We start from the raw sequence: 72,089 nt of genomic DNA, 5'->3' as shown, positions 1-72,089 counted from the left end.
CTAGTGCGACAGGGGTTGAATGCTATTTGGGTGATTATTGATCATCTGACGAAGACCGCTCACTTCATCCTTATTAAAATCAGCCATTCCATGGATAGACTGGCAGAAATATATGTTCAGGAAATAATTCGTGTCCATGGTGTACCAGTATCTATAGTCTCAGACCGAGATCCTCAATTTACTTCACGATTTTGGAAAAGCCTATGGGAACACAGTTAGCATTCACCACTGCTTTTCACCCTCAGACGGATGGTCAGACTAAGAGGACGATCCAAATATTTAAGGATATGCTTCATGCATGCGTGCTAGATTTTGGGGGTAGTTGGACCCAGTTTATGCTGTTGGTTGAGTTTTCTTACAATAATAACTATCAGGCCAACATTGACATGACACCTTACGAGGTACTGTATGGTAGGAGGTGTCGTTCTCCTCTTTTCTGGGATGAAGTAGGCAAGAGGCGAGTTTTGGGTCCAGAGATGGAGTAGTAGGCGTATGAAAAAGTCTGACTAATTAAAGAAAGAATCAATACAACTCAAAGTCGGCAAAAGAGCTATGCAGACACTTGCTGCCATGAATTAGAATTTGATGTGGGGGATCGGGTATTCTTGAAGGTAACTCCTCTGAGAGGGGTTATAAGATTTGGGAAGAATGGCAAGCTGAGACCTAGGTATATTGGCCCTTTGAAATACTTGAAAGAGTGGGGTCAATTGCTTACAGGCTAGTTTTGCCACTAGCTTTGTCTAGAATACACAACGTATTTCATGTTGCCATGCTAAGGAAATACATTCTAGACCCGTCTCACATAATCAGTTATGTAGAAATAGAACTTAGAGATTCACTAGCCTATGAGGAAACACTAGTACAGATCTTAGACTGAAAGACACAGGAATTGCACCCTAAGGAAATTTAGCTGGTGAAAGTTTTGTGGAGAAACCATGCTATAGAAGAAGTTTCATGGGAACTTGAGAAAGAAATTAGGCACAAGTACCCACACTTATTTAATGAATTATAGTGTTAGTCAGTGTTGTTTAGATAAAGACAAAGTTGTTTAGTGTAGAGTGATACATATATGGTTGTATTTTAGATTATAGGATAGTTAATGTTTTGGTTTTGGGAGAATTATCTTTTATGAGTTTATTTGTAATCTCCCAGAACCTTGAATGTAACCATGGTATTCTTCTACCATAAGTGAGGGTAAGTAATGAAATATTTAGTCTATTTTCCTTAATGGATAGAGTTCAATAGAGGTATTTGGTATATAGAGAGTAAATTTCGAGGACGTAATTTTATAAGGAAGGGAGAGTGTAACAACTCGGATAATTATTGGAATTAAATAATAAAGAAAAGAGGGGGAAAATAATTTTAAATAGGAGTTGTAGCAGGGCCTCATCAAAAAACGCGTTCGTCGATGAAAAGTCTTCTTGGGCTCGTTGACGTGGACGTATATCTCGTCGATGAGAAGTAACTGAGAGGGCATTTTCAAGGCCTGAATCTCATCGACAAGGAGTAGCCGTTCATCGACAGGACTACAACTTAGACTCATCGACGAGGTGATGTGGCTCATTGACGAGGCCGCGTGGACAACATTTTATATATAGCCCTAAATTAGATTTCTTACGAAAAACTTCATTTCACCAAATTCTTTCTCTCTAAAACGTATTCTCTCACTTCTCTCTAAGATTCTAGCTCTGATTTTCCCCGGTTTGATGATCAGAAGCTACCACGATGATCCTGGGGAGATTCTCTACAACCTGACTAGAGCGAAAATTCGATTTAAGCGGTTTGGAAACCATCCTAAAATTTGGGTAAGTGAATTTTTTAGGTATTTTCAGTATTACAAGTATTATTTGGAGCCAGATTTTGTATACTATGAGAATATACTGGTGTTTTGTGGAGTAAATTTGGGGTGTCATATTTTCAAGAATAGGGTGTTTTGGGCCCCTATATTCATGGGTTGAAGACCCCAGCAAGTATCTATTTTGGAGCCCAAGTAAATTATGGTTTAAGAAATTTATGAATAGGCAATTTCAGGAATTATGGGTGTACTGATCTATTAGAGAATATGTAAATGTAAATGCAAGTTTTTGAGGTTGGTACAACGAAGGTGCGAGAGTGGAGTGAAGTGGAGGCCAGCCTCCCAATCAGATAGGTAAAGGAAATATGCTATGCTAGAAATTTTAGAAAGTTTACCAAAAAATTATGTATATATTAGTATTATTATTTAGTTTTCCAGAATATTATTATTATTATATCAGGAGATGTAAATTTTAGAGCATGAGATTTAATTACTCAATTGTGTGGCATGAGCTTATTACAGTTTAGTATAATATTTATACAATTTTATAAATATCATGTTTTACAGTTCATCAGTAGAAAATATTGATATGCAGTTTTAAGAAAATATGATTTATAGTATTATTCAAAATGTCATGACTTCAGAACCATAACACTCAGTTATTCAGTGATTCAGTTATTCAGTAAGAAATTCATATTATGTAGATCAATTTAAAGATGTTATGGTTATTTCAAAATCGTGGTAAAAGTAGTAAGATAATTATATATATCAGTATTAAATAGTATCAGACCTTGAGAAAATATTCAGTCAAATTCAGACAGCAGAGCACGGTATCGTTGCTATTTCAGATCAGAGTGCAACCACATATCTCAGATAGTGTGTGGATTCCGTCTACCGTGCTAGGAGAGATTGCAGTCTCCCCAGAGAGCTGGGTTGAGGTGGTCGGTTTGATGAGGTAGAGATTAATAGCGTGCCTGGATTGCAGTGGGCCAGATTGTTGATTGTTAGAGTTTTAGATTGACTTACTTGGTAGGCCAACCAGAGTTAAGTCCTACCTACAGGCCGCACAACCCTGTCATGAGGGGTTAAATCATGAAATTCAGTTCCCAGGGTATTATCACAACTATTTCTATAAATACAGATTTACACTATATCAGCAAATTTACTATAATACTTGAATTATGCGTAACTAGAAAAATCAGATATACAATTGTATTTTAAACTATAATAAATGTAATCTGTATGGAATACTAGACTATCAGTTTTATAGTTTCAGTATTGTATCAATATATTAAATGTGTAATTCAGTTGCCACACTCTAGTAATAGCATATTTCCTCTTATTGAGCGTTGTCTCATTCGAGCGACTTAACATTTTTCAGGTGATCCAGCTGGGTGAGCAGATCAGGCTCGCAGATAGAGAGATTCTTGCGTTGCCCTTTTTGAAGGGTGAGTGTTTCCTAGGTGTTGGTTGTTTGGGTAGATTCCAGGGTTTTGATGAATGTCACTAGGTATTTTGTGATGTATATTTTGGGACTTTTAGATTTCTGGTATTATAAATATTGTTTATAGTTTATGTTTACTGCCGCTTAGGAATGTAATGTAAACAGAGTTTTTTCAGTGCTCATTTGGGGCCTGAGATGTTTTTAGCAGGTAAGATAGAGAGATTTGTTATATATGTAAAAAAATGGCATGAAAAATCAAGTCATTACATCACTTGATGAGAAAGTTGCGGGAGATGCTTGGATAGGTTATGCTATAGACTTCTCTGGTTTGAGGGAGTTGGTAGGTCCAAGGATGCATGTTTCTAGTGAGGTGAGATCTAAACTTAGTGAAATGTCTAGATGGTACATCTTTTTGGGGTATAAGAAATGTGGGTTCAAACAATGGGATCCAATGGCAAACAAAGTAGCAATCAGTGGAGACATCGCTTTTAATGTTAAAGTGATGGTGCAGTGTACTCGAGCAAATGAAGATAAATAGGTGCCAGAAAGATGCAACAGCAATGAGCATGTGATGCAGGTGGAGTTGGAGACTTAGGGGGTAGATGACATTGTTCATAATGCAGGGAGTTCTAGCTCAAGAGACGAGCAGTGTCACAGTATAAACTGTAGTAGAAAGGATATTGTGATGTAGGTGGAGTTAATTACTCATGGAAAAGATGACATCGTTCATATTATAGGGAGTTTTAGCTCGGGAGACCAGAAAGATCACAATGGTCCTAGATGCACTATTAGGTCACCACCCATCTATGAATTTGATGATCTGATGTCTTATGCATTCATTACTACTAGCAAGGTTTCTACTATTTTTCAAGATGCAGTGCACAACAAAGGAAAAAATAGATGGATGAGTGTTATGGTGAAGGATATGAAATTACTGCATAAGAATCAGATATGGGAGTTAGTGGAGCTTTTATAGGGGAAGAGGACGATATGATGCAAGTGGGTAATTATGCTTTTGTTTTATGTGAATGACATGTCAATTGCTAGGAAGAATTTGACTGAGGTTAATTAGTTAGAAACTCTGTTGAGAAAGGAATTTGACATGAAGGTTTTGGGTACAGCCAAGAAGATTCTTGGGTTGGAGATTCGCATGGATAAAGTTGTAGGGAGATTGTGGTTATCTCATGGTGGCTTTGTGGACAAAACTGCAGGGAGACTATGGTTATCTCAAGGTGGTTTTGTGAAGAAGGTGTTGGAGAGGTTTAGCATAGTTAATGCAAAAACGGTCACAAGTACACCGTTAGTGAATCAATGTAAACTATCTACCGTTTAGTACCCAAGGACGGATGGTGATGTTAGGGACATGTCAAAGGTTTCCTATGCCAATGCAGTGGGGTGTTTTGGTAGGCAACAGAGTATCCGTCAGTTGTGAGAATCGTGGATGCAGACTATATAGGGGACTTGGATGACAGGAGGTCTACAGTAGAGTATGTTATGTGAATACTTATTTATTGGAAGTCCAAGGCACAATCCTAGGTTGCATTTTCAACAGCTGAGTTGAAGTATATAGTAGTGGCTGAGGTTGCCAAGAAAGCATTGTGGTTTACATGATTATTCAAGGAGCTAGGTGTTCAGTTAGGTGGAGTTCCTATTACCACAGACAAGTTCAAGCATCGCTTGGACTTGGTTTACGTCTCCAGGTGCTAGATGGGAGGTTTTCCCAATCTATTGTCAGGGGTAGAGTAGTGGGTTATGCTTTCATATTTCTCCTAAGTGGTGAATATTCACCAAGGTAGAGATTGTTGGATTTGTGACTCATATTGAGTGTGACACATATGCCGAGAAAGCATGGTGAAGCAAAGAATAAGAAAGTTGGTTGTAGTATTAAACTGTCGACTGTTTGGTCAACAATGATCGACGATTTTGGCCTCATGAGATGATCGTCGACGATTTCAGTCCATACCATGGATGGTTTTGTTCAGCACATATCACATATTTTGAATCGAGAGATCAGTAGATTGAGAGATTTTAGAGGATTTTCGTCCAGGGATTGCTACAGGAGTGTTTTAGATATAGTTTAATTCTTCTGCACGCATAGGGTTAGATGAATAAACTATATTTGTAACCCTTGATGTAAGCTTGACAAGCTTACATCAAGGGTTACAATGGCAATTTGATAGTAAAAATTAGCCGCTTGCTCTTGTGGACGTAGGCACATTTCCGAACCATGTAATTTCTTGTGTTATGTGTTTTTATTGCTTTGCTTTATTCTCATTGTGATTGCTTGTTTCATATATTCATCATTGGTTGCTTACATTACTTGTTCCGGATTCGAGTTGTATATGTTTCCTCTGCGCATTCGAATTAACATAATTGTACTCTCTCTCTCTCTCTCTCTCTGATCTTACCTTTGTTTTTTCTCTCTCCACCCCATATGATCTTGTCTGCGTTCACACTTTTGTTCTCTTCTTACATTGTTTTTCTCTTCTTCTTCATACAATTCAATTTTTGCTCTCTATTCTTTGTTTTGCCTAGTCTCCTTAAGTCCCTAATTCAGTTCCAAAGCATTCTCTAAGTAAATATTACAATGTGTAATATATTTATCTATAGGTAAATTTTTGGCATGCTTGGCAGGACTCTTCTTATTACACAGTTTCATAAAGAGGGGATATAATGTAACTCTCAACAATTATGCACTCATTGAATCTCCTATATAGAACTTAGAGAAAAATGTGTCTCCTATCACTAATGATAACATAGAGTGATAAAATTATAAGAAACAACAATTGATGCTCTTTACTATCCACTTTTGTTGTCTCTCATTGTCCTTAGATTGTAGATAGTTGCACAATTCACCAAGACCTAGTCATCATCTAATAAAACCTCATAAAAAAAAATTCAATTAACCAAGGATGGTATAAGAGAACATTTGTAACGACACGAATTTAAAATGGTTTTTAAATAATAAAAGAAAGGGAAATCGAAGCCGGAAACAGAAGGAAGCAGTCGACTTCGCCTTCGTCGACGACATTGAACTTTGGAAGGACTAACGGAAAGGGGATCAGCAGGGCTTCGTCGACGAATACAGGGGATTCGTCGACGAAGGCTTAAGAAAATTCGTCGACAAATACAGGGGACTCGTCGATGAAGAAATACCGAGAGGGGGTTTGAGCTAACTAAATTTCGTCGACGAAGGACTGAATTTCGTCGACGAAATTAGTAAAGAATTCGTCGACAGAATCCCCTATTCTATAAATATGAAAATCCAGATTTTGACTTCCTAAAGAAGCTAAGTTTTCCTTCTCTCTCTCTGTCCTCTTCGATTCTCTCTCTCTCTCTCTCTCTTCGATTCCAGGCCAAATCTTCGCCGGATCGACAGTTTGAAGTCACCACGACGCTCCTGGGGAAGTTCTCTTTGGAGCGAATCGTTGGTGAAAGCAAGTTGGGAATCATCCCTAAGTTGAGGTAAGGTTTTTCAAGCAAAATTTGACTTTGTGGCAGTTATAGAAAATATTGTACGTACGAAAATACTGAACTTTAATTCTGGGAGATTTCATATTCAGGGTGTTGAGTCGGGAACCCTGCGGGTGCGGGGAAGATTTTCTTAGGGGCTTTTCAGGAATCAAGTAAGGGGATAAACTAAGCTAGTTTTGTTTTGAGAAAATGCATGTATTTATATATATAGCATCTGGATTCACGATATATATGATTTATATTTGGAAAATACTGTGAAAATAATCGTATGTTGAATATATGAAAATCTGTTAATGTGACATGAGTATAAAATGTTATGAGATACTGTTTTTGGAAATGTGTTTATGATATGGATTTTTATGATGAAAAACTGGTGTACGGGCCAAGATTTTTATATGTTTTGTCAGCGTACGGGCCGTGCTATGTGACTGTGATTTGCCAGCATACGGGCTGTGCTATGGTTTGCCGGTGTACGGACCGTGCTATGTGGATATAATTTGCCGGTGTATGGGCTGTGCTATGTGGATATGATTTGCTGGCATACGGTCAGTGTTATGTGGATGTGATTTGCCAGCATACGGGCTATGCTATGATTTGTCGGCGTACGGGCCGAGCTTTGATAAAATGTGTAATACCGGCGTACGGGCTGATGATTTTCATGATACACGTATATATGCAAAATGATATGATTGATGTGAAAATAAATGATATGAGATATCTATGTACCACAGTTTTAGTATATGTTATATGATATCAGAACCTAGTTGGCTTCATCTAGGCTAGCATTTGCATGGTACCGTTGCTCTGTGTCCAGGGTCTTCGTGATCATGATATTTGTGTTAACGCCGCTGTACGGAGTGGTGTGATATTGGATGGTCGATGTGGCTTTTAAGAAGTGTGTGTGATTGACCCTGGTGTACGGACTAGGTCAGGCAGGCCCATCGGACTTACAGACTATATGTTTGACTTGGCAGTGGTTGACCAACCATTGTCAAGTCCCGCTTTCGGGCCACACAACCCAGTCATGTGGGGATAATACATGACAACAACCAGCTAACATACCAGGAATGTTTTTATGTTATTATTATTTTTGTATGAGATGAGATATGTTTATGAAAATGTAGTATGTTCTGCCATGTGTTGATATATATATGTTTTCAAGATTTGACGAAACAGTACTGAATATGTTATGTATGGTATATGTATAACACGAAATACTCATGTTGCCACACACTGGTATTAGTTTATTTCTCTTATTGAGAGGTGTCTCACCCCTAAATTTTATAAACTTTTTAGGAGCCCCGGATAGGAGAGCGGGAAAAGCCCCGCAGAATTAGTGTTGTTTATCTGCCCTCTATGAAGGGTAAGTTTTTGTAGGAACAGTTAGATTTTGGGGGAAAATGTCTCTAGATATGATTTTTGGGATGTATATTCTGAGATACAATGATTGTAGTAACTCTAGTATATTGCGATGTATGACATGATGGTATGTATATGATTGTATATTTTCTGCTGCTTAGGCTTCCGTTTTGTATTCTGATGTATCCCTGGTACCCACGGGTCAAGGTGGATTGTGATCTGCTGAGCTAGGATGTATGATGTTGATAATATATATATATATATATATATATATATATACACACACACATGTGGAAAATGAGCAGGTCGTGACAGCTTCGTATCAGAGCCTAGGTTGCTAGGTTCTGTAGACTTTGGAGTGCAGCAGAAACAATACCAGAGTTTAGGAAATGATTTAAGGTTTTGTTCTACAGACTAAAGGCAAGACTTCCGTGGTAGTTTCTGTGTTTTTCTTAGGGTGACGATTTCAGGAAAACCATAGTAAGCTATTGTCAGGTTGTGTTCCTAGAATGTAGGACTGAAGATTAGAAATAAGTTAGAAATGTTGAGATAAGTGATGAGGATAGGTGGGTAGATTGTGAGAATAGGATTACTGAGTTACAACTACTATTTTTCAAGATGGATCTAGAAGGAAATAGTGCCCATGCGAGTGGCAGTGATGGAGCAGGGCCTTCGGGTGCAGCTGGGACCGACTCTAATGCGGTATTACGTAGCGTGGCTTAGCAAGTCATGGCCGAAATCCCTAGGAGCTCGAGGGAGCAGAGTGATCCATCTGCAGGCCATGGGTGCACCATAGAGAAATTTATGAAGATGAATCCTCCGGCGTTCTCAGGTGGAGTTGATTCTGTAGCCGCTGAGAACTGGATGCAATAGATCGAGAAAATCTTGGCTGTATTGTAGTGTACTGAGGAACATAAAGTCCTCTTTGCCACCTATAGACTGACAGGAGAGGCCGAGAGGTGGTGGATTGTAGTGAGACTATTGGAGCAGTAGAGGGTGACTCCGATAGCCATAACATAGGACCGGTTTAAAGAGCTATTCTTCGATAGATATTTTCTAGCTACTGTTAGGGAGGCTAAAGTAGAAGAGTTCTTGAGTTTGAAGTAGGGAAAGCTATCGGTCCAGCAGTATGCAACACGTTTCATCGAGCTTTCTCGCTTTGGCCCATACATTGTTCCTGATGAGGTGAGGAAAGCCAGGCAGTTTGAGAGAGGTTTGAGACGAAGTATATTCAAGCAGGTGGTGGTGCTGCGGATCTAGGACTTTGCTGAGTTAGTCGACAGGGAAGCCTTGGCAGAGATTGGTGAGCGTCTTGATGCAGAGGAGCAGGGATAGAAGAAGAGATCTGCATCTACTGGCTACCAGCAAGGTTATAGACCGGGCCAGTGGAGGAGAGGTAATCATGGCAGAGGGCGGAGACAGGAGATAGGAGGATGTGAGGTGCAAACAGGGCAGAGTCCTCTTGTTTGTCAGACTTGTGGTATGAGGCACTAGGGAGAGTGCCGAGCTGGTGGTGTAGTATGCTATTGCTGCAGTAGATTGGGGCAATAGTGCGAGACTGCCCTACCCCACCAGATGCAGTTCCGGTGCTATCGCTGCGGTAGATCGGGACATATGGTGCGAGACTGTCCTACCCCACCAGATGCAGTTCCAGCTCCTAGAGCATATCAGGGAGGTTATCAAGCGCCATGTGGGGGCCAGAAGAGGAATACGGCTCCAGCTAGGGTGTTTACTCTGATGCCGGGTGAGGCTGAGACGGCAGGTGACGTGGTGATAGGTATGCTTACTATGTTTTCCTTTAAAGTTATTGCATTTTTTGATTCAGGAGCTACACATTCGTTTGTGTCTTTGGGGTGTGTTAAATTATGTGGGGCTGAAACACAACTATTAGAAGTTGAACTGTTGGTATCTACACCGACTGGGTTAGCAGTGAGGTGTATTAGGGTGCTCCAAGGTTGTCCAGTTGATATTCAAGGAAAGGCTTTGTTTGCTGATTTGATAGTGCTAGATATGCACGGGTTTGATGTTATATTTGGCATGGATTTGCTAGCGGCCAACTTTGCCAGCATAGATTGCCGAGCACGAGAGGTATTATTCAGATCTCCGGGGGAAGCAGAATTCAAGTTTGTAGGGTTGCGAGTGCAATCCTCGCCTCAGCTAGTTTCAGCTATTCAGGCGAGGAGACTACTACTAAGTGGTTGTCAGGGGTTTGTGGCTGTTGTGAAAGAGATGTTAGAGAATGAGTCGAAACTTGCTAGCACGCCTGTAGTAAAGGAGTTTATAGATGTTTTCCCAGATGAGTTACCAGGCTTGCCACCCGATCGTGAGGTAGATTTCCCTATTGATCTACTTCCAGGTACAACACCAATTTCTAAAGTACCTTACCGGATAGCGCCAGTAGAGTTGGCAGAATTGAAGAATCAGTTACAAGATCTGCTTGATAAGAGTTTCATATGACCCAGTGTATCTCCGTGGGGAGCTCTAGTTTTTTTATGAAGAAGAAAGACGGGACCATGAGGATGTGTATAGACTATAGGGAGACTATATAGAGATTAATAAAGTGACAATCAAGAACAAATATCCTCTACCCTGTATTGACGATTTGTTTGACCAGTTGTAGGGTACACGGGTGTATTCGAAGATTGACCTCAGATCCGCTTAACATCAGGTAAAGGTGAAAGAAGAAGACATCTCAAAGATGGCCTTTAGGACCAGGTACGGGCATTATGAGTTTCTTGTTATGCCGTTTGGTTTGACGAATGCTCCTGCGGTGTTTATGAACTTGATGAACAAAGTCTTTCACCAATACCTAGACCAATTTTTTGTTATTTTTATTGATGACGTACTGGTCTATTCGAGGAGTTATGGGGAGCATGAAACGCATTTGAGGCAGGTTTTACAGACACTTAGGGAAAAGAAGTTGTACGCCAAGTTTAGTAAATGTGAATTTTGGCTGGAGAAGGTCGTGTTCTTGCGGCATGTTATCTCAGGAGACGGAATTTCTGTAGATCCCAGTAAAATTGAGGCGGTAGTGAATTGGGCTAGACCGAGAAATGTCCAGGAGATCAGGAGTTTCTTGGGGCTAGCTGGCTATTATTGCCGTTTCGTTGAGGGATTCTCAGCTTTGTCAAGACCTTTGACATGACTGATGAGGAAGAATGTCAGGTTTGAGTGGGACAGCAGCTGTGAGCAGAGTTTTCAGGAGCTGAAGCAGAGGTTAGTTATAGTGCCAGTGTTGATCATCCCGTCTGAGGGTAAGGGGTATACAATTTACAGTGATGTGTCCTTAAAGGTACTTGGCTATGTATTGATGCAGCATGGTAGGGTAGTGGCATATGCGTCTAGGCAGTTGAAGGAATATGAAAAGAACTACCCTACCCACGATCTTGAATTAGCTGCAGTGGTACACGCATTGAAATTTGGAGGCATTACCTGTACAACAAGCAGTGTGAGATTTTCTCTGACCACAAGAGTTTAAAGTATTTCTTCATGCAGAAGGAACTGAATATGAGGCAGAGAAGGTGGTTGGAGCTGATTAAGGATTTTGATTGTACCATTAGTTATCACCTAGGGAAAGCAAACGTGGTAGCCGATGCGTTGAGTAGGAAGTCCAGGGAACCAATGTTGGCCACTATGGAGATCCAGTATCTGATTATGATAGATCTGGAGAGACTCAGCATAGAGTTGGTAGAGAGTGATCTTCCAGTGTGTATTGCCAGCCTAGTAGTACAGCCTACTCTGCAAAAAAAATTAAAGCCGCTAAAAAGGAAGATCCGGAATTGGCAGAGGTGATAGATAGGGTACATAGTAGTCAGGGGGAGGAATTCAGTATTGCAGATGACGGAGCCTTGCAGTTCCGTACCAGATTATGCGTTCCTGCCGATATTGAATCAGGAAGATCATTCTAGAGGAGGCTCATACATCCTTGTATACCGTTCATCCCGGTAGTACGAAGATGTACAGAGATCTGCGAGAATTGTACTAGTGGAGTGGTATGAAGAGAGAGATCGCCGAGTATGTAGCCCAGTTTTTGACGTGCCAGTAGGTAAAGGTTGAGCACCAGAGGCCGGAAAGGCAGTTGCAGCCATTATTTATCCCAGAGTGGAAGTGGGATCATATATCTATGGACTTCATGTCAGGACTGCCGATGGTGTTACATGGCCAGAATGCCATCTGGGTGATTGTTGATCGTTTGACTAAGACCGCCCACCTTATACCTATCAAGATCAGTTATCCCCTCAGTCGTTTAGTGGAGATCTACATTTAGGAGATAGTTCGTTCTCATGGGGTGCCAGTATCGATTGTGTCAGATAAGGACCCGCGTTTTACATCACGTTTTTGGAAGAGTTTACAGGAGGCTCTGGGGTCTCAGTTATCGTTTAGTATGACATTCCATCCTCAGTCAGACAGGCAGATTGAGAGGACGATATAGATACTAGAGGATATGCTTCGTGCATGTGTATTAGACTTTGGGGGTAGTTGGACTCAATTCATGCCACTGGTAGAGTTTGCGTATAATAACAGTTATCAGTCCAGTATTGGTATGACACCTTTTGAAGCTTTGTATGGTAAGATATGTCGATCTCCTTTGTTTTGGGATGAAGTGGGTGAGCGGCGAGTAGTGGGATCAGGGCTTATGCAACAAGCACGTGATAAGGTTCGGCTTATCAGAGACAAGATCAGTGCAACTCAGAGCCGACAGAAGAGTTACGCTAATAATCGCCGCAGGAATCTGGAATTTGATGTGGGCAATCATATGTTTTTGAAGATAGCTCCGATGAAAGGGGTTATGCAATTTGGGAAGAAGGGTAAACTTAGTCCTAGGTTTATCGGTCCATTTGAAATTCTAGATAAAGTGGGACCGGTAGCCTACAGGCTAGCTTTGCCACTTGTGTTGTCAAGGATCCACGACGTATTCCATGTTGCTATGTTGAGGAAATACGTCCCAGACCCTTCTCATGTCATCAGTTATGATGAATTGAAGCTTAGTGATTCACTGGTGTATGAGGAGGTACCAGTACAAATTCTGGATAGAAAAGTACATGAACTAAGTAATAAGAAAATTCCTCATGTAAAGGTTTTGTAGAGAAATCATGCAGTTGAAGAAGCTTCTTGGGAGTCTGAGGAATAGATGAAACAGAAGTATCCACATCTATTTCAAGAAGTTTGATTGGATAAAATGTAAGTAGTTAGGTAGTTTTTTTTTGCAGGTACATGTAATGGTGTAATTAGTGTAGTATTTTAGTTTTGAGAGAAGTTTTCTTTTGTATATGTAATCTCTCAAGACTCGAAATGTAACCACGGGTTATAGGAACAGTAAATTTCGAGGACGAAATTTTATATGGAGGGGAGAATGTAACGACCCGAATTTAAAATGGTATTTAAATAATAAAAGAAAGGGAAATGGAAGTCGGAAACAAAAGGAAGTAGTTGACTTCATCGACGAATACAGGGGACTCGTCGATGAAGAAATACCGAGAGGGGGTTTGAGCCGACTGAATTTTGTTGACGAAGGAATGAATTTCGTCGACGAAATTAGTAAAGAATTCGTTGACGAAGGACGGGCTCGTTGACGAAATCCCCTGTTCTATAAATATGAAAATCCGGATTTTGACTTTTTAAAGAAGCTAAGTTTTCCCCCTCTCTCTCTGTCCTCTTCGGTTCTCTCTCTCTCTCTCTCTCTTTGATTCCGGGCCAAATCTTCGCCGAATCGATAGTTTGAAGTCACCACGATGCTCTTGGGGAAGTTCTCTCCAAACCTGCCGGAGCGAATCGTTGGTGAAAGCAAGTTGGGAATCATCCCTAAGTTGAGGTAAGGTTTTCCAAGCAAAATTTGACTTTGTGGCAGTTATAAAAAATATTGTACGTACGAAAATACTGAACTTTAATACTGGGAGATTTCATTTTTAGGGTGTTGAGTCGGGAACCCTACGGGTGCGGGGAAGATTTTCTTAGGGGCTTTTCAGGAATCAAGTAAGGGGATAAACTAAGCTAGTTTTGTTTTGAGAAAATGCATGTATTTATATATATAGCATCTGGATTCACGATATATATATATATATATATATATATATGATTTATATTTGGAAAATACTGTGAAAATGATCGTATGTTGAATATGTGAAAATCTGTTAGTGTGGCATGAGTATAAAATGTTATGAGATACTGTTTTTGGAAATGTGTTTATGATATGAATTTTTATGATGAAAAACTGGCGTACGGGCCAAGATTTTTATATGTTTTGCTGGCGTACGGGCTGTGCTATGTGACTGTGATTTGCCAGCATACGGGCTGTGCTATGATTTGCTGGTGTACGGGCCGTGCTATGTGGATATGATTTTTCAGTGTATGGGCCATGCTATGTGGATATGATTTGCTGGCGTACGGTTCGTGTTATGTGGATGTGATTTGCCAGCATAGGGGTTGTGCTATGATTTGTTGGCGTATGGGTCGAACTTTGATAAAATGTGTAATACCGGCGTACAGGCCGATGATTTTCATGATACATGTATATAAATGCAAATTGATATGATTGATGTGAAAATAAATGATATGAGATATCTATGTACCACAGTTTTAGTATATGTTATATGATATCTGAACTTGGTTGGCTTCATCTAGGCTAGCACTTGCATGGTACCGTTGCTATTTGTCCATGGTCTTCATGATCATGATATTTGTGTTAACGCTGCTGTACGGAGTGGTGTGAGATTGGATGGTCGATGTGGCTTTTAAGAAGTGTGTGTGATCGCCCCTGGTGTATGGACCAGGTCAGGTAGGCCCATCGGACTTACAGACTATATGTTTGACTTGGCAGTGGTCGGCCAACCATTGTCAGGTCCCGCCTTCGGGCCACACAACCCAGTCATGTGGGGGTAATACATGACAACAGCCAGCTAACATACTAGGAATATTTTTATGTTATTATTATTGTATGAGATGAGATATGTTTATGAAAATGCAGTATGTTCTGCCATGTGTTGATATATATATGTTTTCTAGATTTGACAAAACAGTACTGAATATGTTATGTATGGTATATGTATAACACGAAATACTCATGTTGCCACACATTGGTATTAGTTTATCTCCCTTACTGAGAGGTGTCTCACCCTTAAATTTTATAAACCTTTTAGGAGCCCCGGATAGGAGAGCGGGAAAATCCCCGTAGAATTAGTGTTGTTTATCTGCCCTCTGTGAAGGGTAAGTTTTTGTAGGGACAGTTAGATTTTGAGGGAAAATGTCTCTAAATATGATTTTTGGGATGCATATTCTGAGATACAGTGATTGTAGTAACTCTGGTATATTACGATGTATGACATGATGGTATGATTGTATATTTTTTGCTGCTTAAGCTTCCGTTTTGTGTTCTGATGTATCCCTGGTACCCACTGGTCCAGGTGGATTGTGATCTGCTGAGTTAAGATGTATGATGTTGATAATATTATTAATATATATATATATATATATGTGGAAAATGAGCAGGTCGTGACAACATTCATCCTCAAACCTATCTTAAATTATGTATGTGCACAATAATAATCAACAAGTCATCTTCATCCTTGGTTATTTCGCCAGCCTCATGGAAGAAAAAATGGTTTATACTGGAAATAAAATAAAGTGATTCTAAGGGCATGCACATATGTGTGTTCAACTCATTCCAATCCTCTAGCCAATTAAGAAATTTAATACATTAAGAGATTGTGAATAGTGCATCAAAGGGGTTGACTCAGAGTTTTCTACAAGCCCACAATACTACCTTGGGAATTTTTGTGGCTTATTAATGAAATTCTAAGGTTGGAATAACACCATAATCAGCATAGAATCAACACGCCAGCGTCCAAAAGGCATGTGAAAATTGCTTCAGTAGGGCATCTAAACAGCTTGTGGAAGGTGTAATAACCTAGAGAATTAAACATAGTCTCGTTGACGAACACAGGGAATTCATCGACGAGAACATATGAGGGCCTCATCAACAAGGACACGTCTCGTGGACGAGAAGTTACCGAGAGGGGGTTTTTGACAGTCTGAAATTCATCGATGAAGGGTTCAGGCTCGGCGATGAAATTCTTCAGGGACTTGTCGACGAGATGACGTGTCTCATCGATGAATCCAGATCTATAAATAGTTGAAAACCTGGATTTTCTGTAGAATTTGGAGTAGGAAACTCTCTCTCTCTCTCTCTCTCTCTAAAACGTCCCTCTCCCCTTCTCTCTTCGATCCTGACTTCGTTCCTCGTTGGATCGACGATCTGAAGCCACCACGATACTCCTAGGAAAGTTCTCAACAAGTCTGCCGGAGTAGATCGTTGGTGGTAGTAACTTGAACTCCATCATAATTTCAGGGTAAGACATTTTATTCAGTATTTGTCTTTCCCACAGTTATAAGAAATATAGTATACGAAGAAATAACGATATTTCGTTCTGGGAGATGTGGTTTTCAGGGTGTTAAGTGGAGAACCTAATGGGTGTAGAGCCAGAGTACAGTAAAGGTTTTTTAGAAACTAGGTAAGGGAAATATACTACGCTAGGAGTTTTAACAAAATATTCAGAAAGTCTATGCAGATATATTATTATCCAGTTATGCAGAATATAAGTTTTAATGTTTGTGTGGCTTGAGTAGATATTTACATGATATAAAGATTATATAGCTTTTTCAAGCATATCATGATTTATAGTATGTACAGTTATAGACAGATATACACAGATATTTATACAGACAGATATAAACAGATTTTATTTAGTTCATTATATTACAGTATTTACATAATGCCATGTTTCCTAATACCATAACACTCAGATTATACAGATAGATTATATAGATAGATTATACAGACATATTATACAGTCAGATATACAGTAAAAGCATCAAGATGCTACAGTTATAATATTAAAATATTATAGTATTTATAGTACAGAATTATAGTGTTATGGTTATTTTGGAAACATAAAGAAATCAGTAAAAAGATTATAGTATTATTGTTGACCTAATTGGTCATACCTAATTTTGATTATGACAAATACTCTTGGTATTGATGATTGTATTAAGGATTGCATGCAGGTTCACTGTGCACGTGTATTTGGACTAAAAGACATATCATGATGGTGTGCTGTGTTTGTGCCGAAGAATGAAGAATTATGTGTTGTATTTTGTATTCATTGTTTCATTTCTTCATTTTGGGATGTAAATTTAATTATGAACTGTGCACTCCTATAGCTTGTAATAATTTGCATCATGCATGGTAGATAGGTATGCTCAGATCAACCATAGTTGGACTTTAGGTACCTACACTAAGTACACAAGTCCCCAACATCACTTATCATAATCAGGGGAATCAAATTAAGGGTAAAATGATCCTAACGGAAAAAGTTGAGAGGGTTCGGGCAACCGAACCTAGGCCATGTAAAACGGCTCGGGCGACCGAACTAGTCAACATGTTGACTTAAGTATTCGGGCACTCGAACATGATTTGAACATGTCTTCCCCGGGCACCCGAACTTATGTCAGAACACTTTTTAACTACCCGGGCAACTGATTAATTACGTTCAAATCGGGCTCGGGCAACCGAAGTGCTTAGTTCGGTTAATCGAATTGTGAGCTGGGCACCCGAACTAACGAACAAATGCTACTGACTTTGTTTCGACCGACCGACTCACTCTTCAGGCATCCGAACCATTAAAAGTTAAATTTTTGACTGTGTCTGTTCGGGCACCTGAACCTCTGGCCAGGCGACCGAACCTCGCGGGTTAAAATAATTTTTATCGAATTTTTAAATGGGGTAAAATGGGTTAATATTCTTAATGGCTTTTAAAACAATTTTAATTATACCCATTGTGTCCCTAACAACCAAAAATTCCTCCTTGCCTATATATACCCATTCATTTGTTATAATTAGCAAGGATTAGCAAACTTGATTAGGGCAAAATTCTCTCAACATCCAAAACCCCATATTAGACAAATACTCTTCAAAACACTCACATACTCCTCACTCTTTATCTCTTTTAAATACCCAATTCACCCCCCCTTTTGGGGTTGCACCAAATCTATCAATTATATATATAGTATCAGATCCCTGTGAAATATTACAGACACATATAGATTACATAGCACGGTACCGTTGCTAATACAAATAGAGTCTAACCACATATCTCAGATAGTGTGTGGGTACCGTCATACCGCGCTCGGAGTGGATGCAGCTTCCCAGTTTGCTGGGTTGAGGGGACCGATATGACAAGGTAGCAGTCCAGTTCCGCCCCTAGGAGTGGATGTAGTTTGGTTGGGCTAAGGTAGTGTAGAGTATAGTGACTTGCCTGGAGGGCCGACCAGCGTTAAGTCCCGCCTACGGGTTGCACAACCCTGTCATGAGGGGTCAAATCATGACATACAAAGTTCTAGGGATAAAGCACATCTATGTATATGTGTACAGTTTTACAGTATTTGATAAATATAGTATGATATTAGCAGTATAAAAAATAGAAAATTTAGATGATGCAGTTATATTTTAAACTGCGAGAAATGTAAGATATGTTTTACAGATTTATCATTTTATATAGTTAAGATGTTATTAAAATAGTATGCAACATAGTCCCACACACTAGTAATAGCATATTTCCACTTACTGAGCGTCGTCTCACCCCATTACTTTAACATTTTTCAGGTGAGCTAGTTAGGTGAGCAGATCAGGCTCGCAGATAGAGTGATTACTTGTTTGCCCTGTTTAAAGGGTAAGTTTGTATAGAATGATGTATTTTGGGGTAGATAGTACTGGAGAGAGATGTATAATATAATTATAGTCTGGAAATACTGAATTTTGGTATTGTATGGTATATGTGGTTGTATGATTTATGTTTCCGCTGTATAGGTATGTTTATTGCATACAGGAGTACCTCGGTGGCCTTCTGAGGCTTGAGACTTCATAGCAGGGGTATCAGAGGAGTTCATATGTGTTTATTTAATATAAAAAATGATTTAATTTGTGAGGTCGTTTTATTTTGATATCAGAGCCTAGGTTGCTAGGTTATGTAGACTTTAGAGTGCAACGGGAAACAATACCAGATTATAGGAAAAAAGATTTGAGGTTTTGTTCTATGATCTAGATATAGGATTTTCGTGGTGGTTTCTGTGTTTTTCCTAGAGTGACGATTCTAGGAAAGCCATAGTAAACTATCAACGAGTCATATGTTTAGGTTGTAGGATTTGATTTGTGGTTAGGAACATGAGGGATTGTTAATAGAGAATCTGAAGTTTTAGTTAAAGGGAATAAATTAGATCCGTATGGGAAATAGGATTCTGAAATGGTGTTCTATGTATTTGTAGGATGGACCTAGGAGGTAGTAGTGCTCATGATAGTGGAGATGATGGAGCTAGATCTTCAGGTGCAGAAGGTGGGGATTCAGATGCTGTGCTACGTAGTGTGGCTCAGCAAGTTATGGTTGAGATAGCTCAGAGCTCTAGAGAGCAGGGAGGTCTATCTCCAGCTTAGGGATGTACCATAGAGAAATTTATGAAGATGAATCCGTCGGCATTTTTAGGAGCGGCTGACCCTATAGTTGCAGAGAACTGGATGCAAGAGGTAGAGAAGATCTGACAGTGCTTCAGTGCACTGATGAGTAGAGAGTCCTATATGCTACATATAGACTAGCAGGGGAGGCTGAGAGATGGTGGATAGCGACTAGATTATTGGAGGAGCAGAGTGCTATTCTAGTGCCGATGACTTGGGCCCGATTTAAGGACGTGTTCTTTGATAGATACTATCCTGCCTCAGTTAGAGAGGCTTGAGTACAAGAGTTTTTGAGTCAGTCCTAGGGATCATTGATAGTCTAGTAGTACACGGCGAAATTTATCAAGCTATCACGTTTCTGCCCCTATATTGTTTCGGATGAAAATAAGAAGGCTAGGATTTTTGAGAGGAATCTAAGGCGAGATATTTATAGGCAGGTAGCAATATTGAGAATACAAGATTTCTTAGAGTTGGTAGACAGGGCTATTATAGCAGAAGAGAGTTTGCCGAGAAAGACTGAGGCATTGAACCAGAAGAAGAGGGTTGCACCCTCGAGTTTCCAGGTGGGGTCCAACCGAGGCCCTTGGAGAGGAGGTAGATCTAGCAGGGGTCAGAGACAGATGGTAGAGTAGGGTAGATTTCAAGGTGGACAGCCCCTTGCCACTTGTCCTAGATGTGGATGGAGACACCAGGTGAGTACCAGCTAGGAGAGAATGTTTGCTACCGCTGCAGGAGACTCGACCATATGGCTCAATCCTATCAGATGCCTTCAAGTTATGTACCAGCTTCTTGATCGTTTTGGGGTGGATACCAAGCGTCCCGCGGAGGACAGTAGAGGAACACTGCATCGGCAAGGGTCTTTGCGTTGACATTGGGTGACGCTAAGACGGCCGGGGACATAGTCATAGGTACCTTTATTGCTTTACCATATAAAGTTATTGTTTTATTTGATACAAGGGCCACTCATTCCTTTTTTTTTTTTTTTTTAGTAAAAGAGGGCAGCACCTCCATTTATTTATTAATATACCCTCACTTTTGGTGAAGGAATACCGTGGTTACAAGTTAAAACAAACCAACCAAACTAGGACAAACAAACCTAAACATAACTAACAAAGGAGATAAAAACATAAAAACAACCAACATAAAAAACGAAATACACCAAACGAAACTCTAGAGTTGAACTAATGATAAACAGACATGAGACCCCACCTATCCATCTGAAGGATATCTTTCAGATAACATGGTAGAAATAAAAAAAAAAAAAAGGCCACTCATTCCTTTATATCGGCAGGATATGTAGGAATAACTGGAGTAGAGACACAACTATTAGATGTAGAGCTGTCTGTGGGTATGCCGACGGGATCTGTGGTAAGATGCAGGAAGGTACTTCAGAATTTTCCAGTAAGTATTCAGAAGAGAATACTACCTACTGATCTTGTGGTCCTAGATATGCAGGGGTATGATGTGATATTGGGCATGAATTGGCTAGAAACTCATCACGCCAACATAGATTGCCATAAAAAAGAAGTAATTTTCAGACCCTCGGGTGAGCAAGAATATAGATTTGTGGGTTCACGCGTGCGTGCCTTACCAGAGCTTGTGTCAGCGATTCAGGTGAGGAGACTATTACAAGGTGCTTTCTAGGTGTATGTTGCATACGTAAAGGAATCGCCAAAGGAAAAACTAAAACAAAATATTATACCAGTGGTGAGAGAATTTCCAGATGTCTTTCCGAAGGAATTGCCTAGCCTACCACCAGACCGAGAGATTGAATTTACAGTAGATTTGTTGCCAGGTTCAGCACCAGTATCTAAAACATCGTATTGAATGGCCCTGGCTGAACTGAGAGAATTAAAAGATCAGTTATAGGATTTGCTGGATAAAGGCTTTATCAGGCCTAGTGTGTCGCCTTGGGGTGCACTAGTTCTTTTCGTGAAAAAGAAAGATGGAACCATGAGATTGTGTATTGATTATAGGGAGATAAATAAACTGACAGTCAAGAATAAGTATCCTCTCCCTAGGATTGATGATTTGTTTGATTAGCTCCAGGGGACCCAGGTTTACTCTAAAATTGATCTGCGGTCGAGTTATCATCAGGTGAAAGTTTGAGCAGAAGATATTTCGAAAACAGCATTTCGAACAAGATATGGGCATTACGAGTTCCTGGTGATGCATTTGGGTTGACTAATGCACCAGCAGTATTTATGGATTTAATGAACCGGGTGTTCCATCAGTATTTGGACCAATTTGTGGTTATGTTCATTGATGATATATTGGTTTACTCGAGGAGTTTCGAGGAGCACGAGCATCATATGAGGCTAGTATTGCTGATATTAAAAGAAAAGAAATTGTATGCAAAATTCAAGAAATGTGAGTTCTGGTTAAGGCAGGTTACCTTTCTCGACCATGTGATCTCTGAAGCAGGTATATCGGTTGATCCAAGTAAAATAGAGGTAGTGGTGAGTTGGGAAAAGCTAGGAAATGTTTAGGAGGTCAGGAGTTTTCTGGGATTGGCAGGCTATTACTGACGCTTCGTGGATGGCTTCTTGAGGTTGTCGGGTCCATTAACACAACTTACGAGGAAAAATGTGAAGTTTTCTTGGACCAATGATTGTGAGCAGAGTTTTCAGGAGTTAAAGCACCGGTTGGTTTCAACTCTGATACTAGCTATTCCACCAGGAGAGGACAGGTTCGTGATATATAGTGATGCATCATTAAAGGGTCTTGGATGTGTATTGATGCAGCACGACAGAGTTATCGTGTATGCTTCTAGACAGCTTAAAGAATACGAGAAAAACTACCCTGTCCATGACTTGGAGTTAGCTATAGTGGTGTATGCTCTCAAGATCTGGAGGCATTATCTATATGGTGGGAAGTGCGAAATCTTCACGGATCACAAGAGCCTGAAATATTTCTTTACCTAGAAAGATCTGAATATGAGGCAAATAATGTGACTAGAACTTATTAAAGATTATGAATGCACTATTAATTACCACTAAGGGAAAGCGAATGTGGTAGCAGATGCTCTGAGCAGGAAATCAGTGGGACCCGTACTGGCAGTCATAGAGATTCAGCACCCGATCTTGATGGATCTAGAGAGACTTGGTGTGGATTTGGTAGAGGATGATCCACAGGAATTTTTGCCAGCCTGGTTGTGCAGCCTACACTATATGAAAAGATTAAGGCCGTTCAGGGTGATGACATAGAATTAGCAGAGGTAATGGTTAGAGTGTGAGATAGTCATGGAGAGGAGATTAGCATCTCTGATGATGAAGCTTTGAGATTTCGCACTAGACTGTGCATGCCCGCGGATGATGATATTAAAAGAATGATCTTAAAGGAAGCTCACAGATCACTAAACACAGTTCATCCTGGTAGTACTAAAATGTATAGAGATCTACGAGAGTATTTCTGGTGGAGTGGAATAAAAAGAGAAATTGCCAAATTTGTACAGCAGTGTTTGACGTGCCAACAGGTTAAGGCCGAGCACCAGAGACCAGCATGGTAGTTGCAGCCACTGTTCATCCTATTGTGGAAATGGGATCATGTCTCTATGGATTTCATTACTAGGTTACCACCAGTGCGACAGGGATTGAATGCGATCTGGGTGGTTGTTGATTGTCTGACGAAGACCGCTCATTTTATCCCGATTAGAGTTGGTTACTCCATGGACAGATTGGCAGAAATATATGCACAGAAAATAGTTCGTGTCCATAGTGTACCAGTATCCATAATTTCAAATCAAGATTCTCGGTTTACTTCACGATTCTGGAAAAGTTTTCAGGAGACTATGGGTACGCAGTTAGCATTTAGCACCGCTTTCCATCCTCATACAGTTGGTCTGACTGAGAGGACGATTCAGACATTGGAAGATATGCTTTGGGCGTGCGTGTTGGATTTTGGGGGTAACTGGATCCAGTTTATGCCATTAGTTGAATTTGCTTACAATAACAGCTATCAGGTTAGCATCGGCATGGCACCTTACGAAGCACTTTATAGTAGAAGGTGTTGTTCTCCTCTTTTCTGGAATGAAGTAGGTGAGAAGCGAGTTTTGGGTCCAGAGATAATACAATAGGCATATGATAAGGTCTGACTGATTAAAGAAAGAATGGATACTGCGCAGAATCGGCAGAAAAGCTATGCAGATACACGTCGCCGGGAATTAAAGTTTGAGATAGGGGATTGAGTATTCTTGAAATTGGCTCCTATGAGAGGGGTTATGAGATTTGGAAAGAAGGGCAAGCTGAGCCCTAGGTTTATTGGACCTTTTGAGATACTAGAGAAAGTGGGGTCACTAGCCTATAAGCTGGCTCTGCCACCAGCTCTGACTAGGATACACGATGTATTTCATGTTTCCATGTTGAGGAAATATGTCCTAGACCCATCCCACATTATTAGTTATGCAGAAATCGAGCTTAAAGATTCATTAGCTTACGAAGAAGCACCAATATAGATTTTGGATAGGAAGACACAACTATTGCGCACTGAAAAAATTCAGCTAGTAAAAGTCTTGTGGAAAGACCATGCTATAGAGGAAGTTTCATGAGAACTTGAAGATAAAATTAGACAGAAATACCTGCATTTGTTTAATGAGATCTAGCAGTGGTTTGTAAAGTTTAATAATAACCATTTTATATTGTTTAATATAGAATAATAAATGTATAGTTGAATTTTCTTTAGATTATAGGATATGTAGTTTTTTGGTTTTGGGAGAAATTTTATTTTATATTTTTAATCTCCTAGGACCTCGAATGTAACCACGGTATTCCTCCGCCACAAGTGAGGGTAAGTAATAAAATAAGTAGACCATTTTCCTTAATGGATGGTGTTCAACACAGATAGTAAATTTCGAGGACAAAATTTTATAAGGAGGGGAGAATGTAATAACCTAGAGAATTAAACAGAGTCTCGTTGACGAACACAGGGAATTCGTCGATGAGAACATATGAGGGCCTCGTTGACGAGGATATGTCTCGTCGACGAGAAGTTACCGAGATGGTTTTTTGACAGTCTGAAATTCGTTTGACGAAGGGTTCAAGCTCGGTGACAAACTTCTTCAGGGACTCGTTGACAAGATGACGTGTCTTGTCGATGAATCCGGATCTATAAATAGTTGAAAACCCAGATTTTCTACAGAATTTGGCGTGGGAAACTCTTTCTCTCTCTCTCTCTCTCTCTAAGACGTCCCTCTCCCCTTCTCTCTTCGATCCTGACTCCGTTCCTCGCTAGATCAACGATTTGAAGCCACCACGACACTCCTGGGAAAGTTCTTTGCAAGTCTACCAGAGTGGATCGTCAGTGGCAGTAACTTAAACTCCATTCTAATTTCAATGTAAGGCATTTTATTCAGTATTTGTCTTTCCCACAATTATAAAAAATATAGTATATGAAGAAATAACGATATTTTGTTCTGAGAGATGTGGTTTTCAGGGTGTTGAGTGGAGAACCTTACAAGTGTAAAGCTAGAGTACAGTAGGGGCTTTTTAGAAACTAGGTAAGGGAAATATGTGTTGGCCTAACAAGGCTTACAATTCTTATTTTGATGATAACAAATCATGATATATTTAATATGGTTTATTTCAAGTGAAATTTTTTCAGGAAGAAGACAAAGCTTAAAGGTAGTGACAAAGCTCAAAAGGATGATAAAGTTTATGGATTCAAAAAGATCAAGAAAGAAAGATGATCAGAAGCTCAAAGATGATAGAAGAACAAAGACTTACTTGAAGATAAAAAAAATATGTTTTTAAGGATGTTTTGTATGTAAGTACTTCAAGTGAACTTCAAATATAAACTAAATTGAAGCTCTCATAAAATTAAAAGAAACTTGGAAATAAAATTTTAGTAAAACCCTAAAGTATGTTTTTCAAATCAAAGAAAAGAAGGGTTTAAAGGATAAAAGTTTTTTTACAAAAACAGAAGGGCCAGACGACTGCCTCTACATGCCAAGTGACTGCCCAAATTGAATGAATAAATTTCAAAGAGGCAGTAGGGTGCTAGGTGACTGCCTAAGCACAACCAGGTGCTTGGGTGGTCATGCCAGGCAACTGCCTAAGTTCTGGCAGGCGACTGCCACTCGAATGTTTGTTTATATAATTCCAACGGGAAGATTTTTTAAATGGATTTCTTTGGGCACTACTATTTTAAAAAACTTGGGGATTACTTTAAGAAAACTTGGGGGATAAGGAATTACTTTTAAACATCTATAAATAGCCCCAAACTTCAATGAATTTTCACACCAAGAAATTTCTAGCAATCAAAGTTCTCTAAAAAGCTCTCAAACTCTCTTGTGTTCATCCAACTTCAACTACTGAGTTACTGCTGATACAAACTCTGAAGTAAAGCCTTCAAAGTCTGAATCTTTCAATACTTGGAAGATATTTGGCGATCTAAATTCAGTATTGAGCTTCAATCCTTTTATATTTGATTTACTTTGAATTATTCTTGTGCTGATTGTTGTACTAATCTACTTTGCTGTGAGAGTGTCTTTTGTATACAAACTTTTCTCTATCTTGGTTCTTATTTATAGATGATTCAAGGTTGTAGAATCGTTGGACCGAATGAGGGAATATCATTTGGAGAGGCGGGCTCTAGCCTAAAGGAAGGAGTGGTTGTAATCGGTATTATTCCACCCATCAACGGAACTGAACTAGTGAATCCTTTGGTGGTTTGCTAAAGGCGAGGACGTAGGTTGGGTATAAGCTGGATCTCGTAAAAGTTTTTTGTCTCTCTCTCTCTCTCTCTCTCTCTCTCTCTCTCTCTCTCTCTCCCTTACTCTTTATTTTTCAGCAATACTTACAACCTGCGTGTATGTTTTAAATTGTTAAATTCTGAGTGTATGGTTGTTAAATAGACCGAAGGATAATTCGTTTTGGCTTGATCAGCATTGATTGCGGAAACCGAAAGAGATTGCGTTGGTTGATCATCCTAAACTTATTAATTTGAAAGCTTGTTTAAAAACTAAACACAAAGAAGAAGTGTGAGTTTGGAATAACACATGGCTTACATAAATCCAGTGTGCTTTACAATTTATAACAGGGCTATTAATACAAAGATCAAGATTTTGATTATCTTGTTGATTGGTTGTGGTTGAATTGATTTTGTGTTTACTTGTTATGATTGTTGATATAAAATAAAGTATTAAAAAATATATAATTTTAAAAAATCCAATTCACCCCCCTCTTGGAAAGCTAACCTAATTTGAATTGGTATTAGAGCCTAGTTATTGCAAATTCCTAACAAGACGCTATAAAAAGATCTAAATGACAAACATAGGAGTAGCTTATTTTGGAGAGGGCCAATCCTCAACTTGTACAGCAATCTTTTGTGGACACAACTACACCTTTTGGAAAAAGAGAATGCAAATCTACTTCCAACACATGGATTGGAAAGCATGGGAAGTAATCATGGATGGAGACCTTATTCCCACTAAAATAGTAGATGGAAAACAGATTCCAAAAGAGAAAAAGGATATGATCGATTCAGATTATAAAATGTTTCAAATAAATTTGAGTGCTACAAATGCTTTGTATTGTGCTTTAGATGCTAACGAGTTTAATAGGGTCATGGCTTGTAAAACGGCTAAAGAAATATGTGACAAATTAGAAGTCACATATGAAGGAACTATTGATGTTAGGGACAATAGGATAGACATGTTAACAAGCGAATATGAAGCATTCAAGATGAATTCAGATGAAACCATATCAAGTATGTACACAAGATTCACTCACATAATCAATTCCTTAAGTGCCTTAGGAAAAACTTATTGTTGGAATTGGTGTGATCCCAAGAGGGGGGGTGAATTGGGTTTTAAAAACTTTTTGGCTAATTTAAACAATTCGCCGATTCATTACAGTATCATATCCCATTCAACATGTATACGTGTATGTAAAGCGAGTTTAACAATAAAAGCAAACATACACATGTGCAGTATCTTATTTAAATCAAATGTGTGCATGAGAACAATTTCGACATTAAATAAACATTCATACACATGCTGAAATTAAAGTGTAGGAATTTAAATAAAATAGAAAGAGCGACACCAGATTTTTTATCGAGGTTCGACCAAACCAGCCTACATCCCCGCCTTGGGCTTACCCCCAAGGATTCCACTATACCTGCTCACTTAACCGGGCGGAGCAAAAGCCTTCTACATCCTCTCCTTACGGGGCGAGGAAAACCCCAGCTCAATTACTAGGCTGAGCCAAACTAGTCTCACTTGCGGGGCTGAGACTCCCCAGTTCAATTTTGGGCTGAACCGAACCGATCTCACTTGCGGGGCTGAGACTCCCCAGTTCAATTAATGGGCTGAACCGAACCATTCTAATAAAATCATTTTGTACATAAAATATGCTTCTAAAATACAAGCAGAGATGTACAACATTAAAATCTAATATGCATTCTCATATGATTTTGAAATGAAGCTCATGTAGAGTATGGGTTTTCTCTCAAAATATTTTTCAAGTAAAACTTGAGAGTTTGGAAAATGATTGACCTTTATAAAATAGAAGGAGAAGCCTCTCAAACAAGTATATATTAAATTGATATATGCTCAAGGCTCCCTCTTATATAACCCAAAGAAATTCTCCAACAAATGTATGTCAAAATAAGAGTAGGAGAATATTAGGGTTTTCTTCAAAATGATTGACCTTAGTAAAATTAATCCCAAGAAGGCATTCAAGAAAAGTATATGAGCGAGAATATTAGCCCAAGCCTTCAAGACATTTTTCACAATAAATTTCTCCAAAAAATATTTTTCCAATTAAAAGAATATGGGAGAAATTTAATCTTTGAAAAACATGAAAAATAGAAAGGCCTTCAAGCAATATACATATGAAGAATGTTATATGCTCAAGCCTCTTCAAATATAACCCCAAAAATATTTTCCCTAAAAATGGTTTTCAAAAGAAGAGAATGGGAGACATTTTAATCTTTGAAAATATATCACAAATGAAAGAAGAAGGCCATCAAACTATATATATGTATATGATATATGCTCAAGCCTCTTCACATAAAACCCCCAAGAATATTTTCTCCCAAAATGATTTTCAAATAAAAGGAGAGTAGGAGAAAAATAAGAATTTAAAGAACAAATGGGGTATAGAAGTGTGGGAGAATCAAAGAATGATAAACTAATTTAACAAAGGGATTCTCCAACATTTTCAAGTGTTTTGGGGTTGTATTTATAGGAAAAAACCCCTTGTGACCGTTATATAGCCGTTGGGAACTTAAAATATATTTTTATTTTGAAAACTAGCCGTTTTTCGGCCGTTAGGACACTTTCCCGAGAAGGTCGGTCGACCAGGCTCAAGGTACGGTCGACCGGGGCTTGAAATGAATGAGTTTCGGTCGACCGTAGTGAAGGCTCGGTCGACCGTAGTGAAGGCTCAGTCGACCAGGCTCAAGGTACGGTCGACCGGGGCTGAAATCAACGAGTTTCGGTCGACCGTAGTGAAGGCTCGGTCGACCGGCCTCTACTTTTCTGCGCAGACACTATTCAGTGTTTTGGCCATAACTTTTTCCACACACCTCCAAATTGAATGTTCTTTATATAAATAGAAATCTAAGAGAAATTACCACAACTTTACTGTTGGACATATTTTTGGATAATGACTTTTGGTTTGAGAAAAATGTCCATCAATGAGACGGAAGAAACATGAAGGTAGTTTTTATCTTATGGACACGTTTCAGTGTTTTGGCCATAACTTTTTCTGTGTAACTCCAATTTGGATGGTCTTGGTATCAAACTCAAGATATGGGAAAATACCACAATTTTCATCTTGAACATGGTTTGATATGAGATCCAATTGAGTGAGAAAATTTCTCATTTCTAACATTCGGTCGACTGGCCGGTTGACCGACCCCTTTGAAAAATATAGCTTTTGCCTTCTTTTAACTTTAAAACCATTTAAAAACCTTTGTATAAGTTAGGCATTTTATGAAAAGAGTTCTTCATATTATTTTGAGGTCCTATGGTCAATCTAAGGTCAGGTAGAGCTTCAATTTTAAATCATGTAAGATGCATGCACATTCAACCCTAATTACTATTACAACCCAGAAAATAAATAAAATCTTAGTGACTTCTGCTCCTCAATGCTCCATGGAATATGCCGATTGGTGTTCTTCTCAGTGCTCTTTACAACTTCCATTTTGCATTCATCACTTGTGCTTACAGAAACATAAACCTATTCACACTCAGTTACACAAATGGGATACTGTGGTTTGTCATTATCAAAACAGGGATCGGACTTAAAAAGTCAACACTTATACCACCTACGAAATGATTAGGAAAATTTTGAGAGGTCTTCCCTCCATATGGGAACCAAAGGCTACAACAATTACCGAAGGAAGAAACCTTAAGACCACCTCCTTAGATGAACTCATAGGTTTACTCCTTACCTATGAAATGGCTCTAAAAGAAAGAAATCCTGAACCAAAGCATAAGAAATCTATTGCACTAAAAGCATCTAGCCACAACTCAAGTGAAGAAGAAAGTGAAACAAGTGACTTAGATCAAGATGAATTAGCATTCATCACTAAGAGACTAGATAAGTTTTATAGAAGGAATAAAAGATTTCCTAGAAAGTTAAACAAAAGGAAAACTAAAAAAGGAGAATCAAGTAGAAAAGAAAATAAAAGTAAAAATGAACCCCCAATATATTATCACTATAAGAAATTAGGGCATATCAAACCGGACTACTCATTGCTTAAGAAAGACAAGAAGAAAAAGAAGGAAGCTATGAAGGCTACTTGGGATGACTCAAGCTCTAGCGAAATGGAAAACGAATCAAGTGAACAAGAGATGGCAAACATATGCTTCATGACGAATGATGAAGAGGTAAATTCCTACTACTCTTCAACAAAATCTTGCAATGAATCTTGTGATGAGTCATGTGATAGTATGCCCTCATACAAGGAATTACAAGCTGAATTGTTTTCCCTACATAAAAGATTCATAAAAATTTCCAAAAGAAATATAACCTCAAAGAATCAAAATAAAGAACTAATGAAGCAACTTGAATCATTCAAAACCATTGAAAAAGAAAAAGGCTCTTGTATTGAGAAGTTAGAGGAGGAAGTAAGTAAAGTAACTCAAGAATTAGGCAAAACTCAAAACTTGAATGAAATGAATTTAGAAGTGAATGAACTTAAGAAATTAGTAGAGGATAAGAAAAAATTATATATAACTTTACAAAAGGTAAAGATAATTTTAAAAAGATGATTGGATAGCAAAGGCTACACGGGAATAAAGAAGGAATAGGTTATAATGGTAAAACAAATAAAAAGAATAAGAAATTATACATGGGATACTTCGTCAAGGAAGCCAAGCACTATGCTAGCACTTCCTCAAACAACAAACATGAACACACTACTTGCTATATGTGCAAGACTAAAGGTCACATAATGTTTGATTGCCCACTAAAAAGGAAGTATGTTAAAGTACAAGGAGAATGGAAAGTTAATAATGGAACTAACAAAAAAACAAAGAAAGTTAAAAGGATTTGGGTTCCAAAGACTAACACAATGAATCATCCATTGTAGGCATCATCAACAGACAAGTGGTACATGGACATCGGGTGTTCAAGACACATGACCGGTGATAAGACCAAGTTTACCTCTCTAAGACCAAAGGTAAGATCATTGGCATCGGGAGAATAGGTAAAGAACCTTCTATTACTATTGATAATGTGTTATTAGTAGAAAGATTAAAACATAATCTTTTAAGCATCAGCCAATTGAGTGACAAAGGGTTTGAAATAATCTTTAAGAAAGAAAAATGTGTTATCCAAAATCCTAAATAAAATAAAATCTTGTTTATAGCTCATAGGATAAATAATGATTATTGTATAAACCTTGAGAATCTAATGAATCAAAACGTAACTTGTTTGGCAATCATGAATGAAATAAGTTGGCTATGACATAGGAAATTAGGACATGCTAGCATGGACCTATTATCCAAATTATCAAAGAAAAATCTTGTAAACGGATTGCCAAATATCAAATTCATAAAAGACATGATGTGTGATGCATGCCAAAAGGGAAAGTAAGTTAAAACAAGCTTTAAAAAGACCCCTAGAACTATTACACCTAGATTTATTCGGTCCAACTAGAACCTTCAGCCTAGGAGGAAAACAATATGCTTTTGTAATAGTGGATGATTATTCAAGATTCACTTGGGTATTATTCCTAGCAAATAAAGATGAATCTTGTGACATGCTAAGCACCTTATGTAAGAAATTACAAAATGAAAAGGGCTATAATGTAACAAATTTTAGAAGTGATCAAAGTAGGGAGTTTAGAAATAAAGAGGTTGATAAATTCTGTAATGAATATGGAATAAATCATAATTTCTCAACACCTAGAACTCCACAACAAAATGAAGTTGTAGAAAGAAAAAATAGAACCCTACAAGAAATGGCAAGAACAATGATAAACGAAAATAACCTACGTAAATACTTTTGGGCCCAAGCTATAAATACAACATGTTATATTGTAAATAGGGTGTCTATAAGATCAAGTATAGACAAAACACCGTATGAACTATGGAAAGGTAGAAAACCTAATATCTCCTACTTTTATGTATTTGGATGCAAATGTTTTATCCTTAACACTAAAGATGATTTAGGAAAGTTTGATGCAAAATTTGATGAAGGTATCTTTTTAGGCTACTCTATAAATAGCAGAGCCTATAGGGTTTATAATAGAAGAACTATTACTATCATTGAATCAATACATATAACATTTGATGAATCAAACAATTATGAAAACAAAATTAAGATTGATGAAAAAGAAGATATTCCACAAAAAGAAGAAGATCTTGAAATAAAAGAAGAGAATATTTATAAAACTTCAAATGAAAACATTGTAGAAAATCTAGAACTACCTAAAGAATGGAGATATGCTAAAAGTCATCCAAAAGAACAAATTCTTGGAGAAACTTTAAAAGGAATAACCACTCGAGCCTCATTGAAAAATATTTGCAGTCATTATACCTTCCTATCTCAAGATGAACCCAAGAATATTGAAGAAGCCTTAAAAGATGACTCTTGGATTATAGTTATGCAAGAGGAACTAAATCAATTTGAAAGAAATCAAGTGTGGGAACTTATACCTAAACCCAAAGACAAATCAATCATAAGAACTAAATGGGTGTTTAGAAATAAAAAGGATGAAAGTGGGATAGTTATAAAAAATAAAGATAGGCTAGTAGCACAAGGTTATAATCAAGAAGAAGGTATTGATTACAATGAAATCTTTGCCCCGTAGCAAGAATGGAAGCAATTAGGATGCTATTAGCTTATGCAGCCTATAAAGACTTCAAATTATACCAAATGGATGTAAACAGTATTTTCTTAAATTGGATATATAAATGAAGAAGTATATGTAAAACAACCTCCAGGTTTTGAAAATTCAAAAAATCCAGATCATGTATTTAAGTTAACAAAAGTTTTATATGGATTGAAACAAGCTCCTAGCGTTTGGTATGAAAGGCAAAGCAAGTTCCTAATTCAAAACAATTTTTCAAGAGGAAAAATACATAGCACTTTATTTATAAAAATCAAAAAGAAAGACATGCTTATAGTACAAATTTATGTTGATGACATTATTTTTGGAGCAACTCATGAGGATTTGTGTAATGAATTTGCTAAATCTATGCAAAAAGAGTTTGAGATGAGCATGATGGGAGAGTTAAATTACTTCCTAGGACTACAAATCAAACAAGCAAAAAATAGAACTTTCATAAATCAAACTAAATATATTAAAAACACGTTAAAGAAGTTTGATATGAAAGAAAGTAAACCTATAGGAACTCCCATGAGTACCTCAACTAGTCTTGACAAGGATGAAAAAGGGAAACAAGTAGATACCAAGCATTACCGAGGCATGATAGGAAGCTTACTTTACTTAACAGCAAGTAGACAAGATATTATATTTAGTGTATGTATGTGTGCTAGGTTCTAATCGGCTGCTAAAGAATCACACCAAACAGCAGTTAAAAGAATCCTTAGATATCTACAATGCACACTTGAACTAGGCTTATGGTATCCAAAGGGAACTGAATTTGAAATGATAAGCTATTCCGATGCAAACTTTGTTGGATGCAAGATAGATAGAAAAAGCACAAGTGGAACGTGTCATTTTCTAGGATACTCTTTAGTCTCCTGGTCTTCAAATAAACAAAACTCTATAGCATTATCCACAGAAGAAGCAGAATATAGAGCAGCAGGGAGTTGTTGTGCCCAAACATTGTATATGAAACAACAACTAAAAGATTTCAAAATTCAATATCAAACTATTCTAATAAATTGTGACAACACAAGTGCCATACATATTTCAAAAAATCTGGTATCTCACTCAAGAACAAAACATATTGACATAAGACATCACTTCTTGAGAGATCATGTACAAAATGAAGACATAATGCTAGAATTTGTAAATACAAATGACCAATTAGCAGATATATTCACAAAACCACTCTCTGAAGAGCGATTCATATTCATTAGAAGAGAATTATGGATGATGCATATACGAGAAGCAAACTAAACAAGTTCTCTGCTTGGCAGGCGACTGCCACCTAGGTGTCAGGTGACTGTCAGGATACTGACTTTCAATTTTTTTGTTTGACAGGCGCCTGCCTTATCCTAGTAGGCGACTGCCTCACGGCGGGTAAGGTTTAAAACCCTGTTTTATGTCTTTTTAACTTCCATCAAGCGCTTGCCACTTCTCCTCTCTCTCCGAAAATCCTCATTCCTACTCTTTTCCAAACAAAATCCTCTTCCAAATCAGCTTAAAACCGTGAATCAAACCTACCCTCCACATCAAATTGCATAAAAACCTAGGGTTTATCAGCCTCTCTCTTCAAAACAATCATACCATGGATTAAATCGGTTGGTAACAAGGGTTCTTCCTCCTTCACAAGGATCAACAATGATGAAGTAGAGAAGTGGTTAGTAATTCCTCAAGCTAAGAAACTCTATAGGAATCAAATCGCTTCAGCCGAACCCATCTTAGGTAAAATACATGATGTTACATTCTTCAATTGTGATTTTCCTGAAATCATGGACCTTTTTAAGGAAATTGGGTGGGAACGGTTTATTACGTATCAAGCAAAAGAATACTATCCAAACGTGGTTCGGATTTTTCTATTGTAACATAGAGAGGTTTGAAAATGGGATCAAAACAAATCTTCTAGGGCAAAATATTCATCTTACTCCCATATCTTTGGGAAAAATTCTTCGAGTCAAGCTAGGAGATTTTGAGGTTCACATTGTTGAGAAACAATGGATAATGTCCCAAGGATTTACCCTATAGGAATTTTTACCCCTAGTCATAACTGATACACCTATCTTCTTTGGGCATCCACCTCTTTACAAACAGCTCAATCTCCAATCTTTAATCCTGCACAAACTTATTACATATAATATCCTACCACGTTCCGGTTCTCATGATCATATTTCCTTCTTAGATTGTTTTGTTATGTGGTGTATTCTTAAAGGAAAAAAGTTGGATCTTCCAAGTTTACTTCTCAAATGAATCATTATGAAAGTTGATGCCCCTCATTCTACCATATGCTGGGATGTTAAATATGGTATTTACTCATTTCAATGTTCTCACACCATCATTTAACTACACTAGCAAAACCCATTACGATATCTTTTCTGATACTATTCTTAAGCGTATGGGATATAAGCACTCTCCTCAAGGGTGGTTTCACAAGGGACATCGTCACATCTCATCTACACCACCACCTCAATCTTCCATGCTAGCCCCTTCATTACAGCTTGACCCAAAAACTCCCTCTTGGTTCGTTCCATTTTTTAATCACGATATGACCTTCAGTGATGGAATGCAATATGGACTTGGTACACTTAGGGAGAAGGTTTCTATTGTGGAAACTCATTGTTCAAGCCTTGTTCAGTGTGTTGACAAGATTGAGAAACATTTGGCTAGCTCTTCCAAAGGCAAATCTCAGATGGATATCGACTTTGCTCCATCTAGTGATGATGAATCTGCTGAACAATTTGGTGAACAAGAAGAAGAAGATGATGAAAGTGGGTCTATGGAAGCCTCTGATTGATGTATTTCATCTATGTGCTATTTAACACTTTTGTCTATGTATTAGTATCTCTGAGTACTTCACCGGCTAGTATTTCTGTTGTGTTTGTAAGATCTACAAGTACTATGTTCTACAACACTTCACTATGTTGTTTTTGTATCGCTCTCTTTTCCTTTTTGATTGATGTCCAAAGAGGGAGAGTGTTTGAGAGAAGGAAGTGCAAAAATGAAATATGCCATGGGCTTGTAAGACTATGAATATGTATGGAATACCTTGTATGAATTGGGCTTGTAAGACTATGAATATGTATGGAATACCTTTTATGAATTCATTGCTTATAAGAATATGAATATATATGGGTATGAATTCATTTTCCAAGTAACATGGTTTGTATAAATATTTTTGGTATATCATGCTTGTTGAAAGGGGGAGCCATAAGCATTATTTCCTATTATTATTATTTTTACTCTCGATTTGTCATCATAAAAAAGGGGGAGATTGTTGGCCTAACAAGGCTTACAATTCTTATTTTGATGATAACAAATCATGATATGTTTAATATGGTTTATTTCAAGTGAAAGTTTTTCAGGAAGAAGACAAAACTTAAAGGTAGTGACAAAGCTCAAAAGGATGATAAAGTTTATGGATTCAAAAGGATCAAGAAAGAAAGATGATCAGAAGCTTAAAAATGATAGAAAAACAAGGACTTACTTGAAGATCAAAAGAGCATGTTTTTAAGGATGTTTTGTATGTAAGTACTTCAAGTGAATTTCAAATATAAACTGAATTGAAGCTCTCATAAAATCAAAAGAAACTTGGAAATAAAGTTTTAGTAAAACCCTAAAGTATGTTTTTCAAATTAAAGAAAAGAAGGGTTTAAAGAATAAAAGTTTTTTTAACAAAACAGAAGGGTCAGACGATTGCCTCTACATGCCAGGCGACTTCCCAAATGAAATGAATAAATTTCAAAGAGACAGTAGGGTGTCAGGTGACTGCCTAAGCACAACCAAGTGCTTGGGTGGTCAAGCCAAGTGACTACCTGAGTTCTAGCAGACGACTGCTAGTGTTCTATGCTTTAAATTTCTTCTATGGCAGGCGATTGCCAGGTCGTGGCAGGCGACTACCACCCGAACGTTTGTTTATAAAATTCCAACGGGAAGATTTTTTAAATGGATTTTTTTGGGCACTACTATTTTAAAAAACTTCAGGATTACTTCAAGGAACCTTGGGGGACAAGGAATTACTTTTAAACATCTATAAATAGCCCCAAACTTCAAAGAATTTTCACACCAAGAAATTTCTAGCAATCAAAGTTCTCTAAAAAGCTCTCAAACTCTCTTGTGTTCATCCAACTTCAACTACTGAGTTACTGCTGATACAAACTCTGAAGTAAAGCCTTCAAAGTCTGAATCTTTCAATACTTGGAAGATATTTGGCGATCTAAATTCAGTATTGAACTTTAATCCTTTTATATTTGATTTACTTTGAAGTATTCTTGTGCTGATTGTTGTACTAATCTACTCTACTGTGAGAGTGTCTTTTGTACACAAACTTTTCTCTATCTTGGTTCTTGTTTATAGACGATTCAAGGTTGTAGAATCATTGGACCGAACGAGGGAATATCGTTTGGAGAGGCGGGCTCTAGTCTAAAGGAATGAGTGGTTGTAATCAAAATTGTTCCACCCATCAACAGAACTGAACTAGTGAATCCTTTGGTGGTTTGCCAAAGGTGAGGACGTAGGCCGAGTATAAGCCGAACCTCATAAAAGCTTTTTGTCTCTCTCTCTCTTCCTTACTCTTTATTTTTCAGCAATACTTACAACCTGCGTGTATGCTTTAAATTGTTAAATTCTGAGTGTATGGTTGTTAAATAGATCGGAGGATAATTCGTTTTGGTTTGATCAGCATTGATTGTGGAAATTGAAAGGGACTACATTGGTTGATCATCCTAAACTTATTAATTTGAACGTTTGTTTAAAAACTAAACACAAAGAAGAAGTGTGAGTTTGGAATAACACAGGGCTTGAATAAATTCAGTGTGCTTTACAATTTATTACAGGGCTATTGATACAAAGATCAAGATTTTGATTATCTTTTTGATTGGTTGTGGTTGAATTGATTTTGTGTTTACTTATTGTGATTGTTGATATAAAATAAAGTATTAAAAAGAATATAATTTTAAAAAATCCAATTCACCCCCACTCTTGGGAAGCTATCCTAATTTCAATATGCTATATTAGGAGTTTTAACAAAGCTTTCAAAAAGTCTATGCAGATTTATATATATATACCAATTTATTATCCAGTTATACAGAATTTGTGTTTTAATGTTTGTGTGGCCTGAGTAGATATTTACATGATATAAAGATGATATAGCTTTTTCTAGCATATCATGATTTACAGTATATACAGTTATAAATAGATATACACAGATATTTATACAGACATATATAAACAGATTTTATTCAGTTCATTATATTACAGTATTTATAGAATGTCATGTTTCCTAATACCATAACACTCAGATTTTATAGATAGATTATACAGATAGATTATACAGACAGATTATACAGTCAGATATACAATTATAGCATCAAGATGCTACAGTTATGATATTCAGATATTACAGTATTTACAGTACACAATTGTAGTGTTATGGTTATTTTGGAACCATGAAGAAATCAGTAGAAAGATTATAGTATTATATATATGGTAGCAGATCCCTATGAAATATTATAAACATATACAGATTACAGAGCATGGTACCGTTGCTAATACAGATAGAGTGCAACCACATATCTCAGATAGTGTTTGGGTATCGCCATACCGTGCTCAGAGTGGATGTAGCTCCCCAGTTCGCTGGGTTGAGGGGGCCGGTATGACGAGGTAGCAGTCCAATTCCGCACCTAGGAGTAAATGCAGTTTGGCTGGGCTGAGGTAGTGTAGAGTATAATGACTTACCTGGAGGGCCGACCAGCGTTAATCCTGCCTACGGGCTGCACAACCCTGTCATGAGAGGTCAAATCATGACATACAAAGTTTCAGGGATAAAGCACAGCTATGTATATGTATACAGTTTTATAGTATTTGATAAATATAGTATGATATTAGCAGTATGAAAAGTAGAAAATTCAGATGATACAATTATATTTTAAGCTGCGACAAATGTAAGATATGTTTTATAGATTTATCATTTTATACAGTTCAAATGTTATTAAAATAGTATGCAACTTAGTCGCCACACACTAGTAATAGCATATTTCCACTTACTGAGCGTCGTCTCACCCCATTACTTTAACATTTTTCAGGTGAGCCAGTTAGGTGAGCAGATCAGGCTCGTAAATAGAGTGATTACTTGTTTGCCCTGTCTAAAGGGTAGGTTTGTACAAAGTGAGGTATTTTAGGGTAGATAGTACTGGAGAGAGATGTATAATATAATTATAGTTTGGAAATACAGAATTCTGGTATTGTATGGTATATATGGTTGTATGATTTACGTTTTTGCTGCATAGGTATATTTATTGCATATAGGAATACCCCGGTGGCCTTCTAAGGCATGAGACTTCATAGTAGGGGTATCAGAGTAGTTCATAAGTGTTTATTTAATAAAAAAATGATTTAATTTTGAGGTCGTTACAAAAGGTGTAGATGTCAAGTCTATAATTTTCTCCTAGTAGAGAAACAACAAAGCAGGTCAAGTAACTCAACCAAACCACTTTAGTTGGCCATTGATTCTTTAACAACAACCTCGCTCCAACATTACTCATGCATTTGCACTCAGGGGGAGAGGGGATAAACTATCAAAGCTTAGAAATAGTATTAAAATACCATATGTAGTGTAAGAATCCAGCCCGTGAGATATGGAATAAATAAATAAGAAAAGGGTAAAACAGTAATTTGAGCAGGCTTCATCGACGAAGCCAGTGTTTTCATTGACGAAGGCCCTTATATTGTTCGGCGATGAAATGCTGAGGTTCATCGACAAAGAGAAGCTGAGAGATTTTGGGAAATACTGAAATCACAGGCTCGTCGATGAGGCCACCGTGACGTCAACGAATTTCCTTTGCTAGCTCGTCAACGAAGACGTCGCCTTGTCAACGAGGTTGGCCTAGTCAAAGGCTTTATAAATATCCATTTCCTTCGCTTCTTGGCTAAGTTATCAAAATTCTCTCTCTCTCTCTCTAGAACTCAAAGTTCCACTCTCTCTCCCTAGATTTCTTTGCCGTTCGTCGTTAGAATCAATGATCCGACGTTACTGCGAGGATTAGGGAAGAAATCTCTACGTATTCTATGGAACGAATCTTCGTTTTGAGGTCTTCGGGTTTTGACCCAAAAATCGAGATAAGGCTTGATTTTTATTTCCGTTTCGGTAAATCTGTAGAGAGTAAGATTGTAAGTATTTATTGTACTGTGATTTATAGGTTTTGAGAACTCGGTTTGCTGTTTAGAAGTCGTAGAGTTCATGTTTGGATTTTCGGAGAAAGGTAATGAGATTCTATTTATATTGGTTATTTTTGAAATCGGATTTGGTAGAACTGTGGTTCACGATCCTGTGTATGTTTTGGCTGGTTATTTGGGGAAATCTGATGGGTAAAAATTATGAGATTTTCACGTGATAGTTTTAGGGAAAAGGGGGCGTCGGGTTGCATCTCTGGTTTCGTTGGAAAATCGTGGATATATTGTTGAGTATATTGTGTTATGGAGATGGCCGTGCCTTGACTTGTTTTAAACTGTATTATGAAAATCATGATTTTGTGATTACAAAATAAGTGTGGAATGAACTGTTATATGAATATGCATTGAGTTGTGATATGTTGAAATGAGATGTAGGAACATTTGTTCCGAATTGTTCCAGGTGGTGAAAGAGTGTCCGGCTCTATATTCGAGGGTGTGAAATACCACCTGCCAATGGCAAGAGTGTCCGGCTCTATATTTGAGGGTGTGAAATATCACTTTTTATCGGCTGATCACTGAAGGGTGTGGATCCACCAGATGTACCGATACAATGCCATGGGAGCTTGGGGCTATGCCATGTGTCAGGGATGCCGTGTAATGCGGGTCGGCTTCGTGTCGAAGAGCGTGAGGACACTAGGTTGATTGATCATGTGTGTGTTGAGAACTATATTAGAACTGTATTGTGGAAATACTGGAATTGAATTGCGTATGTTTTATGTCATGATAACACTCATATGCCACACACCGATATAACCTAAATCTACCTCACTGAGATGTGTCTCATCCCTGTCATACATATATGTTTTCAAGTCCTTAATCGGAACTAGTGTCCTAGTGTTGGGAGTGTAGTGGTTGGTTTACGATGTATGTATGGAATGAACTTTTCTACTACGTATATGTCGTGTATGTGAATGTGTATAGGGTGTACGGGAACCCCACAGGGTTGGACCCTCATTCATTATAGTATCATGTGTGTTTTGTATGATACAGGGACAAGATAGGTTACTACATCACACCCTAGGGCCCATTGCCGAGTTCTGGGCGTGGTAGCTTGGTATTAGAGCTAACTAGGTTGTTAGGTCTTGTAGACTTGGTTAGGCGTAGCTATGTGTACATACCAGAGTATAGGATATAGGAAATGGGTAGAATTGGTCAAGGGTTGTTTTGTGGCTAGACAAGGACTTGTTGGCGATGTTCTATGTTTTTCCTAAGATGATGATTTCAGTAAAATCATGGCAAACCATTGATGGTTTCGTGTCGTGTCGGTGTGATAGGATTGACCTGGACCCTTGAGATTAGTAGTTAACATGATTAGATGTCAATGATTGTTTAAACTGTATATAACATAAGAATTCTAATTGATTCCTATTCTAATTTCAAAATGGAGCCCAAGGATAACAACTTAGATAGTGGCTCCGAGGGGACTGCAAGCAATGAGTCTCCTTCTGTGCCTCGAGGGTTGACGAGGCAGGTTATGTGGAAGATCAGGCAGAGTGTTAAGAGACGTGAACGTTCTCCTACTGCTGCGAGGTGTACCATCGAGAGGTTCACACGTATGCACCCTTCGACATTTTCAGGAAGACCTGATCCGATCATAGCGGAGGACTGGTTTGAGAAGACCGAAAGGATTCTGGAGGTCCTACATTGCACAGATAAGCAGAGAGTCCTCTACGCTACCTTCCAATTGTCTGTGGAGGCTGGGTGATGGTGGATTACGTTGAGTCTGCTAGAAAAGCAGAGAGCCGATCCAATAGAGATGATGTGGAGCCGCTTCAAGGAGGTGTTCTTCGAGAGATACTTCCCGGCCTCCACACGTGATGCTAAGGCGGTTGAGTTCTTTGTTCTGACACAGGGAGATATGACGGTGCAGGGGTATGTTGCTCAGTATATAGAGCTATCCCGTTTCGCGCTGTGCTTGATCTCGAACGAGTACGAGAAGACTTAGAGGTTCGAGAAGGGCCTGAGGAAAGACATCAGCAAATTAGTGGGTATGTTGTAGATCTATGATTTTTTGGTTTTGGTGGATAAGGCCACTGTGATCGAGACCGAAATCTGATAGGATAAGGTGGATCAGGAACCGAAGAAGAGGCCAGTGCTATCTGGTTCTCGTCAGGGATCATGGAAGAAGAGGAACAATGGCTCGGGCTATCTCCAGAATACCAAGCGTCAGGGTTCTCAGGTGGAACAGTTGCGCGATCGTTGTATCAGGTACCACAGATGGCATGACGGTGAGTGTCAGTTATTTGGGGGTAACTGTTATAGTTATGGCCAATTAGGCCACATGACTCATGATTTTTGTGCACCGAAGAGAGACACACCTGCATTTAGTGGGAACTGAGGTAGCAATCAGATACCTTGGGGAACCATCCAGGCGAACACAGCTTTGGTGAGGGTATATTCTCTTACTTTAGTGGATGTTGATCGCGCGAGGAATGCAGTGACAGGTACCTTGTTATTTCTTTCAAATAGAGCTGCTGTTTTATTTGATTCGGGTGCAACCCATTCTTTTGTATCTGTGAGCTTCGTAAAGCTGTGTGGGGTTGAGACCCAAGTTATGAATAAGGGGTTATCTGTAGCTACACTGTCTGGGAGTGTAACGTCTTGTAGGAGGATGTTAGGAGACTTCCTAGTGGAAATTCAGGGAAGGCTGCTACCAGTGAATCTTGTGGTGTACGATATGTCTAGTTTTGACATCATACTGGGGATGGATTGGTTATCCTCCAGTTATGCTATGATCGACTGTCGTGGAAAGGTAGTAGTGTTTAGACCTCTTGGGGAGCAGGAGTATGAGTTTGTAGGATCGTGTGTGCGTACGACGCCACAGATTCTATTGGCATTACAGGCGAGGAGGTTACTCTTGGATGGATGTTAGGGGTACCTAGCTTGCGTGAAGGAACCACCACGGGATGAGTTGAAGCTTGAGGATATTTGAGTGGTTAACGAGTTCCCGGATGTGTTCCTAGAAGATTCACCCTGTTTACCTTTGGATCGTGAGGTGAAGTTTGCGATAAAGTTGCTCCCTGGAAAGGCACCGATCTCTAAAGCTCCGTACCAGATGGCTCCAGTAGAACTTCAGGAGTTGAAGGAGCAATTACAAGAATTAATGGACAAGGGCTTTATCCAACCTAGTGTTTCTCCTTGGGGAGCTCCAATTTTTTTTGTGAAGAAGAAGGACAGGTCGATGCGCATGTGCATTGATTACCGTGAGATCAACAAGGTGATTGTGAAGAATCGTTACCCATTGCCTCATATTGATGATTTCTTTGACCAGCCACAGGGGACGCAAGTCTTTTCAAAGATCGATCTATGGTTAGGGTATCATCAGGTGAGGGTTAGATCTAAGGACGTTGCGAAGACTACCTTCTGAACCAGATACGACCACTACGAGTTCTTAGTCATGCCTTTTGGGTTGAATAATGCTCCGACAGTGTTCATGGATCTGATGAACAAGGTTTTCCATGAGTACCTGGACCAGTTTGTAGTTGTGTTTATCGACGACATTCTGGTATACTCGAGGAGTTCAAAAGAGCATGAAAACCATATAAGGTTGGTGCTACATATTCTGTGAGAGAGGAATCTGTATGCCAAGCTGAAGAAATGTGGGTTCTGGTTGAATCAGGTCGCGTTTTTAGGCTATGTGGTGTCTAAGGGCAATAAATCAGTTAATCCTAGCAAGATTGAAGCTGTCGTCGACTGGGTAAGACCGAAGAGTGTGTAGGAGATTCGAAGTTTCCTACGACTAGCGAGTTATTATCGTCAGTTCGTGGAGGGATTCTCTAAGTTGTCTAGACCTCTGACATGATTAACCAGGAAGGGTGTGAAGTTTGATTGGACCAATGATTGAGAACAGTGTTTCTAGGAGTTGAAACACCGACTGGTTACTGCTCTAGTCTTGACCATTCCTTTTGGGGATGGTGGTTTTGTGATCTATAGCGACGCATCTTTGAAGGTTTTGGGATGTGTGCCTATGCAACGGAGTAAGGTAATAGCTTATGCTTCTTGAAAACTCAAGGAATACGAGAAGAATTACCCTACGCATGATCTGGAATTGGCTACTGTAGTTTATGCACTGAAGATCTGGCGACACTACCTGTATAGTGTTTAGTGCGAGATTTTCACTAACCACAAAAACCTCAAAGTACTTTTTCACACAGAAGGAGTTGAACATGAGGTAGAGAAGGTGGCTTGAGCTGATCAAATACTATGATTGCACCATCAGTTATCACCTAGGGAAAGCTAACGTGGTAGCTAATGCGTTGAATCGGAAGTTGGAGCATGCGGTCGTATCTGCAGTTATAGCTCAACATCATATCATACAGGATATGGAAAGCCTTGGCATAGAGTTGGTGGCTGGTGATGATCAGACTTTCGTTGCTAGCTTGGTGATCTAGCCGACTTTGTTTAAGCATACTAAAGCTGCACAAGCTAGTGATGCGGAGTTAGTTAAGATTGTGGAGAAAGTGCAGTAGGGGTTGGCTACAGATTTTAACATCTCTAAGGGAGGTGTGTTAAGGTTTGGAACCAGGCTGTGTGTTCCAAATGACGATGAGATCAGGAGGATGATTCTGGAAGAAGCGCATCATTCTTTGTATACGGTACATCCTGGTAGCATGAAGATGTATTGAGATTTGCCCGAGTCCTTCTGGTGGAGTGGTATGACAAGGGAGATTGCTCGTTTCATGGAGTAGTGTCTGATGTGTCAGCAGGTGAAAGCTGAACATCAGAGGCCGGCAGAGCCGTTACAACCTTTAGCTATTCCGGAGTAGAAATGGGAGCACATTTCCATGGACTTTGTTACCGGATTGCCGCAAACGCTTCACGGGCAGAATGTCATTTGGGTAATCGTGGATAAGTTGATGAAATTTGCTCACTTTATACCGATAAAAGTTAGCTATCCTTTGAGTAGGCTAGCAGACCTATACGTGTATGAGATAGTCAGAATGCATGGGGTACTAGTGTCCATTATGTTAGATTGAGATCTGAGGTTTACCTCTCGATTCTGGAAGAGCTTTTAGGAAGCACTGGGGATGAAGCTTACTTTCAGTACATTGTTCCACCCCCAGACTAATGGACAGTCGAAGAGAACAATACAAATATTGGAGGATATGTTACGGGCTTGCGTGTTAGACTTCAGTGGTGGTTGGATGCAGTTTCTGCCATTGGTAGAGTTTGCCTATGACAATAGCTTCCAGGCTAGTATCGGGATGGCACCGTTCGAGGCTTTGTATGGTCAGAGGTGTCGGTCTCCTCTGTATTGGGATAAGGTTGGTGAATGTCAGGTTTTAGGACCTGAACTCGTGCAGCAGGCGTCTAAGAAGGTGGGTGATCTGGGATAGGATTAAATCGGCTCAGAGTCGGTAGAAGAGTTACGTGGATGTTCTTCGCCATGAGTTGGAATTCGAGGTGGGGGGCTAAGATATTCTTGAGAATAGTTCTGATGAAAGGGGTGATGAGATTTGGGAAGAAGGGCAAGCTGAGCCTGAGGTATATCGGACCATTTGAGGTTCTTGAGCGAGTGGATCCGGTAGCTTACAGGATTGCACTACTTACAACGCTTTTGAGGATCCACGATGTGTTCCACGTATCCATGTTGAGGAGGTACGTGTCGGATCCGTCATATGTTATTAGTTACGAGAACTTAGAAATTGGGGATGCTTTAGCGTATGAGGAGGTACCCATTCAGGTTTTGGACCGTAAATTTCAGAAGCTATGTTCCAAGGATATACCGTTAGTGAAGGTATTGTGGCGGAATCACAAGGTTCAGGAAGCTTCTTGGGAATCGGAAGCGGAGATATGCCAGAAGTATCCACAGTTCTTCTAAGAGGTAGTTTGGATAGTAGAGTCGGTTGAGTACGTGTGAATAATGTTGCTATTTGTATTGTGATAGGTGGTTTGTCTTTGGGGGTATGAGTAATTGTGAACCCCGAGATGGTATATGTATGTAACTATGGTATTCGTCTTCCATAACTGAGGGTATGTATGTATTGTGATGGGGCTGCGTTGTAAGTGGTCGCCGGCTCTTCCTAGAGTCGAGTATGTGTGTTTGGTTGTGTGGATGAGTTCGTAAATGAGAAATTACAAATTTTGGGGATGAAATTTTTGTAAGGAGGGGAGGTTGTAAGAACCCGACCCGTGAGATATGGAATAAATAAATAAGAAAAGGGTAAAACAGTAATATAAGCAGGCTTCGTCAACGAAGCTAGTGTTTTCATCAACGAAGGCCCTTCTATTGTTCGGTGACGAAATACAGAGGTTTGTCGATGAGGAGAAGCCGAGAGATTTTAGGAAATCTTGAAATCTCAGGCTCGTCGACGAGGTCACCGCGACGTTGACGAATTTCCTTCGCTGGCTCGTCAACGAGGTTAGCCGAGTAAAAGGCTTTATAAATATCCACTTCCTTTACTTCTTGGCTAAGTTATCAAAATTCTCTCTTGTTGGCCTAATAAGGCTTACAATTCTTATTTTGATGATAACAAATCAATGATATGTTTAATATGTTTCAAGTAAAATTTTTTCAGGAAAGTGACAAAGCTCAAGTGCATAAAGAAGTTTATGGATTACAAAGAATTCTTGAAGAACACAAGTATAGTTTATGGATTACAAAGAATCCTTGAAGAACACAAAGAAAAGCTTATGGATTACAAAGAGCATGAGGAATAAAATTATACTGGTGAAAAGCTCAAATAAAAGATTGAAACAACAAAGATGATGGAAGAACAAAATTGAAGATTAAAGAATTATATTTTAGGATATTCTTAATGTAAGTACTTCAAAGGTTAAACTCAAATATAAAGTGGTTTGAAGCTCCTAGAAAATCAAAAATATTTTTTTTAAACATATATACTCTAAAAGGTATTTTTTTTTTTTAATAAATAAGAAGGGCTTAAGAAGAGAAGATTTTTTAAACCATGTTTTTAAACATATTTATTTCAAAATATTTGGAAATGAATTTTAGGAATCTTTGGGAGTAATGGATGGCTTCTAAAAACATCTATAAATAGTCAAAAGCTTCAAAGGTTTAAAAAAATGATCATAGAGGCAATATTGAAAGGTTTTTGAAATTAAGCATTTCTCAAAAGTTTAAGATCCAAAAATCTTCAAAAGTTTCAGATCCAGAAATTCTCAAAAGTTTCAGATCCAGAAATCTTCAAAGTTTCATATCCAGCAATTTTCAAAGTTTAAGATCAAGCAACCTTTAAGGTTTTTAGATCAAACTACTTTTCAAAGGTTTTTAGATCAAGTGATTTTCAAATATTCAAATTTCTCAAAGGATCTAAAATTTTCTTGTGCTTAAACTTTCTGATCTGATATTGATTTATATTTTTGAAACAAAGCTTTAAAAAATCAGAATCTTTCATTTTCTTTGAAAAATCATTTGGTAATTCATACTAAGCGTTGAGCGTCAAATTTTTTATATTTGAATTATTTTGGAGTATAAGTGAGCTGATCATTGTACTAATCTACTCTATTGTGAGAGTTCTCTTTTGTACACAAATTTCTTTATCATCATTCTTAAACGATTCAGAGTTGTTGAATCGTTGGACCAAAAAAGGGGTTATTGTTTGGAGAGGCGAGCTCTAGCCTGACAGAAAGAGTGGTTGTAAATTGGTATTGTTCCACCAGGTAACGGAATTAATATAGTGGAATCCTTTGGTGTTTTGCCAAAGGCGAGGACGTAGGCTGTGTTGAAGCCGAACGTCGTAAAAATCTTGTGTCTTTCTCTCTGCTTTACTTTATATTATTTACTTGCTATTGTGGTATGATTTAAATGTGCAGGTTGCAGATTCTTAAGTGAGAAAGAAACAAAGGTACTTGATATTTAGAAAGTACGTTTTGATTAATCATTTGCGGAAACCCAAAAAGGAAGTACGTTGGTTAATCTGCGGAAATCTTGATCAAGTAAAGTGCAAACTAAGAGTTTACAGAAAAATCAACTAAAGCTTTAATATTTTTGGTTGAGTGATTGAATTACGTTGATTTCATTAATTGACTTGTGAATTTAAATTTCAGTATTTTTAATTGTAGTTATCATTTATATATCTTGTTTTCTGGGTAATTAAAATCAATAGCTTAAAAATCATTAAAATTTAAAAAGAATCCAATTCACCCCCCCTCTTGGGAAGCTATTCCTCATTTCATCTCTCCTTCTCTTTAGAACTTGAAGCTCCATTCTCTCTCTCTCTAGATTTATTCGATGTTCGTTGTTAGAATTGACGATCTGACGTTACTGCGAGGATTAGGAAAGGAATCTCTATGTATTCTGTGGAACGGATCTTCGTTTGAGGTCTTCGAGTTTCGACCCAGAAATCGAGGTAAGGCACGATTTTCATTTTTGTTTCGGTAGATCTGTAGAGTACTTGTAAGTAATTATCGTACTATGATTTATAGGTTTTGGGAACTCGGTTCGCTGTTTAGAAGCCGTAGAATTCGTGTTTGGATTTTCGGGGAAAGGCAAGGGGATTTTGTTTATATAGGTTATTTTTGAAATCAGATTCGGTAGAACTGTGGTTCACGATCCTATGTATGTTTTGGCTGGTTATTTGGGGAAATCTAAAGGGTAAAAATTATGGGATTTTCACGTGACAGTTTTAGGGAAAAAGGGGGCATCGGGTTGCATCTCTGGTTTCGTTAGAAAGCTGTGGATATAGTGCTGAGTATATTGTGTTATGGAGATGGTTGTGCCTTAACTTGTTTTAAACTGTATTTTGAAAATCATGATTTTGTGATTACCAAATAAGTGTGGAATGAACTGTTATATGAATATGCATTGAGTTGTGATATGTTGAAATAAGATATAGGAAAGTGTGTTCAGAATTTTTCCAGATGGTGAAAGAGTGTCCGACTCTATATCCGAGGGTGTGAAATACCACTTGCTAGTTGCAAGAGTGTCCGGCTCTATATTTGAGGGTGTGAAATATCGCCTTTTACCGGCTGATCACCAAAGGGTGTGGATCCACCAGATGTACTAGCACGATGCCATAGGAACCTAGGGCTATGCCATGTGCTGGGGATGTCGTGCAATGCGGGCCGACTTCGTGCCAAAGAGTGACGAAACTGGGTTTATTGATCATATGTGCATTGAGAACTATACTGGAACTGTATTATGGAAATATTGGAATTGAACTGTGTATGTTTTGTATCATGATAACACTCATATGCCACACACCGATATAACCTAAATATGCCTTACTAAGATGTGTCTCACCTATATTATACGTATATGTTTTCAGGTCCTTCGAGTAACCGGAACTAGCGTCCTATTGTTGGGAGCATGGTGGTTGATTTACTACATAGAGTACTTGTGTAAGTACTTGGACTGTAATACGGTTGTCATTTTGGGTATTGATGGCACCCTAGGTTATGTTTTGTAATATGGAGCTTAGACTCTATTTGTATAGATTTTGGTATGGTACGATGTATGTATGAAATGAACTTTTCCGTTGCATATATGTCATGTATGTGAATTTGTATAGGGTGTATGAAAACCCCACGGGATCGGACCCTCATTCATTATAGTATCATGTGTGTTTTGTATGATACATGGACAAGATAGGTTACTACATCACACCCTGGGGTCCATTGCCGGGTTCGGGGCATGACATGTAGCTTATCATATGGAAGCCTTACCATGACAAAGTTGACTACATTTATCCATTCCCCAGAGGACATAGAGTGCCTCAATTCATGTTATTCTTAGAGGAAGAGAACAGTCAAGCATGTAGCATATTACCTAGTATTCAATCCAATATAGGAAACTTTCTACTAATGACTATCTAAAGTTTTATTTGTTTTAATATCTTTAGAGCACTTTATTCACATTTAATATAAACATGTTGCTAGTAGTGATTTGCACTTAGCAGCAGATGAAGAAAATTTTTCATGAATAGTCTTACGAGACTACGCCAAACATTAAAGAAGGTGATCTTACAAGATTAACAAAGATAACAATAGAATTAGTAAAAGAAAGAATCATATAATTGAAAAAGAATGTGAGATTAAATTTTAATAGCTTGAGTTTTCCTAAGAGAATTCACTTTGAGGTTGTAGCTACAGTGATATTTTTCATTTATCTTCATTGCTAGTTTTGAGGTTGTTTAATTAACGTCGGGGGGGGGGAATAGTAGTAGTAGTAGTAAAGGAAAAGAAGTAGTACTAGTAAAGATTGTCAAAGATAACAAGAAAATTAGTAAAAGAAAGAATCATATAATTAAAAAAGAATATGTAAGAAAAATTTTAATAGCTTGAGTTTCCCTCAGAGAATTCACTTTAAGGGTTATAGCTACATCAATATTTTTCATTTACCTTCCTTGCTAGTTTTGAGGTTGCTTAATGGAGGGGAAAAAGAAAGAAAGAAAAGTAGTAGTAGTAGTATTAGTAGTAAAGGAAATTCTCCTCCAAGGGGATCATGATATTACAAAGATTTGGTTCATTTGATGATTATAGAGTTTAGATCAAATAGTTCAAACTTTGAAGAAGGGGAGTACAAGGTCAAATTATTGTGTCTTCCAAGTTTAACCTAGAAGGGCATGCAACAAAGAGTTTCAACATAAATTGGCTACAATATTTGACCTTAATAAAGTAGATATTTGACGGGTTACTAAAAAAAATAGGTAGTTCAAGCTTATTATAGAAGGACAAGCTCATCCTCTAATAGCGAATATGTAAATAAAAAAGTACTATAAGTGGCATAATTTTTTGAGGTCATGCTACTTAGGGCTGAGCAATATTTGGTGAAAACAAAATTCAATGATTGAACTAAAGAAGTTTAGTTAAATCGATTTGGTTAAAATTTTAATTTTGATCAATTTGGTTTAATTTTTTTTTAAATTTTAGTGTTCGGTGATTGGTTTAGTTTAAGAATTTTTTTTCTTTAGTTAATCGAATTAACCAACTGAATGTATATATGTAGACATCCCACTTTGTCCGGGGCTTATATAGCAGAATTTATTTTTTTAAGTCTAATTTTAGTGCCCATTAGGGTCTTTTCTTAGTCCAATTTTTGAATTTATGCATGATTATGCAAGTATTCATTAATATAACAAAATGAGAAAATACAACAAAAAAAGGAAAATAAACTAAATATATGGAAAAAGAAAAAAAATTGAATTCATAGAAAATGAAAAAAAAAATAGAAAAGGAAAAAATGAAACAAAAAATTCAGTGGGGCAACATCTTCATCTTTAAACTTGCACATGTAAAAGGAAAATGACAATTAGACATATGAAAAATTATACAATTAAATATGTGAGTGAAATCAGAGTTTAAGGCAAATATAAATGGATCAATTCAACTTAAATTTGATTAATCAATCAAATTCTGATTGATCAGATCAAAATTAATTGAATTGTTCGCCCAGACTTATAAATAGTGAGTTTCAAAAGGGATAAGGAGAGGGAAAAAAGAATTGCTCACTGAAGAAAGAGTAAGGATAAAATTAGAAAGAGAATTTTATGAGGCAAATTGGAGAAGGAATTGAAGAGAGGAGCTGCTCATTGAAAAAGAAGAATTGAAAAAGAATTATGAGGAGAAGGCTGAGTAATTAAGATTGAGGAAATAAAGGAAGATTGAAGATCAAAAAGTTGGATTGCAAAAAAGTGGAAAAGCTTGGCAGTTGAGGTTTAGAAGAGTTCAGGCAAAGGAAGAGCGAGATAGAAGATTTAGAAACAGAGGTTGGTTCTTTAAATTTTGTGTTAGTTAGTTTAATTCTATTTAAATTTTAGGCATGTTTGAAAATTGAATTCTGTAATTTGAGTCCAAATTTGAACAAATCCTTGAATAGAAGTCAATTTTAAACCAAATAAATTTAAGAATTCCTTTATAATCATCTAAGGGGGCAAGGGTATTTGACCCGAACACGAGAACTTAGTTTCAAATTTGAATCTAAATACTTAGATCCAAATACTCCTAGATTCGACCTAAAGACCCGAGTCAACTTGACCGGGGTCCAAGTTCATTGACCCATTGCCCAAAACCTTAAACCTTGGGCCCAGACCTAATTTCTAATTAGGCTTAAACCAATTTAAAGCCCAAGTCCCAAATAATCTAACCCACGAGCCAATTGGGCCTAATTAAACCCAATATCCCACTAGCCAGAGGCCTACACATTTGATTGTACCCAAATCCATAAAGCCCAATTGGCCCAGTTGGCTAAGCCCCATTACATTAAACTAGAACCCAATTGAGCCCAATTCGTTACGTAACCTGGCCTAAACCTAGTTTAGTCTAGAGACCTTAAAACCAATACCCTCAAATACATAATCTCGATCAAAGTCCTAAATATAGGTTAATTTAGTCTAGGCTCTAGGTCCAAGAAAATCAGAGAAATTTCAAAAAAATCCACTTAATGACTTAAATGAAAACCGAAAAAAAAAAAAGAAGAAGGTGAAAAGGGGATCTTTCCTTTAAAGTGATTAATTCGAGCTAGGATTTGAAAGCAGAGATGTAGAGACTCGGAAAAAATAATAATAAAAGAAAGTGGGAAAAAGTAGATTTTTGACTAGGGGACAAGAAAATCGGCAACGGTTTTCTGAGAGTCATAGAAAACCGTCGATGGTTATGGGGATTTACCGTGGGTCGGTAATGGGTAAACGGTAATTTTTGGGCCAGTTATATAGAAAACTGGCTACGATTTTCTGAGAGACATAGAAAATCGTCGACGGTTTTCCCTGCAGTGTGAATGATAAGAAGGTCCCGCGAGCTTCATTCTTCATTCAACAAAAATCACTCTCTCTCATTTTCTCTCTCAAACCCTATGGCCCTACTCCCTCCTTCCTTCAATTCTCGCTCCATTAAGCCCCGTTTTGACGATCAGGAATCACCATGAGGTTAGTGGGAAGGTTCTAAGCAACTTCACCAAAGCAGATTTTCAATTTGGGGTTCGAGGGCATCATCCCATAATCAGGGTAAGTGGGTTATTTTAAGGTTTTCATGGTTATTAGGTATTTTTGGGCTCAAAAAATGTATTAGATGTTAATATACTAGAGTTTGAGTTGATTAAACTGGGGTTGATGTGGTTCAAGGTTTGGAGTTCTGAACACTACATACATAGGTTGAGGATCCTAGCGGGTGTTTCCTCAGGAACTCTGGTAAAGTTGATAAATAGTTAATGGTTTAGAATTTCATGGATAAAATGAGATATATGAGCCTGGGGAAAATGCGAGTATAGTTATTATTTTGAGTTCGGGTTAATTGAATTAGGAAATATATATTTCAGGATTCTGAATTTGATACGTTGTGGGCGTGAGGATAGACTTGGAGTCAAATCTCCCAATTAGTTAGGTAAGGGAAATATGTTATGCTAGATGTTTAGAAAATTTACCAGTAATTTATAGAATATATAAATAATTATGTGCCTTCAAAATATAATTTTAGGAAAAATTCAGAATATGGAATTGTGGGTAAGAAAAAAATGTATTTTTAAAAAAATTCAGGAATCTGAATTTTAGAAAAATTCTACAGATTATAAGTTATTTTTATATAGCAGAAAAAAATACAGATCATAGTATATGAGTTTTATTTATTTAATTGTGTGGCATAAGAAATGATAGCTTAGTACATAATTTTACTCAATTTCTATATTAATATTATAGTTGATACAGAAACAAGAATTAGAGATATTACAAAAATATGATTTTAGCTATTATAGAGTTATAATTTATAGTTATATAGAACCATGATTTTACAGTTTTTACAATACCATGATACACAGAAAATACAAAACCATGATATATAGGTAAAACAAAATCACGGTATTAGAGATATTACAAAAATATGATTTTAGCTATTATAGAGTTATAATTTATAGTTATATAGAACCATGATTTTACAGTTTTTACAATACCATGATACACAGAAAATACAAAACCATGATATATAGGTAAAACAAAATCACGGTATTACAGTCAGTACAGTTGTTTCAGATAATACATAATCATGTTTATTTCAGTTATGCAGAATTATGGTAAACAATAAGATACATATATATAGTATTATATAGTATCAGATCGCTGATGGACCAGTTTAGATTACAGAGTACGGTACCGTAGCTAATACAGAATACAGAGTGCAACTACACTATGAATTCCAGTGTTATCCCAAGAGGGGGGTGAATTGGGTATTTTTAAGATTAAGTCCTTCAAGTTCTAATTTTGAAAACTATTAATTACAAACTTGCAAGCTACTTAACAACTAGCTCAATGTTTCTCAATTAATCAATTTAATGTGTCTTTATTAAGCATACAATTTTACCCATTTACTCAGAAACGTACCAAATGTTCAATACATACACAATAAGCAGATAATTTAAATGCTAGTGGAAATTAAAAAAAGTTAAGGAAAGAGAGATGCAAACTCGATTTTTACGAGGTTCGGCCTACCCCAACCTACGTCCTCGCCTTAAGCAACCTACTCAAGGATTCCACTAAAAATCCCCTCCTTTAACTAGGACGAACCTTTCCTTACAATCTGTTGTTTACAAGAGGCGTAACTTCTTCCTCAACTCTGGTTCACAGCCCGAACCATGAATACAAAATAATAAATGCAATTTATGTAACAACTCAAAATGCTTCTAACCAAGTTAGTGAGTACAAGACAAACCCTAACACATAATCATATGATAAAAAATGAAGCTCAATATGTATGTAACAATATGGTCTTTATATAAAGAATGAGATGCTTCACAAATCTACCCTTTAATCAATATCTCCCAAAAATTAATTTTTATACATAAATACTTTGGAGAACTTAGGATTTGATTTTAGAGTACTTTATGCAAGAATATAAAATAAGATCCCTTGTGAAAATGGTTTTGAATAACACGTAGATATAAGTTCTTGCTATCAAGTAATTTATAAAATTTAAATCTTTGAATAAAAGATGTGTCCTTGAATATTACAAAGATTTAAACACTATTTTTCAAGTACCTTTTGCACCAATAATGTATGTTGACCTTATAGGTCATGCCCGGTTTTGATAATGACAAATACTCATTATATTTAATACATGTTTGAGGTTATGTGCAAGAACTCTAATTGACAAATCATAATGATTGCACAAAGAAGAGATTGAAGTTGAAGACCCAATATATATGTTGTATTGTACTTCATTTTTATTCAAAGGGTCTGTAATAGTAATTAGGTTCTATGACTTGTAATAATTGCATGCATCACCTGCATGATTTAATAGGTAAGTTCAAAATGAAAATGACCTTAGAAAGACCTTAGGGATTACCCTTCGGTCGACCAACCGACGCCGAATTTTTTTGGTGTCTTCAAAAAGATGTAGAAATGACCTTAGGACACTCACTCATGCATATACATGTTTGATTATTTGGAATTGGGTGATTGTGTAATGAAACAGGACCGAACTGTACAAAATGTGCACCTTCGGTTGACTAACATGCGTAGTTTCTGCCCTCGATCGACCGAACTCGGTCTGGGTCAAATGGTTGACCACAGTCTAGTCGACCGAGCTTCTGAAGCTCATTTGACCTCGATCGACCGAACCTTCTTGAAGTCAACATTTTGACTTCCTGGTCAACCGAACCTTTTTTGTATTGCACCAACCTAGTCGATCGAGTTCCCACGTGTGGGAATCCAACGGTCTGGTCGACCAACCAGTTTAGTTCAAAATGACCCTGGTCAACCAAACCGCGCAAAATAGGAAAAATTGCCTCGAACATACTTGTCCGGTCGATCGACATCAGAGTTCATTTTTGGCCTGGTCGACTGAGCTATAAGAGCTTCGATCGACCGAACCCATCCTGATCCACCGGTGCTCTCGAGTTGCCCTGCATTTTTACCACGGTTAACTATTTTTTAACAGGGTTAAAATAACTAAATGTCATTAAAACTTTTCTAATAATCCCAACCTTATCCCTAACGGTTATAATTTTAGGGGAGTCTATTTACACTCCTTCATTTGGGATGATTAGCAAGAGATTAGCCAACTTGATTAATAAATTCTCTCTCAAGCTCTAAATTCCTACTACTTATTTTTACACTCCTTTCACTCATACTTACCTTCTACTATTATCTAAATTCTCTGTAAGTTGATTAAGTGATTGTTGAGATAGGTTTGCTCTCCTTACTTGGACTGATTGATTTGATTTTCTTGATATCTAAACCTAAGTGTTCTTAGGGGACTTTGTTAATAAGTCTCTCCTAAGAAAACTTGTATAAAATTTCTGAGTATTGCATATTCGTTGCAATATCTTGAGAAGTTTGTATTTGTTTTTGGATTGCAAAAACTCTTTCAAAACATTTTCAAATATCTTGAGTAATTTATCTAGACATACCTTTAAAAAGATATTTGTTTATGTGATCTTGATTTTGTTGCAATATTCATTGACTTACATATCATTTGTTGAATACAAAGGTTAAATGTCCTTTGCAAACCAAGCATATACATCATTTGTTATTTACATGATTGAGACATCCTACTGATTGGTATATTTGAAAAGTGATTGATATCTTTGTTTGAGCACGTTGAATGAATATCTTGTGAAACAAAGAACATACTGGTTAGCACTCTCACACATTGATTACACATATAGCAAACAAATTTGAGAATTGATATATTGAACCACATTGAGCTTACTTATTATATCTTTTAGTGGTGTATGTGATTGCACGCAACTGGGTACATATCTGCTTTACATGAAAACATAATCACTGTACCAATTTCACTGATTGTGAACATACTGTTGTATTTCCAGGATCAGGCCTGAAGAGGGAGACTAACCCTGTGAAATAGTCCCAGATTGGCTTAGACCCGGTTTGGAAAGTTAGGTGCGCCATCCTGTTAAGGCGTGTTGGTTGAGGTCAACCCCTTGAATTGACCTGATTGTAAAGGTTGAGGTCAGCCCTGTCCTAATTGACCTGGTGGTAATTGGTGCCGCTCCACCCGTTAAGTGAGCCTTTAGTGGAATCTTCGGGCCTGCGAGTTAAAGGCGGGGATGTAGGCACAGTTGGCCGAACCCGAATAACATATCGTGTGCCTTGTTTATATTTTTGCACTTTATATTTACCGCACATGTATGTTATGTGTGAATGATGCGCTTGATTTAAATTTCCGCACATTACATTATTGGCGCATTGGAATTGCATAGAAAGACCTTAGGTTGTATTATATGGGTTTAACCCAGGAGATAAATTTTTAAATTTCCAATTCACCCCCCTCTTGGGAATACACCAATTATAACAATGTAAATCTTTTTGAATAAAAAATATAACTTTAAGTGTCACAAGGATTCAAGCTTTAGGACACTATTTCCAAAAGATTTTTCAAATAAATAACTATCAGAAAATAGGTTTCTTGCTCCCAATAAGATTTTTAGATAAACAAATAATAGAAAAGACGACCGTTTAATAAAAGATTGAATACTCAATAAAATGTTTTTCCGAACCTCAAGATCAAACCTAGATTAGCAGAAGTTGTGCGTGTATTTGCTTGGATCTTGAAGATGCAAATGCCCAGAAAAATATAAAATCTTTGGAGTGCAGGAAAAAGTTCTTAGCCAAGAATCAAAGCTTTCAAAAGTATGCCAAAGATTGATGCAATATGTTCAAGGGTCTCAAGATATAGGCAAAAAGTGTTCTTCGAGGGTTTAGGGTTAGTGTATATAAGCAATCTCGCCATCTAAACAATCTCTAGCCGTTGGATCATTTAAAATATTTTATTTACATTTGTGTCCACACTGAAATGTTGTTATGCGCCGCGACCTTCTTTGACGAATGGGTACCTTCATCGATGAGTGTATAACACTCGTTTGTCGACGAGGCCATGAGTTCATCGATGAGAGGACTGTCTGAACTTTTTGGGCTCTTGGTATATTTTCGTCGACGATACAACACTATTCATCACCGAGTGGCCTTCATAAGTTCATTGACGTGGCCATGGGGTTCGTCGAAGAGGCCTCTAAAATTTTATCTCTAAAAATTTATTCAACCTAGAGCTAATGTAAATGTATCTTTCATGATATGCATGAGTCCTAAGTTTAGTCTAGTGAATGTTTGAGCTATGAATCATATCATATGACATATGTAAATACATTCAATTCTAAATACCCATTCCCATTGAAGATCTTGAACTTGAAGTTTGCTTCTTCATCTTTCTATTCCTTTAGTTCCATGGATTGAGCCAAGTTATATGTACTTTAGTTTCATCGTAGCTTCCATACAAGTTTACCGTTCGTGCATTCTAAATCATGATCTGGTTCACAAACTCAATTGCACATGTCAAATGTCATGTGATTTGTCATTATCAAAATAGGATTGGACTCATAGACTCAACAATATCCCCCTTTTTGATGATGACAAACACACGTGCAAAAATAGGTTAAACCTAATAAGGCTTCCCCTAAGATAATGCATAATTTAGAAATCAACAATATAACAAAATAGTTTACAAACAATGAAGTTCATACACATTGTAGAATATGCAATATTTTTTTTAGTACAACTTCTCCATATATTTCTCCCCCTTTATTTCGTTCTCCCCCTTTATTATTTCCAAAGAGAAAAAATATTTTTGCTTACTAACTTCTCCCCCTTTTGACATCAACAAAAAGGTAAAAAAATGTTTTGACATAAATATATCACATCTTCACAATCAAAATACACTTCAACCTCTATGTTTCAAAATTGTACTGTGAAATATAGCTCCCTGTGTTACTCAAATTACTTCTCCCCCTTTCTAAGCTATATCTGTGTTGTTGAATCAAATTTCAATGTGAACATACATAGTATTTCAATTTATATAGACATGGATAAACAAATCATTGCATTTAAAGTCCAAAGGTTTATGTGAGCATCAACATGTGCCATGTATCCATAAAAATTTAACATGCAATAACCATTCTTTAAGTTTAACACCAAATGTGAAATTTTTTTTTGCCAAATGTGAAATGTGAGTTCTAATTTAAGTTGCTCCCCCTTAATTATGTAGTTTAATATAACTCTAGGCAACTTCTCGACTATGCATCAGTCCTAATTCAAGTCTAATTTGGATAAACCTATCATTCGGATGTGGTTTCGTGAATATGTCTGCCCATTGTTCATCTGTGCATACAAACTCAAGTGTCACATCTCCTTTTTACAGATAGTCACAAAGAAAATGATACCTAATTTCTATGTGTTTAGTTCGTGAATGTGATATAGGATTCTTTGAGATGTTTATTGTACTCATATTGTCGCATTTTATAGGAATTGTGTCATAGTGTAATCCAAAATTCATAAGTTGTTGCTTCATGTATAGTGTTTGAGCACAACAACTTCCAACCGCTATATATTCTACTTCGGCTATGGAAAGAGCAATTGAATTTTGTTTCTTTGAAAACCAAGATGCTAAAGAGTGTCCTAAGAAATGACATGTGTTGCTCGTACTTTTTCTATCCACTTTACTATCGGGAAAATCAACATCTGAATAGCTAATAATCTCAAAGGAGGTATACTTAGGATACCATAATCCAAGTTCAATGGTTCCAATCAGGTATCTAAGTATTCTTTTTATAGCTAATAAATGGGACTCTTTAGGTGAGTCCTGAAATATTGCGCACAAACATACGCTAAACATTATGTCAGGCCTGCTGGCAATCAGATATAGTAAGCTACCAATCATCCCACGATAGAGCTTAACACCTATATGTATACCTTGTTCGTCTTTGTCTAATTTTAAAGAAGAGCTCATAGGTGTTCCTAGAGTTTTACCATCTTCCATATTAAACCTTTTGAGCAAGTCTCTAATATGCTTTGATTAATTTATAAAGATTTCATGTTTTGCTTGTTTGATCTGAAGTCTTAGGAAGAAGTTAAGTTCTTCCATCATGCTCATCTCAAATTCATTTTGCATACATTTAACAAACTCATTGCACAACTCTTCATTTGTTGCTCAAAATTTGATATCGTCTATGTATATTAGTACTAGGAGAAAATTTTCATCTTTAGCTTTATGAAGAGTGTCACGTCAATCTTTCCTCTAGTAAATCCATTTTCTAGTAGAAAACCGCTTAACCTTTCATACCAAGCTCTAAGAACTTGTTTTAAACCATACAAGGCTTTAGTTAGTCTATAAACATGATTTGGATGCTTATGGTTTTCAAAACCTGGGGGTTGTTCTACATATATTTCTTCACTTATGTATCCATTTAAAAATGCGCTTTTGACATCCATTTGATACAATTTGAAATTCTTGAAAGTAGCATAAGCTAACAGCATTCAAATGGCTTCCATTCTAGCTATAGGTGTGAAGGTTTCCTCAAAATCTATTCCTTCCTCCTAGTTATATCCCTGAGCTACTAGTTTTTTTTTTTTTTTTTCTAACAACTATTCCATGTTTATCTTTCTTGTTCTTATATATCCATTTTGTTCTAATAACTGTTTTATCCTCAGGTCTAGGAACTAATGTCCAGACTTTATTTCTCTCAAACTAATTTAATTCTTCTTGCATAGATATTACCCATGATTCATCCTCAATTGCTTCGCTCACATTCTTAGGTTCTTCTTGTGATAAGAAAGCAAAGTCACTAATCATATTTCTAAGTGAGGATTGTGTAGTTACTCCATGTGATGGTTCTCCTATAATTTGATCTATAGGATGATTCTTTATGTACTTCCATTCTCTAGGTATTTCATTAACCTTTTTTTCTACTTGATTATCTTCAGAAAGTGTTTCTTTAACTTCAGTGTTCTTATCTAAATTATCTTCAAAAAATAATTTTTCAAATTCCTTATTAATCTCAATTTCATCCTCACTAGTCTTTTGAGCAAATGGATTGGATTCATCGAATACAACGTGAATGGATTCTACACTGGTTAATGTTCGTTTATTATATACCCTGTAGGCTTTACTATCTAAGGCATATCTTCGAAAAATGCCTTCATCAGATTTCACATCAAACTTTACTAAATGTTCATTGTCTCTAAGTAGTTTATGTTCGTTTAGCATAGTTTTGGCTATTTCTTGTATAGACCTATTCTTTCATTCAACTAAACCGTTCTGTTATGGTGTTTTAGGTGCTAAAAGGTTATGAGATATTCCTAATGAATCATAGTATTCTTCCATACCTTGATTTTTAAATTCTTTACCCCTATCACTTCTGATTTTAGTGATAGTATATCTCTTTTCATTTTGAATTTTTTTACACAGTTTAATAAATTGTTTGCACTCTTCATCTTTGTGACCTAAAAAGACTACCCATGTAAATCTAGAATAATCATCAATGATAACAAATGCATATGATTTTCCTCCTAAGCTTTAAATTGGGTTTGGTCCAAATAAATCTAAGTGTAGCATTTGGAGTGGCCTAGTAGTAGAGATTACTTTCTTTCTCTTAAAACTAGATCTTGCTTATTTTCCTAGTTGACATGCATCACAGATTTTGTCTTTCACGAGTTTCGTCTTAGGCAATCCCTTAACTAAGTCTCCCTTAACTAGTTTAGATATTAAGTCCATGTTTGCGTGTCTTAGTCTCCTATGCCAAATCCAACTAATTTCATTCATACTAGAGAAACATGTCACACATTGAGAAGTTAAGTTATCAAAGCTGGTGGTATATACATTTTCATGACGCTCAGTAGTGAAAAGAATTTTGTTATCAGTTTTATATTCAACAATGCACTTGTTTTGTTCAAAAGATATTTCACAACCTTTATCACACAGTTGACTTATACTTAATAAGTTATGTTTTAAACCCTCAACCAGTAAAACATCATCTATAATAAGTGATGGATCGTTACCAACTTTACCTACTCCTATGATCTTTCCTTTTGCATTGTCCCCAAAAGTGACGAATCCTCCATCCTTTGGTGTGATGGATGCAAATTTAGCTTTATCCCCAATCATATGACGTGAACATCTACTGTCCATATACCATCTATCTTTTGAGGAGAATGATCTCAAGCATACCTGCAATAGACATTTAAGTAATTGTTTTCAATACCTATTTTTCTTGGGTACATGGGGGTTAGTGCTTGAATCTCCTTTAATTCTCTATACCTTTTTCATTTTAACATCTTTGTTCTTAAAAGGACAATAAAATTTTATATGACCCATCCTTTTACATTTAAAGCATGTTGTATATTTATAAGAGTTTTTTGATGGAGCATAAGCTTTTGATTCTCTCACAAAATAACCCATGTAAAGATGTTTTTGTTTCAAATTTTCCTTTCCATTAAAAACAAGCCCTTTTTTATCTAGAGAATTTCTTTGTGCCCCAAGAAGTCTTTCAAAGTTACTCACGCCCTCTGTGAATTTATGAATAATTTTAGAATTGTATTTCAAATTTCTTTCCAATTCTTCAATTTCTAAATCTTTTTCTTTTATCACAGATGCATGTGATTCATTCTATTTTTCAATAAACTTTGAAAGTTCTTTAACTTTACATTTCAAATCAGAATTTTTCTTAGTTTTCTTCTCAAGCATTTTAAGCGTGTACAAATATTCTTGTTGCAATTCGTTATAAGAAAGCATTGTAAAAACCCATAAAAAGTGATATAAAAGAGTAGTAGAATGATTCAAAAAATAATAATAATAATAATAATAATAATAATAATAATAATAAATAAATAAATAATTAATTAATTAAACGAATTTAAAAAAAAAAGAAAAAAAATTAATTAAACTTTATTTTTATTTTATTAATAAAATATATTATTAATATTAATTAAATTTATTATTATTATTATTATTATTTTTTTATATATATATATATATTAAATCACCTGAAGCTGCCCCCCCCCCCAGTATTATCTTCATCTTCATCTTCATCTTCTTCTTTTCTTTTCTTTTCTTTTCTTTTCTTTGCAACTCTCTCTCCTCTCTCTCTCTCTCTCTCTCTCTCTCTCTCTCTCTCTCTCTCTCTCTCCTCACGTTCTCTCTCCCTCTCTCCTCGATTTAATGATGGATTTTCATCCGATCTAAAATCCGAAGATACCACTAGGCTCCATTCGCCGCTGCCGTCATTTCTATCGGAGCGGATCGGTGGTAGGAGCGGCGTAGGCGTATTCCTTGGGGTAAGTCATTTTTCCCTTTTTCTTTAATTTCTTGCAAAATATAAGCCCAATTGATGAACGGACACCACCACGAGAATTTAGGGATAATTCTCTACAAGTATAGTGGGACGAAATTCTCGTGGGGGTGTCGGACCAAAACCCCAAATTTGGGGTGTGGGGGGGTTATTAAGGGGCTTATTTTTAATTAGTTAGCATTAATTTAGAAATGCTAAAATATTAAGCATTTGAGACTAAAGTAGGATTTTTGAAATTTAGGGCCCGAGTGAGCGCCGCGGGTGTAATTTTGGGACCCACAAGAAAAATTCATAAAATTAAGTGGGGATATTAAATAATAGTTTAAATATTAATTTGAGGTATATGGAGCCTAGGGAAGGCTAGATGAGTATTATTTTGGAGAAATAGATTAATTAATCTGAGGAAAATGTAAATTGCAGGAGTTAAATTTCGAGCGCCAAGGGCGTGAAATTTTGGGTCTTAACAAATTTCTCAGTAGCCAGGTAAGGGAATAAACTAAAGCAGTAATTTTCCATACAAATTATTATTGATTATGAGTAAATTTATTTTTAGAAAAGCATATGTTATATTGTGTATTACGAATGAAATGTACGATTGGAAAAATACTGCTATGATGATTAAAATGTATATGTATGTAGGAGATGTAAGGAATTCACGATTTTAGAATATGAAGTATGGTTTTTTTTTTTTATAGCACATGTGTGGCATGAATATTGTTTTACATGGAATGTATTATGATTTGAAAAATTTTACGAACGAAACATGTTTTCGGGTATTATGAAAAGATGAATTATGTTGTGATGGTTTTGACGATTATATGATAAATGATATATTTTCAGAATATATATACCTGAAATAATTTTGGCGCAAGACCATATATTTATGTTATCGGCACGAGGCCTTATTTATGATATTAGCGCGAGGCCATATATTTATGTTATCGGAACGAGGCCGTATTTATGTTATTGGCGCGAGGCTATGTATTTATGTTATCGGCATGAGGCCGTATTTATGTTATTGATGCAAGGCCATGTATTTATGTTTTCGGCACGAGGCCGTAATTGCTATATTTTCGGCACGAGGCTGTAATGATGTTATATATATGATCATGTATTATATGTTGTCACCACCAGGATGTTAGTTTAGTTCAGTTTAGGGGCTCGGTACCGTAGCTATATGTGTAGATCAGATATCTATGTCAAATTAGTGCTAACCATCCCACGATGGGATGAGAGATGGATAGTCGATGTGGCTTTCAGTAGAGTGTGGACATCCACCTAGCAATCTAGACTAGGGTGTGGCGGGCTCATCGTACTTACAGACATATTTGATTCGGCAGTGGTCGGCCAGCCATTATCGGGTCTTGCCTTCGGGCTGCACAACCCGTCATGGGGGGTAATACATGACACCAGTTAGGTATTCATCCTGGGTTTGTTTTCAATATTATCAGTATAATAGATGTTTTATGTATGATATGACTTACTAGAAAATATGAAAGCATGTGATTTTTCAGTATGGTATGATAAAGGTTTATGAAATATGAAATGTATTATATACGTATAATTGAATTAAATATTCATATTACCACACAGCTGTATTTAGTTTATTTTCCCTTACTGAGAAGTGTCTCACCCCCAAACTTAATTAATTTTTCAGGAGCCCCTGAGAGACCGGCGGGTCGGGGCCGCCGTTGAGCTAGTGAGATTACCCTGTGAGAAGGGTAAGATTTTGTAATAGGGTCAGAGTTATTTTGTGTTTGACCCTACAGATATTTTGATGTATATGAGGATGTATAGAAGTACAGTTTTATAATGTTATAGAAAGCTCTGGTATTATGATTTATGATTGGATGTTTAAGATTTTATGTTTACTGCTGCTAGGTTTTTCGCTGTGCTTGACAGGTGTCCCCGCTACCCACGGGTTCGAGTTGACCATTTAATCTATTATGTGACATTTTATATTAAGGAATTGAGGGACGTTACATTTGGTATCAGAGCCTAGGTTACTAGGTTCTGTAGACTCTAGAGTGCAGCAGTAATAATACCAGAGTATAGGACAAGGGGATTTGAGGTCTAGTTTTGTAGTCTAGATGCAAGACTTCCGTGGTGGTTTGTGTGATTTTCTTGGGGTGAAGACTTCAGGAAATTCATGGTAAACTATCGTTGGGTCGGGTATCTAGGTTGCAGGATTGAACCTTGAATTAAGATCAAGAGTGACGAGTTAATTAGGAAAATATACCATATGAGCTGAGTGATATGTATAAAGAATGAGGTTTTGAGTTAAGTTTCATGTTTTTCCGGATGGAGCTTAGTGGAAGTGCTCACGCCAGTGGGAGTGAGGGTGCTAGACCCTCGAGCCCTGCGGGTAGTGATTCAGATGCCGTTTTACGCAGCGTAGCACAGCAAGTGATGGCAAAGATTGCCAGAAGTTCGAAGGAACAGGGTGGTCCATCGACAAGCCATGGTAGCTCGATAGAGAAGTTCATAAAAATGAATCCTCCTGCTTTCTTAGGGGGAACGGATCCTGCAGTCGCTGAGAATTAGGTGCAGGAGATGGAGAAGATATTTGCAGTGCTGCAGTGTTTAGAGGAGCAGAGATTGCTGTTTGCCACATATAAATTGACTGGAGAGGCCGAGAGGTGGTGGTCGGCGGTGATAGTATCAGAGCAGCAGAGAATTGTACCTGTAGAGATGACATGGGAACGGTTTAAAGAAACATTCTTTGACAGGTATTTTCCAGCCTCTTCTAGGGAGGCTAAGATTGAGGAGTTTCTGAATCTGAAGCAGGGACAGCTATCAATGCAGCAGTACGCAGCGAGGTTCATCGAGCTATCTCGTTTCGCCCCGTACATTATTCCAAATGAGGTAAAGAAGGTACGACAGTTTGAAAGAGGCTTGAGGAGAGAAATTTATAAGCAGGTATCGATTTTGAAGTTGTAAGACTTCACCGAGCTAGTTGACCGAGCCACTATAGTAGAAATTGGTGATCGATTGGAGGCTGAGGAGCAGAGGCAGAAGAAGAGGTCTACACCTTCTGGTTCCTAGCAGGGAGTTGGCCATGCCGCGTGGAAGAGAGGTGGCTATTATAGGGACCAGAGATAGGAGACCGGGAATCGCGGTTTCGAGGGTGAACAGCCATCTCCCGCTTGCCCATCTTGCGGGAAAAGACACTTGGGAGAGTGCCGTGCTGAGCGAGGTGTCTGCTACAGGTGTGGGGAGCCAGGACATATAATGAGGGAGTGTCCGACACAGACTAGTACTGCTCCTAGACCTGCCCGAGGAGGTTATCAGACGCCATGAGGAGGCCAGTAGAGGAATATGACCCCAGCCAGAGTTTTCGCTTTGACGCTAGGAGATGCTGAGGCAGTAGGAGATGTGGTGACAGGTACTGTTTCAATACTTTCATTTAAAGCAACTATTTTGTTTGATTATGGGGCGACGCATTCATTTGTCACTCGGGATTATGTTAAATTGTGTGGGTTTGAGCCTCAGCAGTTAGAAATTAGTTTGTCTGTTGCTACGCCAACTGGGATCGTAGGGGTATGTAGAAAGGTACTCAGGGACTGTCCAGTGGATATTCAGGGGAGGTCTTTGTTAGCTAATCTGGTGGTTTTAGACATACATGGGTTTGAGATAATCTTGGGCATAGATTGGCTAGTTGCCCACTATACTAGCATTGATTGCCATTAGAGAGTGGTAGTGTTCAGACCTCTAAAGGGACAAGAGTACAGATTCGTGGGATCACGTGTGTGTACCCCACCTCAGTTATTATCTGCTATTCAGGCGCATAGATGGCTATCAGAAGGCTGTCAGGGATATTTAGCCTATGTGAAGGCTATATCAGAAGGGGAACTGAGGGTGGAGGATATCCCAGTGGTGAGGGATTTTCCTGATGTATTTCCTGAGGATTTGCTGGGACTACCTCCTGATCGTGAGGTAGAGTTCGTTATTAATCTGGTTCCGGGGACAGCGCCAATTTCGAAGGCGCCATATAGAATGTCACCGGCAGAGCTGAAAGAATTGAAAGAACAGTTGCAAGAGCTGTTAGATAAGGGGTTCATTCGGCCCAGTGTGTCACCCTGGGGAGCACCGATTTTGTTTGTGAGGAAGAAGGATGGCTTGATGAGATTGTGCATCAACTATCGAGAAATAAATAAAGTAACTATCAAGAATAAATACCCGCTCCCACATATTGATGATTTGTTTGACCATTTACAAGGGACACAGATCTTTTCGTAGATACATTTACGCTTCGGGTACCATCAGGTGAAAGTCAGGGCAGAAGATGTTCTGAAGACGGCATTCAGAACACAGTATGGTCACTATGAATTTCTAGTTATGCCGTTTGGATTGATGAATGCTCCTACAGTGTTTATGGATCTTATGAACAAGGTTTTTCACTAGTACTTGGATCGGTTTGTGGTAGTATTTATTGATGATATACTGGTGTATTCGAAGAGTCCAGAGGAGCATGAGGAGCCTCTGAGTATAGTGCTTCAGGTATTGCAAGAGAAGAAGCTATATACGAAGCTCAAGAAGTGTGAGTTTTGGCTGGAACAGGTTACCTTCCTTGGACACGTTATATCCAAGGGTGGTATTTCTGTTGATCCAAGTAAGATTGAGGCGGTAGTAGACTGGGTACGACCAAAGAACGTGCACGAGATCAGGAGTTTCCTGGGATTGGCTGGGTACTACCGCAGGTTTGTTAAGGGTTTCTCTAGATTGTCAGGTCCACTTACTTGATTGACCAAAAAGGGAGCGAAGTTTGAGTGGTCTGATGAATGTGAACAGAGCTTCCTGGAGTTGAAGCAGCTACTCATCACTGTGCCTGTGTTGACGATTCCTTTAGGAGAAGAGGGGTTCGTAATTTATAGTGATGCGTCTCATAAAGGGCTCAAATGCGTGTTGATGCAACGAGGGAGAGTGATAGCCTATGCCTCATGACAGTTGAAAGAATATGAGAAGAACTACCCTACCCATGATCTGGAGTTGGCAGCAGTTGTTTATTCACTGAAGATTTGGAGGCACTATCTATATGGAGGTAGGTGTGAGATATTTACTGACCATAAAAGTTTAAAGTATTTCTTCATGCAGAAGGAATTGAATATGAGGCAGAGGAGATGGCTGGAGCTAATAAAGGATTACAACTGCACTATCAGCTATCACCCAGGAAAGGCTAATGTGGTTGCTGATGCTTTGAGTTGAAAATCAGTGGAATCATCTATATCTGCAGTGGAGATTCAGCATCCGATTTAGATGGATCTAGAGAGGCTCAGTGTGGAGCTGGTAGAGGGCGATCACCAGGCGTTCATTGCTGACTTGGTTTTGCAGTCGACTCTACAGGAGAGGATTAAAGTAGCTCAGAGGAATGATACAGAACTGGTAGAGCTTATGGGAAAGGTACAGGATGGTCAGGAGCTGAAGTTCAACATTTCAGATGATGGAGCCCTGAGGTTCCATACCAGGTTATGTGTTCCTGCCGATCCTGAGATCAAGAGGGTCATTCTCGAGGAAGCACATCAGTCCCTATATACTGTACATACAGGTAGCACTAAAATATACAGGGATCTTCGAGAGTCCTTCTAGTGGAGCAACATGAAGAGGGAGATCGCTCAATATGTGGATCAGTGTTTGACATGTCAGCAAGTAAATGCTGAGTATCAGAGATCGGCGAGATCATTGCAGCCACTCCACATTCTTGAGTGGAAGTGGGAGCATATATCGATGGATTTCCTCTCAGGATTACTGCCAGCATTGCATGGACAGGACGCTATTTGGGTAGTGGTGGATCGATTGACGAAGACTGCCCACTTTTTTCCGATCAGAGTTAGCTACTCCATGGACAGATTGGCTGAGTTATACATCCAGGAGATAGTTAGACTTCATGGCGTCCTAGTGTCCATAGTTTCAGATAGAGACCCACAGTTCACATCTCATTTTTGGAAGAGTCTGCAAGGGGCCATGGGTTCTCAGTTGTCGTTCAGCACGACTTTTCATCCTTAGAGAGATGGACAAACAGAGAGAATGATACAGATTCTAGAGGATATGCTGCGAGCATGTGTGCTGGACTTTGGAGGTCATAGGATGCAATATTTGCCATTGGTTGAGTTTGCGTATAACAACAGCTACCAGGCCAGCATTGGGATGGTACCGTATGAGGTTCTATATGGTAGGAGGTGCCGATCCCCATTCTACTGTGATGAGGTTGGAGAGAGACAGGTATTGGGGCCAAAGCTGATACAATAGACTCAGGATAAAGTCAGACTCATCAGAGACAAGATCAGGACAACGCAGAGCCGGCAGAAGAGTTATGCTGATACTCATCAGCGATAATTGGAGTTTGACACAAGAGATCACGTATTCCTGAAGGTGGCACCGCTAAAAGGTGTTATGAGATTCGGGAGGAAGGGTAAGTTGAGCCCTAGGTATATTGGACCATTCGAGATTCTTGAGAGAGTGGGTCCAGTTGCCTATCATTTGGCATTGCCACCAGTCCTATTTAGGATCCATGACGTATTCCACGTTTTTATGTTGAGGAAATACGTCTCAAACCCCTCCCATGTGATCAGATATGAGGCACTGGAGTTAGGTGATACTTTAGCTTATGAGGAAGTGCCAGTGCAGATTCTTGACTGGAAGGAATAGTAGCTACGCACGAAGAAGATTCCACTGGTAAAAGTTCTGTGGCGCAACCATACCATTGAGGAGGCTTCCTGGGAATTAGAGGATCAGATGTGCCAAAGATATCCGCACTTATTCAGTGGAGTGTAAAGAATAATATTGTGTAGTTTTTGTTTGTATTGTGTAACATAGGATAGATAGGGTTTTTAGTTTTTGAAACGTGAATGATTTTGGAAGAATTTTGAATGGTTGTAATTTCCCAGAGCCCTCATAGTAACCACGGTATTCCTCCGTCATAAGTGAGGATAATTAATTAAAAAAAAATTGGAAGTGTTTCGCTGAGGGGAAATAGAAGAATGGCAAATTTCGAAGACGAAATTTTTATAAGGAGGGGAGAATGTAAAAATCCCAAAAAAGAGATATAAAAGATTAGTAGAATGATTCACAAAAAAAAAAAAATTAATTAATTAATTAATTAATTAAATAAACGGATTTAAAAAAAAGAAAAAAAATTAATTAAAATTTATTTTTATTTTATTAATAAAATATATTATTATTAATATTAATTAAATTTATTATTATTTTATATATATATATATATATATATATTAAATCACCTGAAGCTTCTTGAGTTCTGTTAATTTGAATTCCCCCCCCCCTGTATTATCTTCATCTTCTTCTTCTTCTTCTTTTCTTTTCTTTTCTTTTCTTTCTCTGCAACTCTCTGAACTCTCTTTCTCTCTCCTCACGTTCTCTCTCCTCGATTTCGTGACGGATTTTCGCCCAATCAAAAATCTGAAGATACCACTGGACTCCATTCGCCGCCGCCGTCATTTCTATCGGAGCGGATCGGTGGTAGGAGCAGCATAGGCGTATTCCCTATGGTAAGTCATTTTTCTCTTTTTCTCTAATTTCTTACAAAATATAAGCCCAATTGACGAACGGACACCACCATGAGAATTTAGGGATGATTCTCTACAAGTCTAGTGGGACGGAATTCTCGTGGGGGTGTCGGGCTAAAACCCCAAATTTGGGGTGTGGTGGTTATTAAGGGGCTTATTTTTAATTAGTTAGCATTAATTTAGAAATGCTAAAATATTAAGCATCTGAGACTAAAGTAGGATTTTTGAAATTTAGGGCCCGGGTGAGCGCCACGGGTGTAATTTTGGAACCCGCGGGCAAAATTCATAAAATTAAGTGGGGATATTAAATAATAGTTTAAATATTAATTTGAGGTATATGGAGCCTAGGGAAGGCTAGAAGAGTATTATTTTGGAGAAATAGATTAATTAATCTGAGGAAAATGTAAATTGCAGGAGTTAAATTTCGGGCGCCAAGGGCGTGAAATTTTGGGTCTTAACGAATTTCTCAGTAGCCAGGTAAGGGAATAAACTAAAGCAGTAATTTTCCATACAAATTATTATTGATTATGAGTAAATTTATTTTCAGAAAAGCATATGTTATATTGTGTATTACGAATGAAATGTACGATTGGGAAAATACTGCTATGATGATTAAAATGTATATGTATGTAGGAGATGTAAGGAATTCACGATTTTAGAATATGAAGTATGGTTTTTTTTTTTTACAGCACATGTGTGGCATGAATATTATTTTACGTGGAATGTATTATGATTTGAAAAATTTTACGAACGAAACATGTTTTCGGGTATTATGAAAAGATGAATTATGTTGTGATGGTTTTGACGATTATATGATAAATGATATATTTTCAAAATATATATACCTGAAATAATTTTGGCGTGAGGCCATATATTTATGTTATCGGCACGAGGCCGTATTTATGTTATTGGCACGAGGCCGTATTTATGTTATTGGCGCGAGGCCATGTATTTATGTTTTTGGCACGAGGCCGTAATTACTATATTTTCGGCATGAGGTCGTAATGATGTTATATATATGATCATATATTATATGTTATCACCACCAGGATGTTAGTTTAGTTCAGTTCAGGGGCTCGGTACCGTAGCTATATGTGTAGATCATATATCTACGTCAGATTAGTACTAACCATCCCACGAGGGGATGAGAGATGGATAGTCGATGTGGCTTTCAGTAGAGTGTGGACATCCACCTAGCAGTCTGGACCAAGGTGTGGCAGACTCATCGTACTTACAGACATATTTGATTCGGCAGTGGTCGGCCAGACATTGTCGGGTCTCGCCTTCGGGCTGTACAACCCGTCATGGGGGGTAATACATGACACCAGTTAGCCATTCATCCTGGGTTTGTTTTCAATATTATCAGTATAATAGATGTTTTATGTATGATATGACTTACTAGAAAATATGAAAGCATGTGATTTTTCAGTATGGTATGATAAAGGTTTATGAAATATGAAATG

This window comes from Malania oleifera, chromosome 3 (assembly GCF_029873635.1).
Source record: "Malania oleifera isolate guangnan ecotype guangnan chromosome 3, ASM2987363v1, whole genome shotgun sequence".
Taxonomy (NCBI): domain Eukaryota; kingdom Viridiplantae; phylum Streptophyta; class Magnoliopsida; order Santalales; family Ximeniaceae; genus Malania; species Malania oleifera.
The sequence above is the reverse complement of the archived record's forward strand: the minus strand, read 5'-3'. Positions refer to the sequence as shown.